Raw genomic sequence first — 72089 nt, forward strand, 5'->3', positions numbered from 1 at the left:
GCGATTTGAGTCACTGTTGCCTTTCTATCAGCTCGAACCAGTCTGCCCATTCTCCTCTGACCTCTGGCATCAACAAGGCATTTCCGCCCACAGAACTGCCGCTCACTGGATTTTTTTTCTTTTTCGGACCATTCTCTGTAAACCCTAGAGATGGTTGTGCGTGAAAATCCCAGTAGATCAGCAGTTTCTGAAATACTCAGACCAGCCCTTCTGGCACCAACAACCATGCCACGTTCAAAGGCACTCAAATCACCTTTCTTCCCCATACTGATGCTCGGTTTGAACTGCAGGAGATTGTCTTGACCATGTCTACATGCCTAAATGCACTGAGTTGCCGCCATGTGATTGGCTGATTAGAAATTAAGTGTTAACAAGAAGTTGGACAGGTGTACCTAATAAAGTGGCCAGTGAGTGTATGTGCCAGCATGTTCGTGGTCCTACTGCATGGCAAACCACCAGCGCCTGGCATACACTGGGGTGCCGTCTCATGTATGCAGCTGAAAACTCTTACCTGCAAAGCTGTGCAGCCATGACAGCATCACTGCCGCTACATGGGACCGTACCCTTAAGCCTCATCCAGATGATTTTTTTTTTTTTGGTTATTCTGTCTAGTTTTGCTATCAGTGGTATGGTGGGTTCATATCCACGTATTTCACTTAGCGTGGGTCTCTGAACTCTAAGGCTGTGTGCACACGTTGCGGATTTTTCGCTTTTTTTTTTTTCCCGCTAAAAAAACGCATACATTATGCATTCCATCATTTAGAATGGATTCCGCAATTTTTGTGCACAGGATGTGTTTCCACGAAAAAAATGCAGCATGTTCATTAATTTTGCGGATTTCCCACTATATCATTGCATTGGGAAATCCTCAAGAAAAAAACGCAAAAAATCCGCAAAAAAAAAAAGAAAAAAAACGCATGCGGATTTCTTGCAGAAAATGTCCGGTTTTGCTCAGTAAATTTCTGCAAGAAATCCTGAACGTGTGCACATAGCCTAACTCATAGCTTCATATGTGTCTATTAGGCTGTAGGTTTGGATTGGAAGAGGTCAGCCTGGACAGCGAGTGTGATACGCCCAGCTTTAGGCTAAGTTCACACGAGTAGATTAAAAAAGACCAATTTTCATTTACAGAAAAATGAATTTTTTGTTTCTGTATTGTCATCTCATTTTATACATCAGCAGTTCTAAAACTTGCAAGTCCAAATACAGTTTCCCATGTGAATAATTGCACTGGATCTGTAAATATTGGACGTGTCGGCTGATTCGCGCACCCATAGACTTTAATAGGCGAGTCTCATCTGACATATAGTAGTGTGTTAAACACGAGTTAAGAAAATCTTTATACTAGTTTTTATTTCCATGCATTCAAAACACGAAGAGAAATGTAATTTTTAACTATTTTACAGAAAACAAAAAATGAACATTGGGCTGTTTATAAAAATAGCGGTGTCTGCATTTGTCTTTACAAACTCACAATATGTATATTTTTGTGGATTTAGCATTCCTGTGAATCACTAACCTAATATTTAGTTGTATACCCACAGTTGTTTAGAACTACTTCACATCTATATTGCATAGAGTCAACCAACTTCTGGCACCTGCTATTCCAGCCCAGAATGCTTGGATTACATCCCACAATTTTTTGGCATTTGTTGGCTTTGCCTCAGAAACGGCATTTGATGTCACTCCGCAAGTGTTCTATCGGATTAAGGGACGGGGATTGGGCTGACCACTCCATAACCACAATTTTGTTGGTCTGGAACCAAGATTTTGCTTGTTTACTGGTGTATTTAGGGACGTTGTCTTGTTGAAACACCCATTTCAAAGGCATATCCTCTTCAGCGCAAGGCAACGTGACCTATTCAGGTATTTTAATAAATGCAAACTGGTCCATGATCCCTGGTATGTGATAAATAGGTCCAACACCATAGTAAGGGAATCATGCCCATATCATGATGCTTGCACCACCATGCTTCACTGTCTTCGGCGTGTACTGTGGCTCGAATGCAGAATTTGGGGGTTGTCTGATGAACTGTTTGCGGCCGCTGGACGCAAAAAGAATATATATATATTTTTTTAATTATTTTTATTAGGGGATTTTTGGTTTTTTACAATATAGGGGATAATGGGTTAGGAAAGTAATGAAGGGAAAGGAAGGAATCCATACAAAGGAAAAGAGGAAAGGGGTTAGGGAGGAAAAGGAGAGAAGGAAAATGAAGGGAAATGAAGATCATATTAACATAGTTGCACCACAACAATATATCAAGTGCAAAACAGCAAAGTATAGATTAAAAATATTCTGGCAAAGTAATAAGACATCAAATAAAGAGGCTTTTCTTGCTTGGAGAAAAAATTAAGTTCCAAGAGGACCATTTGGAATTATATTTAGGTGGAGAGTTATTCCTTAAAGCTAAGGACATTTCAAAGGAGTTATGAGAGAACATAATATCAATTCTATCAGAAATAGAGTGAGTATCCATCGATTTCCACTTTGATGCAATACAAGTTTTTATGACAGAAAAAATATGTAAAGAAACTTGTCTAATTTTTTGAGGGAGGTCATCAGCTTCCAGAAAAAGGAGAGCCAATTGGGGAGAAATTTTGACGGGAGACTCATTTATTTTATTCAATAGTAAAGACAAATCTTTCCTAAGTATCGAAAGTTTGGGACATTCCCAGAATATGTGAAGAAGGTTGCCTCTTTGACCACAATTCCTCCAGCATAAATCAGATTGATCAGGAAATGCGTTTTTAAGTCTAGCAGGAGTGTAGAACCACCTAGATAAAATTTTAAAATAATGTTCATGTAAGTTTGCGCTAATAGAAGATTTGTACGTTAGTTCCACCGATTTTCCCCATTTATCTAGAAGGAAATTATTATTGAGATCTTTTTCCCATCTCCACATATAATTCAGTTTTTTCAAAAGAGACAGAGTTAAAAATCGAATACATATTCCTCATATTCCAAATTGAGTTATTTATAGGATTCTCTAAAAGAGTAATTCTCTTGAAAGGGTCAAAGGTAAAGTGAATTTATCTCTAATATACTTCCTTAACGCTAGAAAATTATAGAATTCTTCGTCAGGAAGATTGTATAGAGTTTTCAATGACTGGAAGTTTATAATCGAACTTTTCCCATTTTTTTACATGGAAAATTTGGTAGAGCTGTATGAAAAATTGAGATAGGAAGTTTGTTGGTATTAATGTTACATTTATTAGTTTTTGAAATATATAGCTTTTTCCTAAGTGTGAGATTTTATCAAAGAGTGATTAGGTAAAGGAAGAGATGGATCCAATAAATGGGATATTATCAATTATGATAAAGAGGAATTATTATTAGAAGCTTTTTCAAGTTCTGTCCAGCTAGGTTTGCCGGATTCAAGGAACCAGTATCTACTTTGAATAATGATATTAGAAGCAAGGTAGGCATAGATATTAGGTAGGCCGATTCCACCATTTTTCTTATGTTTAAACAGCGAAAGTTTTGAGATCCTTGCAGGTTTAAATTGCCATATAAAATTGGATAATTGTTTCTGCAGTTTATTAATCCAATGGTCAGGAATTTGGATGGAGATAGTACGAAATATGTATTGGAGCTTAGGAAGGATCATCATCTTAAAAAGAATAATCCTGCCTAACCAAGATGTATTGGATTTATCAAAGTTGTCAAGGTCATCATGTATGGAGTTCTGAATATACGTAGATTTTCATCTAAGATTTTGTAGCTTTAGATTAGTAATTTTTGGGATTTGGATGTTTCGCCCCCGGGTACATTTACTTCACCTGTGGGAAGTTATACCATCCAGCTGCCATACCATCACCCCAGAGGACCCCTTTAAGCAGCGTCGGTCCCTACTGACCGAATACCACAGGTGGCGTCACGAAGAAACTATTCTTAAACTCCCTTTAAAGACCTTTCCCTTTACTTGGGCGCCCAGGGCCATGGACCGGGTTGCAGCCACCGTGACGTCCCCATCAAGTACCGGACCCGGTAACGAGTACCCCACTGCCCTGGCAGGCGACTCAACTTGACGTCACAAACAGGATGTACCCAGGGGCGAACTGCTGGGGGCGAAACATCCTATAACCGTAATTTTTATCCCTAAACAAGGAATACAAAATTTTTCCCATGAGTAAGGAAATTCCTTTTTCAGCAATTTCCTTAGGCTGGAATCTATAAAAAAGCCCAGTATTTTTGATTTCCTTATATTTATTTTATAATGAGAAACCAAGGAAAAGGACTTAAGGCTGCCGTCACACTAGCAGTATTTGGTCAGTATTTTACATCAGTATTTGTCTGCCAAAACCAGGAGTGGAACAATTAGAGGAAAAGTGTAATAGAAACATGTCACCACTTCTGCATTTATCACCCACTCTTGGTTTTGGCTACAAATACTGATGTAAAATACTGACCAAATACTGCTAGTGTGACGGCAGCCTAACTCTGAGGAAACTGCTCGTAATGAATTTATAGGATCTGAAAGGGTAATTAGTGTATCATCCACAAAAAGTCCTATTTAATGCTGTCTAGAATTTGAAATTATACCTCTTATTACATGATTAGACCTAATGGATTCAGCAAATGGCTCCATTATCAAGGTAAAGAGTAATGGGGATAGTGGGCACCCTTGCCGAGTGCTGTTAGATATGGAGAATTAGAAAAATTACTGTTAACAGATACTTTTGCCGATGGGAAGGAGTATAAAGCAGAGATGGCGCTTAGAATTTGCCCTTTAAACCCAAATTTTTTAAGGGTGGCAAATGTGTAGTTCCAGTTTATACGGTCAAATGCCTTTTTGGCATCCGTGATAATAGAATTGAGGGGGCTCGTCTCTCCTCTATGGATGATAGCAAATTCAAAATTCTTGTTCCATCCAAAGCCTGCCTTCCCTTAAGAAAGCCAACCTGGTCTGAATGTGTAAGTCCTGGGAGAACTTTTAGCAGTCTTTGGGCAATCGCTTTAGCATAGATCTTTATATCCGAATTTAGCAATGAGATAGGCCTATAGCTCGATACCGATGAGTGATCGCTGCCTGGTTTTGGAATCACGACTATAGTGGCTTGGAGAGATTCTTTGGGAAGTCTCCTTGACTGTATGGTTGAACATGGAAGTTAATGGAGATGAGAGATGCTGACTAAATATCTTGTAACCCATCTGGGTCCGGTGACTTATTTTCCTTTAATTTATGAATTGTTGAATTTATTTCATCTGAAGTAAAAGGAGAGTTTAGCTGATTAATTTGTTCTAAATTGAGTTGGGGGAAGACTAATATTAGTGAGGAATTGATTAATTTAATTACAGTTGGTTTGTGGAGTAGAAGAGTCATCCTTTAGATTGTATAGAGAGGAGTAGTATAATGCAAATTGTTCTGCTATATCTTGAGGATGAAGATAAGATAGGAATTACCTGCATTTTTGATAGATAAAACTCCAGATTTTAAGCGTTGCTGTTTAACCTTATTGGCCATGAGCCTACTCATTGTATTATACGAGTAGTAGTGGTTTAGTTTGATTGTATTCATTACTTTGTTATAATCCTCCAACAGCAAAGTTTTCAATTCTGCTCTTAAGCTTAAAATTTTAGAATGTGTTTCTTCAGAGGGATTTATTTGTTGTTTTTTCTCTTCTTCTGTTATTTTTGTGATATATTTTGAATATTTTCCCTAGTTTGTTTTTTTAGCTGAGCATTTAACTGAAAAAGAACACCTCTAATAACTGCCTTGTGGGCATTCCAAATAGAAAAAGGGGAAATATTTTGAGTAGAATTCTCCTGAAAATAGAAAACCATTGCTTTTTCTATTTTCTCCTTGAATGCCGGGCATCGAAGAAGAAAAGTGTTACATTTCCACCCCCTAGAATTGTTCCCATTGACAACTGATTTCATCGAAAAATGTATTGGTGCGTGATCAGACCATGAAATGTTCCCTATGTTGATGTCCTTATATCTCTGAAGAGAAGTGATATTGGTTAAAACCAAATCAATTCTCGAAAAAGTTTGATGACTGTCAGAATAGTATGTAAATGCCTTAGATGGAGAATTCAGACATCTAAATACATCAAACAATTGCTGTTTGATGATCCAGTTTTTTAAGGTGAACATTTTACTTCTAGGTGTGGCCGTTGTATCCATTGCTTGGTCAAGAATAATATTAAAATCCCCCAGAATAATGAAATCCCCTTTCTGATGTTTTTGGACTTTTTTCATTAGTTTGTCTAGAAATGTGATTTGCCCACGATTAAGAGCGTACAAATTAACTAGAGTATAAGTGATCATATCGATTACACAGATAAGAATGTGGAATCGGCCATTAGTATCAGTAATTTCCTCTAATAATTAAAGGGAACCTGTCACCCCGTTTTTTCAATATGAGGTAAAAATAGTGTTCAATAGGGCCTGAGCTGTGCTGGACAATAGTGTCTTTATTATCCCCCGATTCCCCACCTTTGCTGCCAAAATACCTTAGTAAAGTCGCCGTTTTCGGCTGTCAATCACGCAGGTCTGGTCAAAAGGGTGTGGTGAAATCGCTGTTTCTCCCCCACCTCTTGCTTATCTTCCCGGCGTTGGCGTAGTGTTTTGCGCATGCGCAACAGCCGAATGCAAGGCGCAACAGCAAAAAAAGTGCACGATTTGTGTTATACAGAGGTTTATCGTGGCGGTGGCCATCTTCCTGAGGCCGCGCGTGCGCAGATGGAGTGCTCTGCTTCCCGGGGCTTCAGGAAAATGCCCATGGGATGCCGCGCGTGCGCAGATGGAGATCGCGGCGGCCATTTTCCTGAAGCCGAGATGCGAACTTTTGACCAGACCTGCGTGATTGACAGCCGAAAAAAAGCAACTTTACTAAGGTATTTTGGCAGCAAAGGTGGGGAATCGGGATAATAAAGGCACTATTGTCCAGCACAGCTCAGGCCCTATTGAACACTATTTTTACCTCATATTGAAAAAAGGGGTGACAGGTTCCCTTTAAAAAGAGACATTATTTCTAATTGCTGTAATCATACCTGCCTTTTTTTTAAGGAGGATCTAAAAATATAAGGGAAATTCTTATTAGAAAATGTTGGTGGATTAATAGAGGACCGTTTTGTTTCTTGGAAAGCAATTACGTCACAATTTGAGTTTTTAGCTTCTTTCCAATCAGAGTGCCTCTTAATGTGGGACTATTAAGTCCTTTTACATTTAGAGATAAGATTTTTACTGCCATTTATAATACAGAATGTGACTACATGGGAAAGCCAGAAATTTATATTTGTGAATATTAACTCTCTTCGAGCAAGAATGTTAATGGTGCAAGTAACATCAAATAAATAAAAGGATAAAAACACTATAAAGCAACATCTGAAAAACCACAACCAAAACACAACCAGACACAAATTCTTCTCAGATGGTCTGGGAACAAACTAGACAAAATTCCCACGGACCTCATATTAGGGCTGTCCCACACGTCCAGATAATTCCGGTACCGGAATAAATCGGTACCGGAGTTATCCGTGTCCGTGTGCCTGGGAACTCACGGAGGCCATACGTGCGGCACACGTGTGCCGCCCGTATGGCGAGTGGGTACCACACGGAGCGTGTGGTACCCACTCTGCATGGTGCTGAAGCTGCGATTCATATCCTCTCTGCAGTAGCGTTTGCTGCAGAGAAAATATGAAGAATAGTGTTAAAAATAAAGATCTATGTGTCCGCCGCCCCCCCACCCCCTGTGCGCCCCCCGCTGGTCAGAAAATACTTACCCGCTCCCTTGCTGCTTCCTGGTCTGGCCGCGGCTTCTCCTGCATGCGGTCACGTGGGCCTGATCATTTACAGTCATGAATATGTGGCTCCACCTCCCATAGGGGCGGAGCCGACTATTCATGATTGTAAATGATCGGCCCCACGTGACCGCATACAGTAGGAGGCGCGGCCAGACCAGGAAGGAGCGAGGGAGCGGGTGAGTATTTTCTGACCAGCGGGGGGGCGCACAGGGGGCGGGGGGGCGCACAGGGGGTGGGGGGGCGGCGGACACATGGATCTTTATTTTTAACACTATTCTTCATATTTTCTCTATAGCAAACGCTGCTACAGGGAAGATATGAATACCGGCTTCAGCACCATATGGGGGGGACAGCGCTTACTGTAGCGCTGTCTCCTGCACGCACACGGACCCCAGACGGAGAATGTCCGTGTGAGGTCCGTGTTTTACGCGGACCCATTGACTCTATTGGGTCCGTGTAAAACGTGCGCTCCCACGAACACTGACATGTCTCCGTGTTTGGCACACGGAGACACGGTCCGCAAAAAATCAATGACATCTGCACAGATGCATTGATTTTTATGGGTCTACGTGTGTCAGTGTCTCCGGTACGTGAGGAAACTGTCACCTCACGTACCGGAGCCACTGACGTGTGAAACCGGCCTTAGAAAAGGGGGAAAAAGTTCAGCCAACTCTGCATTTGAGTCCTGTAAAATAACCTATAAGTTAATCAGAAGACCTCAATAGTGAACAAAGATACTATAATAATCTTCTTAGAAGCCCATTAAATTCTGTAATCCAGGGTTACATCTCTTCTTCATGCTCATCCAATGTTGGTTTCTTTTCTTTCCCTGAAATGTTATGTTCCTTTAGAAATTTCTGGCCTTCTGTTGGATCTTGAACTACATACGTTTCTTTATTGATGAAAACGATTAATTTTGTAGGAAAACCCCATTTATATGGGATGTTCTTATGTCTTAGGATTGTAGTGGGTCCCACAAAGAATTTCCTAGCCCTTAATGTCTCCCTTGAAAAGTCTGCATACACTTTTAACGGCTTCATATGGAGAAGGCAGATTTTTATATTTCCTGAGATAATCAAGTAAACAATCTTTAGTATGGAAAAAATGGAGTCGTATGATGACTTCTCTCGGGGTTTCTCTTGGTAGGAATTGGGTTGCTGGAGCCTGTCAATTGTCAAGTCCAAATTAGTAGATGATGGGAGGGTTTTGTGGAGTAGATCCTTAATATACGGGATAAGATCTGAAGGGGAGACACTTTCTTGTATTCCTCTAAATTTTAAGTTATTGCGCCTATTGCGATCTTCTTGATCAGTAAGTTTAGCTCTTAGAAATTTTACTTAATCTTTAAGAGTTGTATAATCGTTTTCCAGAGAGTTTTGTTTTAAGGAAACAGCATCCACTTTATTATCAGTAGCAATTATTTTTTGGCTCATTTCTTCAAATGAAATTTGCAGGTTATCAAACCTTTTTATTAATATTAATGTCCAATTGTTGGATTGAAGAGGTGAATAATTCAGATAAATATTTTTCAGATGATGTCAGATTTCCTTTTTGCCAAACTAAATTAGTATGAGATATGTCCTTATCCATTAGATTTGGTGTCTGTAAGGGAGGACTCATATTGCCCAATCTGGGGCGTTGTTTGTGAGGAGTTAAGTTAGGTAAACAGTCCTCATCTGACTCCAGCTGAAAAGATGCTGCTGCCCCTTTAACATCGCTGTTATCACTAGCCAGACTCTTCCTTTTGTTTCTCATTATGGGATCTTCATGTATAACGAAGGATTTATTGGAATTCATATCTCTAGGAACCTTCTTTATATATGAAGGATCCTTTAGTCTGGCCCGGGTAACAGTCTCTGTGTCACTATGTGCTTAGGGATCTGCCTCAGTCAGTGTGACGGATGTTGTTTGCGACTCACTGAGTCCTTTGGAGGAGTCCATATTTCGGGGAAATCCTCTCAAGCACACAGGTAACGATTCCTTGTGAGAGACAGCAGAGCCGCCCATGCAAAGTCCAGCACATCGCTCTGTGTCACAGTGCGAGTGGAGCTGCGCTGAGGTAAACAAATTTGACTCACTTTTGCGGCGCCTGCAGCTCCTCCTTCCATGACAGGATGTTTTTTCTGAGGTAATGGCTCCTTCTAGACAGCTGACGGAGAACCCCTTGGGTCTTGGGTAGGTGGCACTGCATTTTCCTGGCTGTCAGTGCAACTCTTTGAGGGAGTCTCAGACTTGAGAGGAGATGTGGCTTTTGTGTAAGTGCGTTCCTTCAGTGGCGATATCTGCTGGGAACCAGACTCTTTTTTTTTTTCCTATTAGGCATAATTGTAAGCCATTTGGCTTAAAAATGATCCAAAGTGGTCCAGGGAAGTTTCCAAGATGAAAGTTTGCTTCCAGGTCTTCTTTTTTCTGCTTTAAATCTTCATTACAGACTCAGGCAGAGCTTCAGAAGGATGTGACCATCACACCGCTCCTTCAGGCAATGCCCCCAAAAAGAATAATTTTACTACAATCAGTCCACAAAATGTTTCTCCATTTCTCTTTTGGCCAGTTGATGTGTGATTTGGCAGATTGTATCCACTTCAGTACATGTCTTTATTAACAGTGGGACTTTAGGGGACTTCTTGCTAAGAGATTAGCGTCACACAGGCATCGTCTGTCACAGTACTCACTTGAGACTGTCTTTGATCATCCTGGAGCTGATCATTGGCTGAGCCTTTGCCATTCTGGCTGTTCTTCCATCCATTTGAATGGTAGTCTTCCATTTTATTCCACGTCTCTCTAGTTTGGCTTTCCATTTTAGCTGAACCGCCTATCATTGTCTGCACTTCTTTATAAGTTTTACCCTTTCCAATCAACTTTTTAATCAAAGTACGCTGTTCTCTGAACAGTTTCTCAAATGACCCATATTCTCAGGTTTTGGCCGGGATCACACATACAAGAGATACGGCCGAATCTCGCAGGTGAAAACCCAGCTCTGGCGCCGGCACTCCGGAGCGGAGCGTGCAGCCGCACAGCAATACATGGAGCTGCACACTCTGCTCTGTAGTGCCGACGCCAGAGCTGGGTTTTCACCTGCGAGACTCGGCCGTATCTCGCGTATGTGTGATCCCGGCCTTTTAAGGAGAAATGCATGTACAACATGTCCCGGCTTCATCCCAAAATAAGGGCCACCTGCTTCTTCACAGAATGATCGACCTCACTAATTGATCTCCACACTGCTATTTTGAACACCCTCTTTCAATTATTCTAATACACAGACTCAAAACCATGCAGATCATGAGCGGCGTTTGTTGGTGTTCTTAGAATCTACTGCACCAACTGGTAAATTGTTTGACATCTGATAATATAATTTTTACCAAAAATTTTACTAACATTTTTTAGTTCTATCAGACGGCTATCATTTTGAACACTACTGTATATGCGATTGCTGCTATTTTTCCCGTTCTGACACTGTCTGTGGACACAAGAACGGTATGTTCACACTAGGTGGTTTATGAAAATTTTCCGGTGCGTTTTACAGAACCAGTAAAGCCCATGAGGTAGTCAGAAATCTCATGCACACAAATTGGTTTTTGTCATCAGGTTTTTTTTGCTTTGCATGGGTTTTTGCACAATGAAGCATGTCCTTTCCTTCAGAGTTTTCACCCATCTGAAAGTAATGGGAGATGAAAAAATGCTCAAAAAACGTAGGTATCAGGTTTTGCAGCATTTTTTATGCCAAAATCTGATTTAAATAGAATGAGAAGTTTTTGTTTTGCACTAAAGTTTATCAGCATGCACAAGCGACAAATGTAGCATGAAAAATAATGCAAGAAAAAAACAAGTAAGGCTACTTTCACACTAGCGTCGTGCACTGCACGTCTCAATGCGACGCTCCGACGCTAGCGTTGAAAGCGCCGCACAACGGGGGCAGCGGGTGCAGTTTTTCAACGCATCCGCTGCCCCATTGTAAGGTCCGGGGAGGAGGGGACGGAGTTCCGGCCGCGCATGAGCGGTCAGAAATGGCGGACACGACACACAAAAAGTTACATGTAGCGTTTTTTTGTGCCGACTGTCCGCCAAAACACAACACATCCGTCGCACGACCGATGCGACGTGTGGCAATCCGCGCAATGCGTCGCTAATGCAAGTCAATGGAGAAAAAAACGCATCCTGCAAGCACTTTTGCAGGATGCGTTTTTTCTCCAAAACCACGCATTGTGACGGAGGCCAAACGACGCTAGTGTGAAAGTAGCCTAAAACTTGCTTTTCTGCAGCTTCTTTCCTGCCCAGAGAGCAGGTTCTGCTACTGAAAAAATTCCTAGTGTGAACGTAGCCTAAAAGTCATTTCCCCAGTCCTACTAAATAACACTGGACCCAGCGCTGTCTGTGAGGTTTATTACATGGGCAGCAATCAGACCGAATATACAGTCCTGTGAACGTGGCCAAACATCAGAAATAAAAATAAACCTGCAGTTTCCCCTTCCATGTTCGGCCTCTCGCTCTCATCAAAACTGACCATGCAAGTGTATGGGTCTGTGACAGATCGGCCTGCACTCGGATGCCATCTGAATGTGGTCTGATTTTCAGGGACTGTCCGCATAAAGGCTACGTTCACATTTGCGCCTTTGGGCGCAGCGTCGTCGACGCATAGCGACGCATGCGTCATGTGCCCCTATCTTTAGCATTGAGGGCGCATGGACATGCATTGTCATGCGTTTTGCGACGCATGCGTCGTTTGAGCGCACCTGGAGGGGCGCGGCAAACGCAACATGTTGCAGTTTTCCGGCGTCAAAATTTTTTTAAAAAACGCATGCGTCGTGTTTGCGTCACCGATGCGCCCAAAAAACCCATTGAAGTCTATTGACAACGCAAGCGACGCAGGTACTTGCGTCGCTGTGCGTTGTATGACGCATGCGTCTTTTTACTAAAAAACAAGAAAAGTGTCTAGACACTACAAAACACCCTATAAATAAAAAAAAAAAAGGGGTTGGCATTGTCATTTGCCAGCTGCAATACAGCCAGACAACACCTGAAGAGAGATCTGCTTTCACAAGCTGTAAGTATCTATTCTCATTGCATTTTTTCTATGTTTTTTTTCTTCATTTTCAATTCAATTTGTGCAATGTTTGCTTAAGGCTATGGCACTGTGGGTTTTTATTGAAAATGTTTTTTTTACATCTGGTTCTGATGTATTTCTGGCGTGATATGATGGCGTTTTCTTGTTTCCGGCCTTGCTTGTTTTTGGATTGGTTGTAATGTATTTTGGGTTCTTCAGTTGACATACGGTTGTTCCACTGTATTTTTAAGGATTTTCTTGTTTAATTTCTGGTTTTAAGTATATAAATTCTCATTGCATTTGTTTTCTGTGTTTTATTTCTTCATTTTGAATTCAATTTGTGCAATGTTTGGTCTGTACTTTATAACGGCTATGACACTGTGGGTTTTTATTGAAAATCTGTGGTTTTATATATGGTTCTGATGTATTTCTGGCGTTACATGATGGCGTTTTCTTGTCTCCGGCCTTGCTTGTTTTTGGATTGGTTTTAATTTTATTTTGGGTTCTTCTGTTGTCATGTGGTTGTTCCACTGTGTTTTTAAGGATTTTCTTGTTTAATTTCTGGTTTATGTGGTTTTAATTCTTGTTTCTATTTCTGGGGGTAACCGTATGGTGTTTTCTTGGGTCATGTCTTGATGTTTTTTATTGTAAAGTATGGCGGTTTATGCTAGTTTGCCTTTTCTTTGACCTTTGTAATTTTTTTTTTTTTTGCTATGCCAAAAAGGTATATGTGTCTAATTTTTTTGATTGCTACATAGGGGGCTGTTGTTGCTGAATTGTTTTTTTTAATCTTTTCTGGAACTGACTTCAGCTTTTGCTATACTCTGCATTGTGTCGTATCTGCCATTGATTTTTATTGCAATGTATGGCGTTGTGGTTTGATCAGCGCTTGCGGAGTTGGCATTGTCCTATGAGTGATCAGTCCGTTGTGGTAGTAATGATGTATTTTAATTTTTTGCTATTTTCTTTTATGTGGCAGTGTTTTTGTGCTTTTCCTGTAATTTTTTTTTACATTTTTCCTTGCAGAATTGTCAAAGTACAGTGGGGCAAAAAAGTATTTAGTCAGTCAGCAATAGTGCAAGTTCCACCACTTAAAAAGATGAGAGGCGTCTGTAATTTACATCATAGGTAGACCTCAACTATGGGAGACAAACTGAGAAAAAAAAATCCAGAAAATCACATTGTCTGTTTTTTTTATCATTTTATTTGCATTTTATGGTGGAAAATAAGTATTTGGTCAGAAACAAAATTTCATCTCAATACTTTGTAATATATCCTTTGTTGGCAATGACAGAGGTCAAACGTTTTCTGTAAGTCTTCACAAGGTTGCCACACACTGTTGTTGGTATGTTGGCCCATTCCTCCATGCAGATCTCCTCTAGAGCAGTGATGTTTTTGGCTTTTCCCTTGGCAACACGGACTTTCAACTCCCTCCAAAAGTTTTCTATAGGGTTGAGATCTGGAGACTGGCTAGGCCACTCCAGGACCTTGAAATGCTTCTTACGAAGCGCCACTCCTTCGTTGCCCTGGCGGTGTGCTTTGGATCATTGTCATGCTGAAAGACCCAGCCATGTTTCATCTTCAATGCCCTTGCTGATGGAAGGAGGTTTGCACTCAAAATCTCACGATACATGGCCCCATTCATTCTTTCATGTACCCGGATCAGTCGTCCTGGCCCCTTTGCAGAGAAACAGCCCCAAAGCATGATGTTTCCACCATGCTTTACAGTAGGTATGGTGTTGGATGGATGCAACTCAGTATTCTTTTTCCTCCAAACACGACAAGTTGTGTTTCTACCAAACAGTTCCAGTTTGGTTTCATCAGACCATAGGACATTCTCCCAAAACTCCTCTGGATCATCCAAATGCTCTCTAGCAAACTTCAGACGGGCCCGGACATGTACTGGCTTAAGCAGTGGGACACGTCTGGCACTGCAGGATCTGAGTCCATGGTGGCGTAGTGTGTTACTTATGGTAGGCCTTGTTACATTGGTCCCAGCTCTCTGCAGTTCATTCACTAGGTCCCCCCGCGTGGTTCTGGGATTTTTGCTCACCGATCTTGTGATCATTCTGACCCCACGGGGTGGGATTTTGCGTGGAGCCCCAGATCGAGGGAGATTATCAGTGGTCTTGTATGTCTTCCATTTTCTAATTATTGCTCCCACTGTTGATTTCTTCACTCCAAGCTGGTTGGCTATTGCAGATTCAGTCTTCCCAGCCTGGTGCAGGGCTACAATTTTGTTTCTGGTGTCCTTTGACAGCTCTTTGGTCTTCACCATAGTGGAGTTTGGAGTCAGACTGTTTGAGGGTGTGCACAGGTGTCTTTTTATACTGATAACAAGTTTAAACAGGTGCCATTACTACAGGTAATGAGTGGAGGAAAGAGGAGACTCTTAAAGAAGAAGTTACAGGTCTGTGAGAGTCAGAAATCTTGATTGTTTGTTTCTGACCAAATACTTATTTTCCACCATAAAATGCAAATAAAATGATAAAAAAACAGACAATGTGATTTTCTGGATTTTTTTTTCTCAGTTTGTCTCCCATAGTTGAGGTCTACCTATGATGTAAATTACAGACGCCTCTCATCTTTTTAAGTGGTGGAACTTGCACTATTGCTGAATGACTAAATACTTTTTTGCCCCACTGTATATAATGGCGAGCAACTCATCAAGCCACAAGGCGCAATTGAGTTCGGTGAGTTATGTACAGTTGCTTACTATTTGCTGTCATTTGTACACTTGGCACTAATTTATTTTGTAAACAATTACAGGCTTCTGGAAGTGAGGAGGAAGGGACCCAGCAGGAGCAGCGACCTCGGGGCCAAGCTGTGGCGGAAAGATGGCGAGTAAGTATTTTTCAAAACCAAAGGAATTTTTTTTTATTTCCTTTTTTTTTTCGGGTGGAGGGGGGGGGGGGGGGGGGCTGGTGGGTGGTTGTTGTTGGCAATTTGTTCAAAACGTTATCATTAATGTTCTTATTATTCTAGGTTTCACAACGGGACCACGATGAGAGTATAGATGTAGATCTCCTTATTTCCAGCATACAGGAGCGTGGCCCGTTGTGTGACAGCCGTGACCCCAAGCACGCGGACCAGGTTGTGTTGAGACGGATGTGGGCGGAGGTGGCAAAATCGCTGTGGGATGGCTTTGACAGCGCATCCACTGCGGACAAATCAAACTTTGGTAAGTATTTTTGAAACTCCGCTCAGACCCATCAGTCCAGGATAACACAACCGTGTGTGATGTGATCAACGCCTTCAACTTTGTTGCATCGCACACGGCTGTGTTATCATTTGGAAATGTACATTTTCTTACCTTTTTGTTTGCATTCACAGTAAAAAAGTTGAAGACCAGATGGCGATCCATGAAGGACCGTTTCAATCGGGGCCTGCGGAAGGAGGAGAAGCAGGCTCGAAGTGGTGCTGCTGCGGCAAGGACGTCCACGTACAAATATACAAGGGCATTGCAGTTTCTGAGACCGGTCCTTGGCCGCCGAGAGTAAGTATTGGTGCAAAGCATCTGGTACTGCACAATATGCATGTCCACATAGCTAACTGCCCAGCCACATAGTACATGGCCAAGCCATTGACCATCCACATAGTATGTTGCCAATCCACTTAGTTTATTGCACAGCCACATAGCATATTGCCCAGCCACACAGTACATGTCCTAGCCACGTATTATATTTCTCATCCACATCGTATATTGCCCAGTCACATAAAACATTGTCCAGCCACATAGCATATTGTCCATCCACGTTTTATATTGGCCATTCCACGTAGTCTATTGGCCAGCCACGTTACATTTTCACTAGTGCCATGGTATATTGCCCATCCATTTTTTTTTTTTTTTTTAATTTTACCGCGACAGCCCTTGTAGTCCACGACAGTTTCCGTTCCGAGCCAGGGTAGTTCTGATCGCAGGAACTGTGATGACGTCCCTGTCACATGTCACAGACGTCATGGCACGTCCTGCGATCATCGTAAAATCTGGCGGTCGGTCGTTTCAATAGCCAACAGAGGGCAACAATGTTTTTTTTTTTCAAATCAAATTGTAACTTTTAATTTTTAAATATTCATGCGGCATAGGCAGCGTCAATACTAAAGAGTTGCTGACACTTATGGTTTTAGTCCAAAATCTTTTTTTATGAACGCCGGCCGTTAGCAATGACAGTGGTGAGTATGCGGGCGACAGGCATTGACTGCGGGAAGGTTTCGCTAATTTTCTTCTGCAATGTGCCCGTCGCTGATTGGTCGCGTCAGCCATGACAGGCAGCTGGCGAGAACAATCAGCGAATTATGAGTTAAGGACAGACAGAGTGACAGACACACGGAGTTATATTTTAAAAATTTTTACTGTAGAGTTATGTAATGTTAACTTTATTATATTACAGGAATTGGCGTATGTGATCTGTTTTTTTGTAATACTAATGTTTTCCTTATCTTTCCACAGAACACACAGCCGCACCCTCGAGCCTGTTGGCCCATCTGGACCGGTCCTTCATGAATCGCCATCTGACCCGTCACAGCCATCCCACAGCGAGAGCAGGCATGCACCACCATCTGGAGAACCGGCAGCCGGTCCATCAGGTGTTCCCCTGGCCGAGGCCACTGGCGCTCCTTCCTTCGGGTATTCCCGACAGCGCCAGCGGGCCTCGGACAGGCCGCTAATGCTCGAATTTTTGCATTTGAGCACGGTCTTCCAGAATTGTTTCAAGGCGCTGGGCGATAGAATGGACACAGCTCTGTCTAATATCGACCGGCGCCTTGAAACGATGGAATCCGAGCTCTCGAGGCCGGCAAAGCATTTTTTTAGTGCCATTGCGAAGGGCATGGTGGAACATCTTACGCCGAAACTCCAGATTTCGGTGATGCAGGCCTGCAACAATGCCTACGTGAGTGCTCTGCAGCAGGCTCGGATCATGCAGTCAGCGACTACAATGCCCGTAGTGCCGTCGCTGGCTAGCATGACTCAGACTCCTGCTGCAGAGCCACTCTCCCGAGGTCCGGGTGCCGAGGGACGCCGCCACCGACACCATCACACAGAGCCGCCGAGGCCTGCTCCTGCTAGGCCCTCAGCCTCCAGAACCCGTCCTGCTGGGGAAGGCGCAGAGGGAAAAAAAAGAGGAGGAAGACTACAAGATCAGCAGCTGAGGCTCTGGCTGCTCCAACACAGACACCAAGATCTCGGCTGGGGTCGAGCCGGAGCAGGAGCAGCCAGCGCCAGTCAAGAACAAGTGGCAGGCTTGTGTTGCCTCCTCCCTCCTCTGCAGAGGTGGCTTTATCTTCGCCGGCATACAGAGGGCTTTGATTTGCCCTCAAGTCTCTTGGACTACGGCTCCACATCATCCTCCTCTTCCTCTCCCCACTCCCACGCAGAGACTTACCACTCACCCATGGTAGCTGAGGTTGATACCCCATAGTTTTATTTCCCCCTTTTTTTCCTGTTTCCCCTATTAAAACTGTTATTTTGCAAACAATGTGTTTTTAATTGTGCAGTGTACTTCTCGGCAACTCACACCGTGTGCCGTCTACACATATTTTTTGTTTTAAACACCTCATATATATGCAATGTCAGACAGTATTTCAACAATTTATATTTTGCCTTTTTTTGGCTGTCTCTCATTGCTCTATGAGGTGTTTACAAACACTAACTGACATAGATTGTATACATAGAATAAGGTCAGTGCTCCGGTAAGTGGTTGCAATGGTCACGTTGCAAAGTGTTGACACTATTTGAATCAGGATGTATTTCTGCATCCTGACTTCAATACTTTAGACTCGCAAGAGTGGAGCGAACAAGATCGGCTCCCTCGTTGGCAAGCTGAACACTTTCCAAATACTTCCATATGGACCCGGCTGTCTGGTGTGCGGTTGATGATCTTCTTTTTTCCGGCACCGCACACGCATGTTCCAAGGCTGTGTGAGTGGCACAACCCATGCACAACCGAAGCCTATTTGTTGGCCTCGCCATGGTGTGGTGCCAGTCACACTGCCGCGGCACATGCAGCTGCGGCGGGTGAAAATTGATGATCAGCCAGCGCGCTCAATGAAGCCGTGTTCCACATGCAACTAGTCTGGAAACTTGACAGTTTGACAAGGAGGGAGCCGATCTTGTTCGCTCAACTATAGAACACACGGCCATGTGAACAAAAGTGGGTTTTTTTTGGGAGCTGGTGATCACCAGAGTACGTTTTGGGCGGTACACCGTTTTAGCACAGTTGGTAGAAAAATGGACTTTGGAGAAGTCTAAAAAACTGTAAACTATTTTTTATTAAACATTTTAAAAAAAGGGTAGCCAGTTTGTAGATAGGGCACATTAAAGTACGTTTAGTCAAAACACAAACATTTATAAAGTATAGGTAGATGCCAAATTTGAAAGAACATTACATTACCCACCAAAACTTATGACATTTATTACACATAATACTGCAGAAATATTTTATTATCATTATATTATATTTTTAGCACAGTCACAGTAGAGGTATTTATTGTTGTAGTTAAAACCATAATAAAGTACAACAGTAAAACATAAACACTACACCATGGTATCTTGCCATGACACACGGCCAACATCTGAAACAAAATAGGAAGCAAATCGATCCCTCATCTGTGCAATTTCAACACTTGTCCTCAGAGGATCATTTTGGTAATCGGGCAATGGGTTTGGTATGGGTTCATCGAGTTCCACATTCAGTCTCTCTTTGGCTATAATATAATTGTGGAGAACCACACAAGCCTTCACCACCTCATCCACTGTCTCAATTTTCAGATTAATGGCGGATCCTAATATACGCCATTTGGAGACAAGGATGCCAAAGGCGCACTCCACAGTTCTTCTGGCCCTGGACAGTCTGTAATTGAAAATACTTTTTGTGTGGTCCAAGCCCTGACTGGAGTAGGGTTTCAGTAGGTTGGCACACATTTGAAACGCCTCATCCCCCACCACAACAAATGGCATTGCCGGGCCTTCGGTGTTGGGAAGAGGTCGTGGCTGGGGGAAATTAAAATTGTTCTCATATAATCTTCGGCCCATATCAGACTCCTTAAATGTCCGTGAGCCATTTGCACGGCCAAACGCACCAATGTCCACGGCGAGAAACCTGCAGTCCGCACCTGCAATTGCCATGAGCACGGTGGAAAAGTATTTTTTGTAATTAAAAAACAGAGATCCACTTCTTGCAGGCTTTGTAATCCTAATGTGCTTCCCATCCACCGCTCCAATACAGTTAGGGAAAGAACACACTTGGTCAAATTTATTGGCGTTGGCCTCCCATATTTCACTTGTAGGAACGGGTAAAAATTCCTCTCGGAGATTGTCCCACAATGCGCGGCATGTGTCGGCAATAATACCCGAAAGTGTGGAGACTCCAATCCTGAATTGGAAATGCAGGGATCTCAAGGTCTCTCTGGTAGCCAGGAAACTGCCAAGAAGAAAAATAAAGAAATTAAATTAAAGTACATTGTAATAAAAATAAATACATGTACCATACCCAACCCTTACCAAAAAAAAAAAAAAGGGCACAAGGGCAGAAAATATCACTGTCATGCTACGTTACGTACCGTAGAGTCACCAGCAGCCGTTCCTCTGCAGAAATTGATCGCCGAAGCTGCGTGTCCTGCCTGGTAATGGCTCCTTCCACCAGACGCAGCAGATAGCGGAAGCTGTCTTGAGACATCCTGGTATATTCAAAATATTTGTCCAGGTTGTCATTTAGCTCGCCAAACAAGCAATGGTAGGCTCCACGGCTCTCCCGGACTTCCACGATAGGGTGTAGCCAAAAGCGCCGATGAATCCTTCTCCGTTTATCCCTTTTCCTTTGATGGTAATAGGCGATAGCATAGGCATTAGCCAAGGCAAAATCCATCTCCATATCCATGTAGATACTCGCCATAGGACGCGCCATCATGATGCTGGAAACACAAGCAAAATGGGAGGAATTCATCTCTGCCAGGGTATATATAGACAATTACATTTTCCACCCACCCTCTTCTAGCCATTGGTGGTCTTTATCTAGTGTCTAGACACTATTTGGGTTTTTTTTTTTGGAAGAATGACATCACTTTAGGAAAACGCATGCGTCGGAAAACGCTGCGTTTTTTGGTTAAAATGCAAAGATTTTACCAAAATACGCTGCGTTTTACGACGCATACGTTGAGTGCATGTGTCAAAAAAAACATGAGGTTTTTCCAAGCATTTTCATGCATCGTGCGTTGCGACGCCGACGCTGCGCCCAAAGGCGCAAATGTGAACGTAGCCAAACACTGACGACCCCAGCACCGCGCTCGGAACATGATCGTCCGTAAGAGGCAGACGTGTGATGAGGCCGCAGTCATGGCTCGCCCAGCGCTGCCATCCGTCTGTGACTGGCGCAGGCCCATACACTTCTATGGGGGATTACTGTGTCTCACCCCCAGGCCATGTGAACAGCCCCTACACTATAATGGGTGATGCTCCACGGCTGGAAGCCCCTAGGTGACCCCCAGACGTCCGCACCCGGCCTTGTGGAGTATGTAGCAGGTGGTCGTCCAAGCTGCCCGCTGGAATGCCAGGTGGGAGACCCCTGCCCACCGGCCATGCTGGCACATAACAGCCTTGGCCCCGGTGTCTGAGCTGTGGGCACCCACGGTACAGGCCGTCCCCACACCGTGTGACTGCGGGCACCATGACTGGCACTGCCCTGTCCCCTCTCTCCGCCCCCTGTGTCGCACTGTCTCCCCGCGGCCTCTCCGGCTCTGTCCCCGGCGCCCTGTCCTCCTGTGCCGGCCTCATCCCTCCGGACGTGCCGCAGGCCGCAGCATCATTGCGCATGAGCGAGATCGTAGAGAGCCCGTGAGAGCGGAGAGCACCACTCACACTCACCGGGAGGCCGAGCACCAACATGGTGAGTGAGAGCCCGGCCTGCGCTGTCCGGCGGCGGCACAGGCACAGCTGCCGGCCGGGGACTGACACTGGCGGCCAGGAGCGGGAACGGAGAGCGGGGCGGCCGGGCCTAGCCAGGTTCTGTGCTGACCTGGGGCAGCTGGGAGCCGGCGTATTGTCCAGCATGGCCTGGTGCCGGCCCCTCTCCTGTCATACTGGGAAGTACCCCACTAGTGCCTGCTCCTGGGAAAGCTGGGTGCCCAGCAGTGCCCCCTCAGCTGCAGCCCTGGGCATGGGAGCTGGTGTATGGGCACTGTTACCAGGGAGGTGCCAGCTGCAGCCCTGTCTGCCAGCCTGCCCTGGGCACAGTGTGGCTGGACATGTAGCCTGTGCCCGTCCTGGCATCTGGGTATGGGAACGTATGGCGGTCGGGGCCGTGTTCACACCGTGCAGATATCCGCACGGATTGTAATATGCGCAGTATCTAAGGCGCCAATCTGCGGCCGGCTCATTCCTGACACATCTGTGCGGTGTGAACAGGGGCTTGGGGGGGTGTTCACACTGAGTTATTTTTGCCTAGTTTTTTTTAATAGAAACTCTCCAAAAACTGAAAGCTCCAAAAAAAAAAACCCAAACCCATTGGCGTTAAGTCAATCTAAACCCTGAAGATGCCGGCAGGTTTTTTTGAGCATTTTTCATACTCATTGCTTATAAAATAACTACTGTTTTTTTTTATTATGCAATGTAGTGAAAAAACCCTCACTGAATACACCGGTAATAAAGACGTCACAAAAACTTCCAAAAACAACACAAAAGACGCTTCAGGAGAAACTCCCCAGTGGCTGCTGCTTGAGAATGTCGTGGGGTCATCGGGATTTCTAAGACGTCACGTGTCACAGTGTGAACGCAGCCTTAGAGCTCAGAAATCCACATGTATTAGTGTTCAGGTGTGACCCAAAGCACAACAGTGAGAGCAGCCATGATGAGAAATGTCATGTACGGCACCAGGGAGATCGTGTCTGCTGAAAGCCCTAAAATGTGCACATGTGATGGGGAAAGAAACCCCCTACTCCAAAATCAGCACCAATTCTGCAGCAACAGACCCCTGAATGTGCATAGTATAAGATGCCATGGCCACAGGTGGTCGCCGGCCTCTTGGGGTATGTGCACACATTGCGGATTCCCTGCAGATTTTGTGCGGATTCCTATTGAGGGGCAGGTGTAAAAACGCTGCAGATTCCACACAAAGAATCAGGATTGACGCAGGTGAAGTCTGCACCAAATCTGCATCTGAGGTCACTGGCAGGTCACCTGCGTTTTTGAAGTGTTTTTTACATGCGGTTTTGATTCGTTTTTCATTGCATGCGTTTTTTTGTCACTTGAAATAAAGCTAATTGAAAGTTGGCTTCTGGGAAGGAAAAAAGTGATTTCCTGTTTATTGGGGTATGTGCACACGGACTGTAAACGCTATGGGTTGGATGCTGTGTACATCTTCAGCGTCCAGCTGTTACAGCATAGTAGATGGGATTTCAAGAAATCACATGCCCACTATGCGTTCACCGACCCCACAGATCACCCGCGGAGACGGACATGCTGCGTGTCTCTCCAGACTGCAGCATGTCAATTTATGTAGCAGAGACTATCAGTTTCCGCTGTGTAAAGTCACGTGCACTGCAGTTCTCGCTGTCAGCAGTGTATGTGAACTTCTGGCTGAAACAAGGTACGCTGCTATGTAAATTAGTACACATGCGTAGTATGCTGCGTTCCCGTACTTAATACGCATGTGATTAAGAAGATAACGTGGTTTTACTGCATCTAATGATAGTGAATGGGTAATTTACGCAGCGGAAACTGAGCGTCTCCGCAACGTAAATAGACATGCTGCGGTCTGGAAAGACGCGTTGCATGTCTGTCTCCGCAGGGAAGCCGTAGGCGTCTCTGAACGCATAGTGGACATGGGATTTCTTGAAATCCCCTCCACTATGCTGTAACATCTGGACGATCCGGATGTACACAGCATCCAACCTGCAGCGTTTACTGACTGTGGGAACATGCCCTTAGGCTAGTCTCACATTTGCCGACAAGGGCTTTGCGGAGGGCTGTGTAGTTCCTCCGTTAAGCCCCGTCCACTACCGCGCCTCTCCCTTCTGCTCCTGCGTACCCTATCTTTAACATTGGGTACGCAGGCCATGCGGATGTATGCAGATGCCTCCGCATGCGCTGACCGCAACAAAATTCAACATGTTGCGTTCGACGCAGGTCGGCGCAGTGTCAAAACGACACATGCAGAGGCATCTGCATCCATCCGCATGGCCTGCGTACCCAATGTTAAAGATAGGTACGCAGGACACATGCCGACGTAGGCAGAGCTGAAGGAAAAGGTGCATCAGTGGGCGGGGCTTAACGGAGGAACTACGCAGCCCTCCGCAAATGTGAAACTAGCTTTAGGCTATGTGGACACGCTGCGGATTTGCCGCTGCGGATTCGCAGCAGTTTTCCATGCGTTGTACAGTACCATGTAAACCTATGGAAAACAAAATCCGCAGTGCACATGCTGTGGACAAAACCGCGCGGAAACGTAGCGTTTATTCCGCAGCATGTCAATTCTTTGTGTGGATTCCGCAGCTGTTTACACCTATCTGCGATTTTTCATGGGCCGATAGACTTGTGCAGGGTATTTTGACCCGAGACTCAGGCTTGTGTCTGTGATTTCTTTTTTTTGCAGCGACATAGTCCACAAAGAAGCAGAGATGTGAACAGTCCTATACATTATAATGGGGACATCGGAATGAGGTCTTGGGCTGCTCTCACACGATCGTGTCCGATTTTGCGAAGGCTAAAAGATAAAAACCCAGATCAGGGAAATCCAAATAATACACGGCCGGTAATGTGTGCCTTCTGGTTTGTCTATCTTCCATAGACACGAATAGACTAGAATAAGACATGCACAGAGTTTTTCTCGGATACGGCGCATAGAAAATAGATGTGTGAATGGACTTGTGTGGATCTGTGTTTCCCTGTTTAGAGCCAGATGTGCAGATGTTTCCCTGATGAGATGATTTCTCAACATGATGGACCATCATTCCCGATGATGATTGCTGCTGGTGATCGGACACTATGATTTGTCTGTTGTGGACAAGGGACCTCTCGGGGGATGTTCACACAGAGTTTTTTGGAGCTGATCCTCAAAAAATGGTTGGAAAATAGCTCAAAAGTTGCTTAATAGACTCTTTGTATTAATTTCTATTGTAACATCATTTAATCATATTCTCGGTCTTTAAATGTTTTTTTTCCACTTCAGGTTTTGAAAAACGCCAGGCATGTCACTTCTTTGCAAATTGTTTGTTCAGAGAGGGACAGGACTAGAACTCTAGCGCTACCTATAGGAAAAAGCAATTCTACAAGTCGTTATCGACTCTCTAACGAGCCTTGTCACATGACTTGGGATAAAAGCCAAAATCTCAATTTGTAGAAACTGTGTTTCGGGGTACTGCCCCGCATCAGTGCAAAGTGTGAGATCTGGTTTGGCTGGGAGAGAGGCGTCTGACTAGGATCCAAGGTGTAACGTTTCTCTTTGCAGGACAGCGACATGTCAAACCCATCACTTCTCTAAAGGAATTTGCCCCAAACTTGGCACTGCCCAAAAGACGCTTCATGAAATAAACGTTCTTAGGTTATGTGCACACGGCATTGTTTGGCGGGGTGTTCCCAGGTTAGCCACTGCAGGAGGATGCTAGCGGTGGTTTTCCTGAGGTTGCTTTACCACCGTTCCTGTAGCAGCTCCGCCGATGGCGGCTTTACTCTGAATATAGAGGGCGGGCGGCTGGCAATCAGAAGCCGTCCACAGAATGGAGAGGTCACATCTCTTAATCGCTTCCCGGTATCCAAACTCTGAAGCGTTTAAACCCCTTCTCGCCGCAGCCCTTTTTTGTTTTCGCTCCCCTTCTTCCCAGAGCCATAACTTATTTTTCCATCAATATGGCTATGTGAGGGCTTGTTTTTTGCAGTATGAGTTGTACTTTTCAATGACACCATTGGTTTTACCATGTCCTGTAACAGAAAAAGAGAAAAACATTCCAAGTGCAGTGAAATTGCAAAAAAAAGTGCAATTCTACAACTGTTTTTTTTTTCTTTTTTTTTTTTTTTTTAACCATGTTCACCAAATGCTAACACTGACTTGCCATTATAATTCTCCAGGTCATTACCAGTTCATATACACCAAACATGTCTAGGTTCTTTTTTATTTGAGTGGTGGAAAAAAAATCCAAGGTTAAAAAAAAAAAAAAAAAAAATTCTTCATATTCCGAGACCCGTAGTGTCGCCATTTTTTGTGATCTCGGGTTGGGTGAGCGCTTATTTTCTTGGCATCGAGCTGATATTTCTATTGATACCATTTTGGTGCAGATACAATCTTTTGATCGCCTGTTATTGCATTTTAATGCAAAGTTGCGGTGACTAAAAAAACTTAATTCTGGCGTTTTGACTTTTTTTTTTTCCCGCTACGCCATTTACCAATTGGTTTAATTCTTTTTATTAATCCCGAAGCCCACATCAAAGGAGAGACATGACATGTGCTGTACATGTGCCGCGCATGTTGGGAAGGGGATATTGAAGTGACAAATGGCTGTAGTGTATCTTCTTATTGTTTACAGACCTCCATTGAGGCACCAGTTGCAGTTCTGCCATTTTCTTTTGTGTAAAAGCACAGTGGATGTGATGTATAGAAAACCCATTCCTAAATGTGCTTCTTTATGTGTTTTAAAATTTACAATGTGTTTTAGTGGTCTTTTGGTGGACAACCTTTTTTTTTTTTTTTGTAATATTGAAAAAGACATTTACCATACTTTTTTTTTCCCCAATACCTCTCAATATGAGCAAAAAAAACAACAACATAAAAATGAAACCCCACGTATCACTAAAGAAAATGCAAAAATTACTTGAATATTTAAACAAGAACACATTTTAGAGCTCTGAAAAATATTGAATATGTCCCATGTCAGAAATGATGGAGAATGGCCTGGTCTAGAACTGGTTAATTTTGTAATGAACTGTGCAGCTAGCAATGGTGCATTTAGACGTCCGTAGCATTCCTCGTTCCCAACTATCCATCTATGTAAACATGTCAGCGATCGCCCAATAAGCTTGTTCGTTGGATGATGGATTGTTTATGCCGGCAAAGAGAAAATCGCTGTCCTCGGCAGCGCGTTGGCAACGTGATATTGTAGCGAATATTAGTCGTGATTAGCGATCCTTCTGTTCCTATTGTTGCTCGTTAGTCTGTGTGAACAAGCTGCTAAGTGATCACTGAACGACTTGTATATAGTACATTGGTGGTAAGGTGTGTTGGAGTGCGTACTCTCCCCGATAGCAGATGCTGGGGAGAGAAGTGTTGGGCATGTTGGATTTCAGCATGTCTGATCATTTTGTTCTTGCGGAGGCATCTAGGAGAGGTTTATTCCCCTCTTCTGACTGACAACAAATTTCCACTCAACAAACATTAATTTCTAATCCTTTTTCATCTCTTGGTCTGCTGAATGTAGTAGAGTAGTAGCAGCTTTCTCATTTCTTTGCTATCACTGCCCCCTGCTCTAGGATGCGGGTAACGTCTATGGGGGACGTGGAGAATTGTAGTAAAGTGAGATGTCATCAGGCGCATTGTCCTCCTGCATGTGCAATTATTGTATTCATGTATCCTGGAATGTACAATTATTAAATAGTTTCCTGTCCTAGTTCATGAATATGTCAGGACCAGTCTGGCAGGTTTGGATTGTGCGGGGATTGGTGATCACCTTTGTATATACTGTGATGTCGGGTATCACCTGTTTATACGCTGCCATGCCGGGCATCGGTGATTACCTGTGTATATGCTGCCATGCCGGGCATTGGTGATAATAATAATAATAATCTTTATTTTTATATAGCTCCAACGTATTCCGCAGCGCTTTACAGACATTATCATCGCTGTCCCCGATGGGGCTCACAATCTAAATTCCCCATCAGTATGTCTTTTGGATCACCTGTGTATATGCTGCCATGCCGGGCATTGGTGATCACCTGTGTATATGCTGCCATGCCGGACATTGGTGATCACCTGTGTATATGCTGCCATGCCGGGCATTGGTGATCACCTGTGTATACGCTGCCATGCCGGGGATCTGCGACCACCTGTGTATACGCTGCCATGCTGGGCATTGGTGATCACCTGTGTATACACTGCCATGCCGGGCATCTGTGAGCACCTGTATATACACTGCCATGCTGGGCATCTGTGATCACCTGTCTGTGCTGTTCAGAGTATAACTGTCATTCCAGTTAACTTTTCAGAATAATCTGTAATGCCTGTAGATAAGGAATACCCTATTTCTGGCCGTTATATCCTTCACTTATTAATCACCACATTTTCCCTCTGCAGCCTCTTTCTCTAATTTTTACTAACCTGTGAGCTAGTGGGTGAAGATTAGTTGCTATTTTTTTACCCATACACTGCACATAGAAATAGACGGAGTCCTGATCTCCTGACTCTATGTAGCACATGTTCAGAAATAACAGCACAGAAGACATCATAAAGCAATACTGAACAGTGCGGATGTGAATCCAGCTCTGTTGCGAGATTAACGCTTACTAAAAAGTGTCTGCAGGGGTCTGTGTGTCTGTGCTGCTGTCTGTCCCACTCCACTCTCCACAGACTCCAGTAGGCAGCTGTAGTGTGATCCCTCAGTGAGTCCACAGTCTGTCTTGCTTTGACCAAGATGGATTTCAGCTATTTCTCAGCTGATGAGCCCAGGAGGCAGAGGGAGAAGTGGCTTATAAGTGAAGAATCAATATATATAATTGTCTAAGGGGTACTTCTGTCTTTCTGTCTGTCGGCAACTTCTGTCACGGAAATCCCGTGTCGCTGATTCGTTGCTCCAGCTGCCTGTCATGGCTGCCGCGACCAATCAGCAACGGGCACAGTCCGATTAGTCCCTCCCTACTCCCCTGCAGTCAGTGCCCGGCACCTGCTCCATACTCCCCGCAGTCAGTGCCCGCTCCATACTCCCCTCCAGTCACCGCTCACACAGGGTTAATGCCAGCGGTAACAGACTGCGTTATGCCGCGGGTAACTCACTCCGTTACCGCCGCTATTAACCCTGTGTGACCAAGTTTTTACTATTGATGCTGCCTGTGCTGCGTCAATAGTAAAAAGATCTAATGTTAAAAATAATGAAAAAAAAAAAAAATCATTATATACTCACCTTCCGCCACCTTTCCCGCTCCTCGCGACGCTCCGGTGACCACTCCATGCAAGCGGCAGGTTCCGGTGCCAAGGATGGTATGCGAGAAGGACCTGCCATGACGTCACGGTCATGTGACCGCGACGTCATCACAGGCCCTGCGCTGATACCAACCCTGGGACCGGAAGCTGCCGCGTGCACCGCACACAGGGCCAGGACTTCAACGGGCCTTCGGAAGGTGAGTATATGTTTATTTTTTATTTATATACTACGTGGCTGGGCAATATACTACGTGGCTGGGCAATATACTACGTGGCTGGGCAATATACTACGTGGCTGGGCAATATACTACATGGCTGGGCAATATACTACGTGACTGGGCAATATACTACGTGGGCTGGGCAATATACTACGTGGGCTGGGCAATATACTACGTGGGCTGGGCAATATACTACGTGGGCTGTGCAATATACTACGTGGGCTGTGCAATATACTACGTGACTGGGCAATATACTACGTGACTGGGCAATATACTACGTGGCTTGTGCTATATACTACGTGGCTGGGCAATATACTACGTGACTGGGCAATATACTACGTGGCTGGGCAATATACTACGTGGCTGGGCAATATACTACGTGGCCTGTGCTATATACTACGTAGCTGGGCAATATACTACGTGACTGGGCAATATAGTACGTGGCTGGGCAATATAGTACGTGGCTGGGCAATATAGTACGTGGCTGGGCAATATAGTACGTGGCTGGGCAATATAGTACGTGGCTGGGCAATATAGTACGTGGCTGGGCAATATAGTACGTGGCTGGGCAATATACTACGTGGCTGGGCAACATACTACGTGACTGGGCAACATACTACGTGACTGGGCAACATACTACGTAACTGGGCAATATACTACGTGGCTGGGCAATATTCTACGTGACTGGGCAATATACTACGTGACTGGGCAATATACTACGTGACTGGGCAATATACTACGTGACTGGGCAATATACTACGTGGCTGGGCAATATACTACGTGACTGGGCAATATACTACGTGGACATGCATATTCTAGAATACCCGATGCGTTAGAATCGGGCCACCATCTAGTAAGAATCATATTTTACAAAGTGATTTTTCCAAGTTTGTTACATTTGCTTGTTCTGTTGATTTTATGCAACATTTGTCGAACTGATAATGACCTGATTAATGCTGGCTATTGCGGCCATAGTAAACCTGGGTGGGCAGCGCATATCTGGGTCAGACAGTATTTTCCAGATCATTATACATCTCTGCACTTTTCTGGGTGGCTGCAGCGACATGCAGGAAGGTACTGACCAGTGTGAAGTGTAGGCCTGGGGTCAGATTTGCTTTTTTCACAAACTATAGAGGGCTTCTCTCAGGAATCGGCACTTGGAGCACAGTTATCCTTTCTTTCTGCAGATTTTTACAGTTCTCACCCACTGCGGTGCAGAGAGGTTAAGTGCGTGGCCCATGTTATACCTACTGATGGGTGATTAATGCATTAATTTGCCATTTCAGTTGCCCACAATATTGATTTTGGTCAAACTTGAAATTTCAGTGTAACCCTGTCCCAGTGGGAGAGGCTGATGCCAGAGAAGAGATTGCTGTGGCCCCGCAGTGTCGGGGATGGGCGTGAGGCCATGCAGCTGAGCTGTACTTGTCCTGCAGTCATGTCCGCTCTGCTTATTTGTTGTCATATTTGCTGGTTTGGTCCTATTTGGCATTTTACAGCATGATACCCCTGATGAACCCGGCGGCTCAGCCACACGGGCCCTGGTCTAATCTGATGGAACATACGGTAATAGGCATGCTTCATTATGAGTGATAGGTGAAGTAGAAAGCTTCCTGTGTGTCTGCAGAGAAGGACACGTACCCAGCCCAGCTTATAACCATCACTCATGTGTAACAACTCATAAATGCAGAACTTATAGAAGTGCTGCAGGGCCGAATGGTATGCAAGGTCCATCATTATTTATTATACTGCTGTTAGATCACCCCAAAATAGTCAGGTATAACACTACGTGCATCATTAAATAGGGCACCGCCCCACAGTCGCGTACAGTATGACGCGGTATCGCACCGCCCCACAGACGCGTACAGTATGACACTGTATCGCACCGCCCCACAGACGCGTACAGTATGACACTGTATCGCACCGCCCCACAGACGCGTACAGTATGACGCGGTATCGCACTGCCCCACAGTCGCGTACAGTATGACGCGGTATCGCACCGCCCCACAGACGCGTACAGTATGACACTGTATCGCACCGCCCCACAGACGCGTACAGTATGACGCGGTATCGCACTGCCCCACAGTCGCGTACAGTATGACGCGGTATCGCACTGCCCCACAGTCGCGTACAGTATGACGTGGTATCGCACCGCCCCACAGACGCGTACAGTATGACACTGTATCGCACCGCCCCACAGACGCGTACAGTATGACACTGTATCGCACCGCCCCACAGTCGCGTACAGTATGACGCGGTATCGCACCGCCCCACAGTGGCGTACAGTATGACATGGTATCGCACCGCCCCACAGTGGCGTACAGTATGACGTGGTATCGCACCGCCCCACAGACGCTTACAGTATGATGCGGTATCTCACCGCCCCACAGACGCGTACAGTACGACGCGGTATCGCACCGCCTCGCAGTCACCTAGGACACACCTTACATTATGCAGCACATTGTGGTGGGGCTGTGCGATATCTTGGCCGTGTTATACTACACATGATTGTGTGGCTCTGCCCTCTAATGATGTAAGTTGTGTTATACCTGACTATATTAGTAAAACACAACTAAGTGAGACAATCTCACTAAATGTCCCAAATACCAAATTATAACCTAAAAAAGGACATGATACCAAAGATATAACCAACTACTGTAAATAAGTTTATTAAATACGACAAAAATTTTTTTTAAAAATTGGAGAAACTGACAAGAATAGTGCAAATTGCTAAATACATCCAAAGGGGTACAGATCAATCATCCTGGGAAGTAAACCTCAAAAAGACAAGGTAAGTACTAATAAATGTCCAACAAGGTCCTAAGACCAAATAAAGTGCAAGAATAGTGTCTCTCAGCATAAGTACCAGTAGACAGATGATCCGTGGTTCCCCCAGACTCCAGCTCCAACGCACGTTTCGCCTCCCGTGGCTTTTTCAAGGAGTCAAAAAAAAAGCCCTTGAAAAAGCCACGGGAGGCGAAACGTGCGTTGGAGCTGGAGTCTGGGGGAACCACGGATCATCTGTCTACTGGTACTTATGCTGAGAGACACTATTCTTGCACTTTATTTGGTCTTAGGACCTTGTTGGACATTTATTAGTACTTACCTTGTCTTTTTGAGGTTTACTTCCCAGGATGATTGATCTGTACCCCTTTGGATGTATTTAGCAATTTGCACTATGCACTATTCTTGTCAGTTTCTCCAATTTTTAAAAAATTTTTTGTCGTATTTAATAAACTTATTTACAGTAGTTGGTTATATCTTTGGTATCATGTCCTTTTTTAGGTTATAAACTGACTATATTAGTGTTGTAAGTAATGTTATCATTTATGCACCATTCAGCCCCACAAGCATTGTGTATTTTGTCTGTGTGTATAGTTGTAATATATGTGTGTCTGTCTATGGTGGGCCTCATACATCTTCTTTACATCTTAACATATACTTACCTTATAATGTCTTCACATCCTGTTCAGTCCAGATGTGTCCAGATCCCAGAATTCCAAACAGCGGAAGTTCACCAACCTCCATAATGGAAACAGCGTCTTGCGCAGTACCACCAGCGGAACACCGCCGCAACACACACACACAATGTATACGCCGTACGCACCACACACACACTGTATACGCCGTACGCACCACACACACACTATACGCCATACGCACCACACACACACTGTATACGCCGTATGCAGCCTCTTGCGCGGTACCACCAGCGGAACACTGTCGCGAACACGCCGCCGCCGGGATCAGCCAAATGATTCGCTGACCGCCGCCATCTTTGTACAGGAGGAGCGCATGCGCAGTTTTTATGTGACCGCCGCGATCTGTCTGCACAAAGATGGCAGCGGTCTGATTGCCTGTGAGAATTCCGCCCAGGCGCAGTGAATCATTCGGCTGATCCCGGTGGCAGATGCGCAACGTGTCTACAGGCAGAGGAAGCCGGTCACATTAAAGGGATTTTCCCACAAACGAAAGTTCTTTTTAAAATTTGTCTGCGTCTAACCGTGTACGGAGCATACCACATCTCCTGGGCAGGGGAGGCAGCAAAAGACCATACTGATATTACAGCAGGGGATCACAGAGGTTTTCATTTGTCAGGTAAAATATTTCACTGACTGTTTTCAAACAATATTTTACCTCACAAAATGTATCATGCACAGGAAGGAGAGACAGCAGACACTGGGTATAGCACATGGGGTGGACAGGTCAAAGAAGAGAGCACAGATGGGAGAAGTCAGCACACGTGGAAAGAGAGAGTGGATAGGTGGGTGAGCTCATGGGGGGAGAGAGTCTCAACTCTGCAAAGCCGGCCCCCATCGTGACATTATCGCCCTCCCGGTGCGATAGCATCGGGCCTCCATCTAGTAATGAATAAGAGTTGTCCAAGAATAAAAAACCTATCAGAGAGCAGGGAATGTTGTAAAATCATGTGTTAGCTGTGCTGCTGTGCCGGTGGTCTCCGCTGGTCTGTCCCTTGTCTTGCACATCTAATCAGTGTGGGACAATAAGAGCTGGAACTGCAGAGGATTTTACAGGTGAGTACTAGTGTTTCTTTATTTGATATCATTCCTTGCTTTTTGTATTCCTTTAATATGTACCAGTAATTATCAGGATTGTCACAAGTCTAAGAATATGTATGGTATATATTAAGGAATTGCATCCAAACGTTATGAGAATGTAACGTGTGCAAATTGACTTGCGGTGCGGATTTTGCAAAGACCACATATAACACGTGTGGATTTAGCTGTGAAACGTTTCAGATGAGCAGAGAACGCCAGCGGCAATCACGTGTACACTTACCTAATGGGTATGGTCTCACATAGCAATAATTGTCTCCAGGATGGAAGTTGAGGCAAAAACCTGTGGCAATTCCACAAGATAATCGGCATGAGCTGATTTAACCACTTCTTGGAAGGTTTAAGACTGCGATTTGGAAACTTAAAAAAATAAAAGAAACTAAAAAAGAAATAAAATGCTGTAGTGGTTTAATAGTGGGTGTCCATCAAAATATCAGCTTGTCCTGCTGAAAACAAGACCTCCTACAGCTATGGCTCTCGGGAGGTAAAAAGCAAAAATTAGCTGTGTCTGGCAGGGGGGTAAAATGTTGGCATGCCGATAATCTAGGGCTTGTAGGAGATACCAATGCATGTGGATGGAGTTTTGGGAACCACACTCCTGTGCACTGCTGTTCTTTGTAGCGTTCTCGTCTTTCCATGGCTTATAGGCACGTGACCTCCCATTTTGGGCTGAGACATCGCTACATTTATTCTTCATTCTCTGATCACAGTTGGATATTTATTTCCCAATTTTCTTGTCGTCCACAGAACAAGTTGAAATCCTCGCAGAAAGATAAAGTTCGTCAGTTTATGATCTTCACACAATCTAGTGAAAAGACTGCAGTGAGTTGCCTGTCACAGAATGACTGGAAGTTAGATGTTGCCACAGACAACTTTTTTCAGAACCCCGAACTTTATATCCGAGAAAGTGTAAAAGGAGCATTGGACAGAAAGAAGTTAGAGCAGCTGTATAACAGATACAAGGGTAAGTGCTCAGCTCCTGCCTCACATTATCTCCTCTAGTGCTTTTAGTAGCCTCGTGAAGTGCTTCTCCATAAATTGCATAAAATAATTTTGTTATTTATTATTTGTTTGTGGTGACTAGTGTTGAGCATTCCGATACTGCAAATATCAGGTATCGGCCGATATTCGCTGTATCGGAATTCCGATACCGAGTTCCGATATTTTTGTGATATCGGAAATTGGAATCGGAAGTTCCTATAAGCTCCCAGGCGTGTGCGGTGCGTATGGTTCCCAGGGTCTGGAGGAGAGGAGACTCTCCTTCAGGCCCTGGGATCCATATTCATGTAAAAAATAAAGAATAAAAAATATGGATATACTCACCCTTGGACGGCCCCTGGACCTCAGCGGTGCAACCGGCAGCCTCCGTTCCTAAGAATGCAGTGAGTGTAGGACCTGCAATGACGTCGCGGCTTGTGATTAGTCACATGAGCGGTCACGCGACCAATCACAAGCCGCGACGTCATCAAAGGTCCTTCACTCTGCATTCTTAGGAACGGAGGCAGACGCTTGCAGCGGTGACAGCCAGGGCCCGTCCGAGGGTGAGTATATCCAGATTTTTTATTTTTATTCTTTATTTTTTACATGAATATGGATCCCAGGGCCTGAAGGAGAGTCTCCTCTCCTTCAGACCCTGGGAACCATCCAGGATCACTTCCGATATTTATGTCCCATTGACTTGTATTGGTATCGGGTAACGGTATCGGCGATATCCAATATTTTTTGGATATCGGCCGATCCAATCCGATACCGATACTTTAAAATATCGGAAGGTATCGCTCAACACTAGTGGTGACACAATGGGAGACCATTTTTTTTTTTCTAATTTCTGTAAGTCTTTTCTGGTATACATTGTGAGTAAATGGTGCCAATCAGATCCTGCCATGAACTGGATCAAGTGGGTACAGGCATGCACGCATCAGATCTGGTAGCTCTCTTTACCCCATAATTTCATTGGTCAGCCTTTAAGGGGATATTCTCAACTTATGAAATTGCTTTCATCAGTTATTAGTAGCAGTAGTACTATTTATTTTTAGAGCACCATTGATTCCATGGTTCTGTACATGTGATATTATACAAATATAAAATTCATTGACCAAACTCAGAATGACAGACTGGTATAGAGAGGAGAGGACCATGCCCTTGTGTTTTTACAGTCTACAGGGTAATTGGGAAGGGGACAGTAGGTTGGGGGTTGCCGGACCTTTCATGGTGAGGTGGCAGCGGGGTCATTATAGGCTGTAATCTTTCTTGAAGAGATGTGTTTTCAAGTTCCACTGGAAAACTTCAAATGTGGTGGACAATCGATTGTGTTGGGGCACAGAATTCCAGAGGATGTGGGATACTCTGGATAAGTCTTGGACATGATTGATTGAGGAACATAAAAGTGTGCAGGAGAGGAAGAGGTCTTGAGAGGACCAGAGATTACGTGTACGAAGATATCGGGAGATTAGTTTGGAGACATACAGAGGAGATAGATTATGGTGGCCTTGTAGTTACCATGAAAATAAGCAATTGACTTACTTTTTCAATGTGCAGTCATTCTCCTGCATTGAGAGCTTTTATCTTTCATAGAGTACAGGTGGTTTCCATGAAGATTGGCCACTAGTGCCTGCTCAGACACTGACCAAGAATGCACAGTAGTTACATTCCAGGAGAGTGGTTATCTCCTAACATACCAGCCACCTCTCTCTAGCCCATTGATTTCTATGCAGCAGTTAGCTGCTCACCTCCCTCCTTTTCCCGCTCTTACTGAAAAGATACTGTTATAAATCTTGCTAAAGATCAGTTCTCCTAATCACAGCTCTTGCTGTCCTGAGCTGTGTGCATATTCAAATGCCCTGTTATCTCTATATTTACCGTAAATATAGTGATAGCAGTGCTGTGCTTAAGGGTATGTGCACACGTTGCGGATTCTGCTGCGGATTTTTCCGCAGCGGATTTGGAAAATCCGCAGTGCAAAACCACTGCGGTTTTCACTGCGGATTTTCCTGCGGTTTCTTCTGCAGATTCCTCTGCGGGTTTTCAACTGCACTTTCCTATTGGTGCAGGTTGAAAACCGCTGCGAAATCCGCAGAAAGAAGTGACATACTCCTTCTTTTTTTCCGCAGAGAATCCGCGCGGAAATTTCCGCAGCATGTGCACTGCGGTTTTTGTTTTCCATAGGGTTACATTGTACTGTACACCGCATGGAAAACTGCTGCGGATCCGCATCGTCAAATCCGCTGCGGATCCGCAGCAAAAACTGCAACGTGTGCACATAGCCTTATAGTTCTATTACCAGTCAGTAGGATTGTGCACAGTGACCTACAGACAGTGTCAGGTCGGCGCCATTATACTGATTAAAATGATACCTTGGTTGATGAAATCCGTCTTGTGGTTGTTGTTTAACCCCTTCATGACCTTGGGATTTTCCTTTTTTCCGTGTTCTTTTTTTCACTCCCCTCCTTCCCAGAGCCATAACTTTTTCATTTTTCTGTCAATTTGGCCATGTGAGGGCTTATTTTTTGCGGGACGAATTGTACTTTTGAACGACATCATTGGTTTTACCATGTCGTCTACTAGAAAACGGGAAAAAAATTCCAAGTGCAGTGAAATTGCAAAAAAAGTGCAATCCCACACTTGTTTTTTGTTTGGCTTTTTTGCTAGGTTCACTAAGTGCTAAAACTGACCTGCCATTGTGATTCTCTAGGTCATTACGAGTTCATAGACACCTAATATGTCTAGGTTATTTTTTATCTAAGTGATGAAAAAAATTCTAAACTTTGCTAAAAAAAAAAAAAAAAAAAAAAAAAAAATGCGCCATTTTCCGATACTCATAGCGTCTCCATTTTTCATGATCTGGGGTCGGTTGAGGGCTTATTTTTTGCGTGACGAGCTGGCGTTTTTAATTATTCCAATTCGGTGCAGATACGTTCTTTTGATCGCCCGTTATTGCATTTTAATGCAATGTTGCGGCGACCAAAAAAACGTAATTCTGGCGTTTCAAATTTTTTTCTTGCTACGCCATTTAGCGATCAGGTTAATGCTTTTTTTTAATTGATAGATCGGGCGATTCTGAACGTGGCGATACCAAATATGTGTAGGTTTAATTTTTTTTTTTATTGATTTATTTTGATTGGGGCAAAAGGGGGGTGATTTAAACTTTTATGTTTTTTTTATTTTTTTCACATTTTTTTTAATTTTTTTTTTTTTACTTTTGCCATGCTTCAATAGCCTCCATGGGAGGCTAGAAGCAGGCACAGCACGATCGGCTCTGCTACATAGCAGCGATCTTATGTTCGCTGCTATGTAGTAGAAAATCAGGTGTGCTGTGAGCGCCGACCACAGGGTGGTGCTCACAGCTGCCGGGGATCAGTAACCATAGAGGTCTCAAGGACCTCTATGGTTACTATTCTGAAGCATCGCTGACCCCCGATCATGTGACGGGGTCGGCGATGCGCTCATATCCGGCTGCCCGGCCGGATGCGGTAGTTAAATGCCGCTGTCTGCGTTTGACAGCGGCATTTAACTAGTTAATAGGCGCGGGCAGATCGCGATTCTGCCCGTGCCTATTGCGGGCACATGTCAGCTGTTCAAAACAGCTGACATGTCCCGGCTTTGATGCAGGCTCACTGCGGAGCCCTGCATCAAAGCAGGGGAGCTGACCTCGGACGTACTATCCCGACCGACGTCAGGAAGGGGTTAATCTTTGTTTTCAGTTTGTAGTTAATGTTATGTCCATACCCCGGGGCGGCCTGGGGGGGTCTTCATGTGGTGCTCTGATCAGGTCCTCATCAATCACTGATTCGGGACAGCACTTTTATGTCTCATAACAAATTGGCTAGATTGTAAGACATTCAATTTTTAGTAGACCATACTTTGCTTTTTACACCCATTTTTTGGCATAAATTAACCACTTCACAAAGCTGCCAATTTCCGATTTCGCGTTTGTTATTGTTCTCTCCTTCTTTTCAGAGACATGGTAACTTTTAAAAAAAAAAATTTTTTGTTGATGTGGACATACGAGGGCTTGTTTTTTGAGGGATGAGTTGCAGTTTTGAATGACACCATTTATTTTACAACATACTGTACTGAAAAACAAACAAAATTCCAAGTGGGGACAAATAGTTAAGAAAAAAATTGACATTCGTTTTTGTAAATAGTTTTTATGGTGTACATTTTGTGGTAAAAATGAGTTTGCAATAGGATTCTGCTCATCAGTACAATTACAGTGATACCAAATGTCCATTTTTTTATTAGTTGTGTGAAAAAAAAAATTTGAAGTTGGAAAAAAAAATTGGGTTGTCGCCGTGTTCTGAGACCCGTAACTTTTTCATTTTTCTGTCAACGTATCTGTCAGAGGGCTTTTTTTTTACGGGGTGAGATGTTTTTTATTGATACCATATTGGGATAGATATGACGTTTTTGATTGTTTCTTAAACAATTGTTTGTGGTATTGCAGCGATCAAGAAAACATAATTTTGAGATTCTTGAATTTTTTTTTCTGTTTACGGTAATTTTATATTTTGATCAGACTTTTCTGAACACGGCAATACCATATATGTGTATTTTTTTATTTTTGTAAGGGGGGGGGGGAATGGAGGTGATTTTTTTTCTTTTCACTGTTTCTAGTCCCCTTAAGGGACTTGTACATGCAATTGTCTGATTGTTTGTGCCAATTACAGCCAGGGTGGATTGATTTAAATCACGCCGATTTAAATCATGATTTAAATCACGATTTAAATCAAAAGATTTTTTTCTATTTAAATCGGATCGATTTAAATCATGATTTTAATCATGATTTAAATCACTGATTTAAATCAAAAGGTTTTTTTTAATATAAATCACGATTAAAATGAGAAGTGAGAGCAGTGCGCATGTGCGCCCATAGTTACACGGACAAAACTAGGGGCAACGATCTAACGCCAGGGTGAGGGGGGGACCCCAAAGTAAGTAAAAATCTTTTTTGTTTTACTATATGGCAATAGGTAGGTGTTTATAAGCAGCATGTCTTAATTGTATAAACTATTAATAGCCTCCACATTTTGTTCATACTGCCCCTTTAATTCCACACTTCTAGCTTGGTTTCACTTTTGGTTTAGTTTCTTTTTCCATTCAGTTGACATGCCCAAACTTGTTGGATAGTCAGCATCCTACAGAAACCTCTGGAAGAGCATGGCATTGTGAATGTTACACATATACAGCCTTTATTCTACTGAGTTAAACAACTCAGCTTTATCTCATGATGGAAGAACCTTTGGATGGTAAAATATTTTCCTCAAAAAGCAGTTTATTGAAAAAAATCCGATTTAAATAAAAAAAATCCGATTTAAATAAAAAAAAATCCGATTTTTTTGATTTTTTTTTAAAAACATTGATTTTTATCCACCCTGATTACAGCAATGCCATAGTATTGCTGCACATACGGTAGTAAAAATCATGGTCTTTGATGCCCGGCCTGCTGTCATATAGCAACCCATCAGCAACTCATGATCACGTCACAGTCATAGAATGATGTGCCCCTATGCCGAGGGGTTGTTATTGTCCAGTTTTGGGCGCTACATTTTAAGAAGGATATTCAGAAGTTAGTTAAAAAGGCAGGAAACTAGATTATTACAAGGGATGGAAGGCCTCTCATATGAGGAGAGCTTGGAAAAATTGGGCTTGTTTAGCTCACACAATTTTGTCTACAGAAAAATGTTAAGTCAAAAATAACTTAAGCTTTTTTTTTTTAAAGTGTTTTTTTTTAATTGTTGTTTTAGTAAGACATAATAAAACTATTCCTTTTGTATTGTCAGCCATCTTAAAAGATCAGCAGACTGGCACTGGCGCACGTATAGACCACTGGAGTATGCAATGCTGGATAGATACGCATGCCAGGAGTGGTGGGGCTTAACGTGCAGCAATATAATATTCAAAAATTCCGAGTATAGAAGGAAAATAAGTGCCCCCACCACTGGTGCATTATTTTGTGCTTTATTATTCCATGGACATACGGGAATACAGAGTGAAGACACACAGACCGGCTACAGCTGTTTTGCATCTAATTACGCTAATTCCGGCCCTCATATGGCACCAGTGAAACTTATAGCATGTACCTCCAAAAATAAGCCCTCACCCTACTTTGTCTACAAAAAAAAAAAAATAAATAACGTTGGGTTTCAAAATATGATGACTTGTTTTTTTTTTAAGTATTTTTTTTTATTTAGCAAGACATAAGAAAACTATAAATTTTGTATTGTCTCTATTAACCCCTTAGTGACCGGGCCGAATTTTTAAAATCTGACCAGTGTCAGTTTATGTGGTAATAACTCTGGAACGCTTCAACATCCCAGTGATTTTGAGATTGATTTTTTTCGTGATATATTGTACTTTATGATAATGGCAAATTTATGTCAATATTTTCTGTGTTTATTTATAAAAATATCAGAGACTTTACAAAAATGTTTAAAAATTAGCAATTTTCCAACTTTGAATGACTATCCCTGTAATCCAGATACCACAGAAAAACATTAATTTCCCTCATGTCTGCTTTACATCAATTTGTAAAATGTTGTTTTATTTTGTTAGCATTTTAGAAGGTTTAAAAATGTAGCAGTCATTTTTTTCGAGGAAATTTACAAAACTTATTTTTTAGGGATTTGAAGTGACTCTGGGGGTCCTGTATATTGAAAACCCCCCAAAGCGAGACCATTTTAAAAACAGCGCCCCTCAACGTATTCAAAATTGCTTTCATGTAGTTTATTAACCCTTCAGGTGCTTTTCAGAACTTAATGCAAAGAGGCATAACCAGAATGAAGTTTATTTTTACCACCTAAATGTTGATATCTTCAGAACAGGCCGCTATAGCTGTAAGACCTTAAGGCCATTATTTGGCCTGCAAATTAAAGTATATATTATTTTGAATGACATTTATTTTTTTTTACATAAAAATTGCTGTTTTTTGATTTATTACACCTCCAAAAGGGCTCGAGCTAACTCACAATTTGGTTGGACATTCCAATTGTTCCAGTTTGAGGAACAGATAAACAGAATAATACAAAAGCTGATCTGATGCACTGATTATTAGGTGAGGATCCGTTATGGGTCAGTTGTTGTAACAGATAAAAAAGTTTTATACAATGCACCCAGACAGACCCCATAGTATTCATTGGGTTCCCCCCGACTAGGTTGGCATCAGTTATCCCTCAGATCTGTTTGACTTTATTCTATTTTTCTGTCCTTCATAATGGAACAAAAAAATAGAATTGTCAAACCTTGAAATGTGAACACATCTTAATAAAAAGTTGTATTTATCTTAAAATGTTACCATGGAAAAGAACATTTTATCACGCAGAAAAGGAGTCTCAACACTGCTGTTTTGATAGAAAATGAAAAAGACATGGCTCTTGGAATGCGGAGGTACAAAAATAGTTTTTTTCAAAACTGTTTATCTTATGCAACAGTAATAAAACTTACATAAAACAATAAACATTTGGTGTTGCCTTAATTGTGCTGACACAGAGGAACTTTAACTTATTTGATGGCAGAATAGTTTTCTCTTTCTCCATATAGAAGTTGGGTAATAAGTTGCATGCACCCCAGAATGACGCCATGGACAAAACAATCTCTGATACTGCTACATCAGCACACATATGACGGTTGGTCATAAAGGCCAAATTAGGCCTTATAAAAGTTAGAGGCTGATATCTCACAGCGTGTAGTCATAGTCAGCGGTGAACGAAAATAGCAGGAAGTGTCCGTAATAATAACAGATCTTTGCATGTTTTAAGCCTGTCTTGTTCTTTTGATCGATGCCTTAAAAAAGCTCGTAGGAAAAGCACAGGTAGTCCCACACCTCATTGCAGAAGTTATCTATGATGGCTTACAATCTTAGAATGTGCAGCTCAGCTTTCTGACCACTAGATGTCCCACTCTTCAGTCACACATGACCATTAGGGAGAAACTTTACTATTTCTAATACCTGCATGCCGTATAGTATAGGAGATATGTCTCTCACCAAAGATTATTGTGTCTTGGTGCTTCTAAATCCCCATGTGCAGCATCTTTCCATTACAAGCCTTTCTATTTGCTGACTTTTGCCAGAATCAAGGAAATAAGTAATCTAGAAGATGGCGATGGAGGGGCTCTTGTCTCTTCTCTCCGCCAGGCACAATGTGAATGGCTTCTGCTACCTTGGGGCCAATAAACTGCTTCTGGTGACTTTACAATGAAAGGTCTTGGAAGAGCTGTAGTGAAGCTTCTCCTATGCCGCAGTGCATGGATTACAGGTTCTGCCCAAATGCAGTAAAAAAGAAAACCCATGTGGATTAGTTTCATCGATGTCGCTTGCTTTGTGACACTTCATTAACTCTTTGGCAGTGATTGTTGACGATGATTGGTTCACACGCTGGTTATGTGCGCACTTTACTACCTTCTTCCCTTTTGCAGACCCTCAGGATGAAAATAAAATTGGAATAGATGGTATCCAGCAGTTCTGTGATGATTTGGCTCTCGATCCTGCCAGCGTCAGTGTGTTAATTATTGCATGGAAATTCAGAGCAGCCACACAATGCGAGTTCTCAAAGCAGGAGTTTATGGATGGAATGATCGAATTAGGGTGAGTGGTGGATGGGCTATTAACCCTTCATGAAAGATGTGTTGCACACCTTGCTTGTGGAGTAATATAAAGGAATTGAGAAAAGTCTTTACTGTTAACTATTTAAAATGACTGATTACAGGTGCTTCTCACAAAATTAGAATGTGATCAAAAAGTTAATTTATTTCTGTTCTTCAATGCAAAAAGTGAAAATCGTATATTATATGGAGACATTACAGTGATCTATTTCTCGTGTTTATTTCTGTTAATGTTGATGATTATGGCTTAAAGCCAATGAAAACCCAGAAGTCATTATCTCAGTAAATTAGAATACTTTATAACACCAGCTTGAAAAATGATTTTAAAATACAAAATGTTGGCCTACTGAAATGTATGTTCAGTAAATGTACTCAATATTTGGTCGGGGCTCCTTTTGCATCAATTACTGCCTCATTGTGGAGTGGCACGGAGGTGTTCAGCCTGTGGCACTGCTGAGGTGTTATGGAAGCTCAGGTTCTTTTGATAGCAGCCTTCAGCTATTCTGCATTGTTGGGTGTCTGGTGTCACTCATCTTCCTCTTGACAATACGTTAAAGGGAATCTGTCACCCCATTTTAGGCCTATAAGCTAAGGCCACAGCCATCAGGGGCTTATCTACAGCATTCTATAATGTTGTAGATAAGCCCCTGATCTAACCTGTAAGATAAGAAAAACAAGTTAGATTATACTTACCCAGGAGCCTCTCTGACCTTTCCTGGCACCTGCGCACTGCAGTACTTTGCTCTGCCCTCAACAGGGCAGACAAAGAACGCCTGCTCAGGAGCCGCGACAGGAAACAAAGAAGAGGACGTCATCGTATGAAGATGGGAGGCCCTGGACCGTGACGCCCATTGGACCGGACTGCAGCAGGACCGCCCCTGGGTGAGTATAATCTAACTTGTTTTTCCTATCTTACAGGTTACACCAGGGGGCTTATCTACAGCATTATAGATTGCTGTAGATAAGCCCCTGATGGCATTGGTCTTGGCTTATAGACATAAAATGGGGTGACAGATTCCCTTTAAGGTCAGGTGAGTTTGCTGGCCAATCAAGCCAGTGATACTGTTCTTTTTACACCAGGTATTGGTGCTTTCGGCAATGTGGACAGGTGCCAGTCCTGCTGGAGAATGAAATTTCCATCTCCATAAAGCTTGTCGACAGATGAAAGCAAGAAGTTCTCTAAAATGTCCTGGTAGACGGCTGCGCTGACTCTGGTCTTGATAAAACACAGTGGACCTACACCAGCAGATGACATGACTCCCCAAACCATCACTGAGTGTGGAAACTTCACACTAGACCTCAAGCAGCTTGGATTGTGGCCTCTCCACTCTTCCCCCGGACTCTGGGACCTTGATTTCCAAATGAAATGCAAAATTTACTTTAATCTGAAAACAACACCTTGGACCACTGAGCAACAGTCCAGTTCTTTTTCTCCTTGGCCCAGGTAAGACGTTTCTGGTATTGTCTATTGGTCAACAGTGGCCTGACACAAGGAATGCGACACTTGTAGCCCATGTCCTGGATATGTCTGTGTGTGGCGGCTCTTGAAGCAATGATTCCAGCACCAGTCCACTCCTTATGAATCTCCTCCAAATTTTTGAATGGCCTTTTCTTAACAATCCTTTCAAGGCTGCGGTTATCCCGGTTGCTTGTGCACCTTTTTCTACCACACTTTTTCCTTCCACTCAACTCTCCATTAATATGCTTGGATACAGCACTCTGTGAACAGCCAGCTTCTTTAGCAATGACCTTTTGTAGCTTACCCTCCTTGTGGAGTGTGTCAATGACTGCCTTCTGGACATCTGGCAAGTTAACAGTCTTCCTCATGACTGGAGCCTACTGAAACAGTCTAAGGGACCTTTTTAAACGCTTAGGAAGCCTTTTCATGTGATTTTTGTTAATCTGATTTACTGAGATAATGACTTTTGGGTTCTCATTGGCTGCTACCCATAATCCTCAACATTAACAGAAATAAACACTTGAAATAGATCACTCTGTTTGTTATGACACTATATAATGAGTTTCACTTTTCGTATTGAAGAACTGAAATACATTAACTTTTTGATATTCTAATTTTGTGAGAAGCACCTGTATATAAGGCTAATCTTTTCCATCCCACATTGTATATAACTATAGAACATAATTAAAGGACTATTCCCAAACACAAAGTTACCCCTATTGGTTGAAGATAATGTACTGATTACTATGGGTCTAACATTTGGGACTGTGAGAAAGGGGACCTGCAGAGCTACATCTTGAATGGAGCGGAGACTTCCACACCATTCATTGTCTATTGGACTGCTTGGCTTTCTCCAGCAGTCCCATGAAAACGAATACAAAAGAAAGAGGGTGGTTCTCCAGCGAAGAACAAATCCAATTAGTTTTGTTTTCGCTTGAGAACCGGACTCTTTCTTTTGTATGCTGCCATCACGTCCCAGACTAAGAAGGCCCCGTGTAATGATCCCTGTCTAACCACAGTGCATCTGAATGTGGTGCGCTGACTTTCCTTGTCCCATTTACCTCTGTAATCTATAGACATTGAATGGATCAGAGGTCAAGCTTGTGTTCCTCCACTCTACTCAATATGGAGGTCTGCTGAGTGTGGACCTCAGGTTTCAGAGCCCTGTTCTTGGGATCGCTATGGAAGGTTCAAGTATATGCTGCTGAATGTACAGTTTTAATTATTAAAGGGGGTTGTCCGAGCATAGGTTTAGATGACCAATCTGAAGGACAGATTATAGCAGATCGGTGAGGGTCCGACACCTGGCTCCCTCATCCAGTGAGTTGTTTTCTCTAGCGGTGACTAGATGGAAACGCTTTCAAACGCTATTCTTGTTAATAGCAGCTGTACTGTATTTCTGGAAGCGGCCATTAATCTGTGGTAGAAGTTACTCTGTGGCTCTGTTCAAAGTGTTTACTTCTGACCTCCGCCAGAGCAAACGCCAATATACGGGTTGGGGTGCTTTGTTTGGTACTGGCTGTAAATACTTTAAAGTCCTAAATATTCAGAACCAGTGCCTCACACACATTATGTGCATCATGCAGAGGTTTTCCGGAGTTTCCCGATTTATAGAAAGCTTCTTAACACTTTGTGTATATTCTGTTTTGTGCATTATATTTCAATTATATAGAGTTTGTTATTCTAAGGACAAACCCCAAATCCATTTTTATTGCAGGTGTGACAGCATAGAAAAGTTAAAAGCACAGCTACCGAAAATGGAACAAGAATTAAAAGAGCCGGGGCGATTTAAGGATTTTTATCAGTTTACATTCAATTTTGCAAAAAATCCAGGGCAGAAAGGTCTAGGTACGTCTAGATTGTGCGGAACTGAAATAACTTTTGTTACGTTCTCCCTACATCAGGCACTCAAAATCATGTTATCACTTTGCAGACTTAGAAATGGCCATTGCCTATTGGAATTTAGTACTAAATGGAAGATTTAAATTCCTAGACTTATGGAACAAGTTTTTATTGGTAAGTTTATTTTGCTGCATTGCTATTTTTTATGCTATTGCCACCTAGTTACCCCATAAGTCAATGTCTGTTCCTTTCACAAGCCTCTAAAGATGAAAAAGGAATTTAAAATGAGACCTCTATCTGCAGACAGCTGTTTTGGGGCATTTCCCCTCTGTTTGACTAAATGATTAAAAATATTATTGTTATTATATATTAAGGAGTTAGAATTTTTTTTTAGGTTTATGGCTATTGTGTCTTTTGTCTTGGGGAAACAGTATGTTGTAAATTCCTTGTGTTTAATGCTTGAAGGGAATCTGTGCAATATGAGATTAGCATGATGTAGTGGCAGAGATCCTGATTCCAGTGATATATTACCTACTGGACTGCCCTGGTGTAGTTTGGATAGCATTCCTGTTTTCTCTGCTTTAGATGTAGTAGTGGTCAGAATCCTGATCTGTGTATAACCCCGCCCACATCCCTGATTGGCAGCTTCCTGTGTAAACTGTGAATTATCAGCAAGCTGCCAATCAGTGGTGGGGGCGGGGTTACAGAGTAGCCTGACCGGCCTGCACGTGAGACTTAGTCCGGCAGCTAATAAAACGCTAATTTTATTGAAACTACAACACACAGCCTAATAAATGGCACTTCCCTAGTATCAGGCTCTCTGTCCCTACATTATGCGGTTCCAAAATTAAATAGCAAAAACCTGCAGATAGATTCCCTTTGCACAGCTGTAGAGTCACAAGTAAAATAACATTTTTGCCAAGTAGGGTGTCCAGTGAGGATGTACCCCTTTTTAGTTGACATAATGCCGGGTGCCTACAATCACTGGAAGTCCAGGTAAGTTTCATCTACTGCACTTTTAAATAAAAACTGCCCTTTCAGGAACCTTATGATAGATGCTGAAACTCAGAAGTGCTCAGCCGAGCTCTGCTTATCTCTGTGACTGAAGATAAACACTATCATTAGGGTACTGTCACACAGTGGCACTTTGATCGCTACGACGGTACGATCCGTGACGTTCCAGCGATATCCATATGATATCGCAGTGTCTGACACGCAGCAGCGATCAGGGACCCTGCTGAGAATCGTACGTCGTAGCAGATCGTTTGGAACTTTATTTCGTCGCTGGATCTCCCGCTGTCATCGCTGGATCGGTGTGTGTGACAGCGATCCAGCGATGCGTTCGCTTGTAACCAGGGTAAACATCGGGTTACTAAGCGCAGGGCCGCGCTTAGTAACCCGATGTTTACCGTGGTTACCAGCGTAAAAGTAAAAAAAAAAAAACCGTACATACTCACATTCCGGTGTCCTTCAGGTCCCTTGCCGTCTGCTTCCCGCTCTGACTGACTGCCGACCGGAAAGTAAGAGCAGATCACAGCGGTGACGTCACCGCTGTGATCTGCTTTCACTTTACGGCGGCACTCAGAGCGGGAAGCGGATGGCAAGGGACCTGACAGACACCGGAATGTGAGTATGTACGTTTTTTTTTTTTTTACTTTTACGCTGGTAACCACGGTAAACATCGGGTTACTAAGCGCGGCCCTGCGCTTAGTAACCCGATGTTTACCCTGGTTACCCAGGGCCTTCGGCATCGTTGGTCGCTGGAGAGCGGTCTGTGTGACAGCTCTCCAGCGACCACACAACGACTTTCCAACGATCACGGCCAGGTCGTATCGCTGGTCGTGATCGCTGGAAAGTTGCAGCGTGTGACAGTACCCTAAGGCTATGAGTCCGTCTTCAGTATTGGAGGAGAGCAGCATTTGTATAAATGCTTCACCTCCCAGAGCCCACCAATCAAATTTTAGGACATGTCTTTCTAACTCCAAGTGTACTTGATCTAAAAGAGTAACTATCATTTTAGTTTTTATTTAAAAAATGAATAGTACACATGATAATAAGAAACTTTGTATCTTATCAGAGAAATCTGCTTCTTTCTCCTCCTGGACTGATCTTTCCATCTCAATTCATAGGAGATTACAATTGGTGCTTAGAAGACTCTATGGAGATGGGGGAGCTAGCGGCAGACACAGACCTTCTGCTGCCAGTGCTCCTGAAATCAGTTACACTTAGATGTCTATAGTATCATGGGGGCTTGTGTGTTTAAAACAGGATTCACTAACAATAAAAAAATGGAACGCTGTGTTATTTTGTTTTTTTCACTTAATAGTATTTTTTTAGGGAAGACTTTGATAAATGGAAATGCCAAACGGTGCTTAGTATTGCGTTGGTAGGCTCTTCACAAGGCATTAAAGGGTACTTTTGTAACTCTCTAAAGGGATTTTTTTCAGGTGTGCATTTCTTTTGTTGTATTTGGATTTCTTACATTTACGACATTATGATTTGCCAGTGACGAGCCATCACATGTCAGTACAGTCATTGTCGGTGAGGGGATTGCCCAGGGTGCCATATGTCTGATTTCTGCATTCATGTGTAGGCTTACTGAATATTAGTGCCAACCAACCACCTAATGGGACTTTTATTGCACATATAGTTTTTGTTTGTGAAGTTTGTACCTGAAAACCTCTTTCTTCTTGTACCAAGGAACATCATAAACGATCAATACCTAAGGACACGTGGAACCTTTTACTAGACTTCAGCACAATGATAGCAGATGATATGTCTAACTATGATGAGGAAGGTAGGCACAGAAACCATGTTGTATTCCATTGCTGTGCCGCTTTAAAGTTTGTGCTATGTGAAAATCCAGGAAAGTAATGTAGACGTCTAGATTTTATGTTCCACAGTTGAGTGATCGTTCTAGTGTTGTTCTGCGGGAACCCAACAGTCGGGAATGTAAGAACAATTAATGTTTCATTTGTAAGATTGGATGATAAAGGAACATGGTAACTGTGGCCCCTTCACTATGCTGATCAACAGGGGTCCCAAAGAACAGACCCCACCAATCAAATGTTGTATTTAAGACCCCAGATCTCCACATAAAGGGAATCTGTCACCAGGTTTTTGGTGCCCCATCTGAGAGCAGCAAGATGTAGGATCAGAGACCAGAATTCCAGCAATGTATCACTTTGATGGCTGCTGCAGTTTTGATTAAAAACGGTTTCTTTGTTGCAGATCTAGGAGTTCTCTGAATGCTGAGCTCTGTATAGCCCTGCCCACACCACTGATTGGCAACTTTCTGCCTATGCATAGCGTAGAAAAAGTCACCAACCAATGGTGGGGGTTATACATGGCTGATGAATATAAACGACTCAATGGCAGCTGGTGTAATAGCCCTATAGTGAGAATCTCCTGGTAATAAAACTGTGATTTTATCAAAACTACAGCAAGCAGCCCAGTAAGTGACATATCGCTGGAATCAGGGTCTCTACTCCTCCATTATGCTGCTCTGAGATTAGGTAGGAAAAACATAATGACAGATTCCCTGTAAAGGAAATCTGTCTGTAAGATCAGCTTATGCCCCCAGAGTTTGCTTGAAAGCTCACTGTCTGTGTAAAGCCAGGAACCAGGCAAGGAAATCAGACAGTGAGCTATCAAGCTAAGGAGGCTGGTGCTAGCTGAGGAAACCAGCTCTGCAGCCACGCCTAGAGCACCCAATGGCTCACTTGTAAATGATTGAAAACAGTAAGTACACCAGAATGCAGCAACAAATAGAAGATATAAAGGTGTCAATTGATTTACCTTGTAAAGACCTGTATGCCCATAGAAGCTTGATCTTACTAACAGATAACAGTATTTTTGTTTTCATCTCTTTGAATTCCCTAATTTGGTGTTTTTCCCTTTCGCAGGAGCATGGCCAGTTCTCATTGATGACTTTGTGGAGTTTGCACGTCCTCAAATCGCAGGGACAAAAAGTACAACAGTGTAGCACTAAAGAACCTTGTAGAATGTACATAGTCTGTACAAAGTTACACAACAGAAAATTGCACAGTCAAATTCTTCTGACTGGACTAAAGTGAAGATCGGCCCTTTCAGAAGTTTCAAAGGGTTGAAACAGACTTTTGGAGACATCAGAGACCATTTCCTATTTCTTTTTGTTTTTTTCTGGTGGTGGTTTGGGCCTCTCTACTTGTCCCGGAGCGCGATTTTCACTTCGTTTCCATTTTGTGGATGTCATCACATATCTGTGGAATATCCTAGTCTGCTAACTCATAACATTTTAGATGAATTCTGTGGTTTTCACATTCACATAAAGCACAATGGCGCCTTCATCTGCTAACTTCATCATGGCCTTGGTGAAACCGTTCTTTGCTAGTTTCACAGCCTGTGTAGGTAGCACCCCATCAAATCCAGGGCTGTTCCTCATGGTCAGTTGTGGATTTCAGCAACACAAAGGTAAACTGCTTGTAAATACCAAAGCGTTGGCTGAAGTGGAGAGAACCTTGGAATCCGTGATCATACATTACCTCTGCCCTTCATCCATTTATGTTGGTAAATTGGTAACATCCTGATAGATGTCGGATCATTTACTGAAGATATTCTGTTTTTTAAGAAACGAAAAACTGCACTTATTTCTTTAGGTAAGGAGGAAGTCAAGGTTTGTATTAGAGGTTGTGGTTGGAGTCACTTCAATCATGTTGGTATTTGAGGAGAACGTCCACATTACTTCATTGTTATTTGGGGATGGATGATTTTGGTTGTCAGAGCACCTGTCGGTATAATCTGTCCTTTGTATTATCAGACACGTCTTTGCCGCTCTTTGTACATCTGCCTGCATTGGATTTTTACAGAAGAAGGTGAATAAATAAACTCCGTATCTCACTAAAACTTGCAATACATATCTGCGGAAGAGGCGGACATCTCCGATAACAACGAAAACTAGTTCAGTTGGGGCGACGCGTTCGGCAATGGCTCATTTGACATGAATTATTTTAAGCAATGAGACTGCCCTGCTCCATAATGCCAAGCACAGTATCTGTTTTCTTTACTCCTAAAACCTGGAGGTATCCATAAAATGATTTAACTGTGTTTTTGTGTCACATTAATTACCACTTTTCTCAGCTCTTTAAGCTTTTCTGTCCTGACAGCTAGCGTGCATCAGGTTATTGTTGGCATTTAATTTCTAAAATGTAAAGGTATAAAGCATGGAGTAAGAACTTAATGTCCGGAAGTTCAAGGCATAAGAAAATCTCAAGCTTATGTCATCATAAAATAGAAAAAGCAGCTGCGACATGTTGGCTGCCATCGTCTTTTTATTAAGCAAAATGAGGAGAATACAGTTAGTGTTTCTCATCATTTTGAATGTTGGAATGTTTTCAGCCTAAATTTCGCAATTGCTTTTTCTCTATCCCCATGATGGCACCACGGAGAGAGGGGTCCGCCCCCAGGGACAGGAAACCTACAGGTGAAAAAGGGCGTACCTCTCTCCCACATCAGTTGGTTTCCTGTCCCTGACGGGGAACCTACAGCACGTACCTGAAGGATTCTTCGTGGAGTTCCAGGGGCTGATGCAGTCGACTTTCTAACAGGGGGCGCCCTGTTACGGCTGGATCAAGCGGTTTTTTCCTCTCTTTTTTTCTCCCTTTCCTGAAGCACCACCACAGGGGTCGGCGGGCCTCATGGGTGAGTGGAGGAAGGCAGTGAAAGGATCCAGTCTGCCTTCCATGAAAAAAAAAAAAAAAAAAAGAGAGGGGGGGTAAGGAGCAGGTGACGGCGGTCACCGGAGGACTCTTAATGATAATATGGAGGTAGCGGCGGCTATCTTTCCATAAAAGGCCAAGTAAGACGGGCCAGAGGACACCGGCGTAATTACCGGTAAATCGGTGTGGGCGTCGGTAATAGAGCGCTGGTGCGCTCACCGGCGCCATCATCGCGAAAACGCAGCGCTACTGCGCGCGCGCCGGCGTCCCAGTACATTCATTCCCTCATGTGAAGCTGGCAGAGAACCGGAAGTTGGGCGGGCGCATGCGCAAACAGTCACTTCCGGTTTCACCGGCACTAATGCATAAAAGCAACGCCAGCACAGGGAAAATGGTGGCAAATTCAAACTCCAAGTGCACCTTACAGTGCGGAGGCCACCATGAGCGAAAGCGAGCAGCAGGTTATGCAGGAAGCCGTCCAGCGATCTCCTGAGCAGGCACAAGTGCAGCGGCGTCTGCACCCACAGCAGCAGCGCAAAGGAAACTCGTCCTCTGTACAGCGCAGCAGCAGCGGACGATCAGAGTCTCAACGCAGTCGGGGGTCTGCAAAAACCACACGGCCGGCGACGATTCCAGCGGATACAGTCACCAGGCCTGAGACGGGGAGGAAAAGTACAGCCAAAACTAAGCACAGAGAATGTGCCATATGTTCAGACGAGCTGCCTTCCTCCTGGGAGAAGAGACTATGCAGCGTCTGTATAAAAAAGACGATTCAGGAGGAAACCCCATCATTTGCATCCGAATTAAAGTCACTAATAAAAAGCCAGGTGGAAAGTGCCATTAAAGGCATTAAAGCCACAAAGAAAAAACATAAGAAAACACCTGAGTCCCCCGTATCCAGTGCGGACGAGTCAGAGAGTGAACTATCTGACTCGAATAATTCGTCAGATTCTGACACCTCTTCAGTATCCTCTGAGGGGGGGCGCAGTTGCTTCCCTATCGAGGAAACAGACGCTTTAGTGAAAGCGGTCAGAGCAACAATGGGTCTAGTGGAGGAGCGACCTAAAAAAAAACAGCGCAGGACATAATGTTCAGCGGTCTGGAACAAAAAAGAAAAAGAGCATTTCCAGTAAATGAGAAAATTCACTCTCTAATTAAAAGAGAGTGGAAAAAACCAGACAAAAAAGCTCTCCTCACCCCCAAAAGAAAATACCCGTTTGATGACCCAGCCTGCTCATCCTGGAGTAAGGCACCAAAATTAGATGTGGCCATAGCAAAGGCCTCAAAAAAGTTTGCCCTACCTTTTGAGGACATGGGTACCTTAAAAGATCCGATGGACAAAAAAGCCGAGGTTTTTCTAAAAAACTCTTGGGAAGCGGCAGGAGGCGGACTTAAACCAGCGGTCGCGGCCACCTGCACAGCTCGCGCGCTAATGGTGTGGCTTGAGCACTTGGATTCCCAATTAAAAGGAAAAGTCTCTAGAGACACGATTCAAAAATCAGTGTCCGTAATGAAAGGTGCAGCAGCCTTTTTGGCGGATGCATCTGTAGACTCAGCCAGACTAGCAGCCAGGGCTGCCGCCTTTTCGAACGCCGCAAGACGTGCCCTGTGGCTAAAATGTTGGCCAGGGGACCTTCAGACAAAGACAAAACTATGTTCAATACCCTGTGAGGGGGAATTCTTGTTCGGCACAACGCTAGATGACATCCTCGAGAAAGCCGAGGACAAGAAAAAGTCTTTCCCTGGTTTCCCCAACCAATCATACAGACGTTCCTTTCGGAATAAAAAATTTATGCGGAGAAAACCTCCGAAAGGGAACAAAGAAACATGGGAGGAAAAAAGAAATAAAACCAGAGGGTTCCTATTCAACAAACCCACTCCCGACAACAAGAAAACTCAATGAAGGTGTCCCCCAGGTTGGCGGGAGACTAACAGAGTTCCTCCCAGCCTGGGAAAAAATTTCAAGCAGCCCCTGGATACTAGGCATAGTACGAGAAGGGCTCAAGCTAAAGTTCCGCATTCCCCCCAACAACCTCTTCATGGTGACACCACAGAGACAGTCTCAAGAACAGTCGGCTCTTCAGGAAGAGATTCTAGGCCTAGTTCAGAAGGAAGTCCTACAGGAAGTCCCTCACCAGGAAAGAGGCATGGGCTTCTACTCTCCCCTCTTCCTCCGAAAGAAGCCAGATGGATCATACAGGACAATAATAAATCTCAAAAAGTTAAACAGTTTTCTCGAGATCCCACACTTCAAAATGGAGACAATAAAATCTTGCGTAAAAATACTCTTTCCCAGGTGTTTCATGACTGTTCTAGACCTACGAGATGCATACTATCATGTACCGATCCACAAGGATCATCAAAAGTACCTCCGGCTGGCAGTGAATATCCAGGGGGAGGTGAAACATTATCAGTTTCGGGCCCTCCCTTTTGGGTTAGCTATCGCACCCCGGGTATTCACGAAACTAATGTCGGAAGTGATGGCTCATATACGAGAGCAGAATATCCTGATAGTCCCCTACCTGGACGACCTCCTTGTGGCAGGGACATCATTCCATCACTGCAAACAGCAGTTGGATTTGGTTATGACTTCTCTGTCAAGCCTAGGTTGGCTGTTGAACCTTACCAAATCCAAAGTAGTCCCATCACAGGTACAGGAGTACTTGGGGATAGTCCTCGACTCGACCACACAAACGTGTTATCTTCCTCAGGGGAAGATTCAAAAGATGACACAGGCAGCGGTACAGTTGTCATCATCCCCAGTCACCACACTCAGGAAAGCCATGTCCCTGCTGGGCTCCATGACATCCTGTATCCCGGCAGTGCAGTGGGCACAATGCCATTCCCGAGACTTACAATGGGAGACTTTAAGTTCAAGCCTGTGTCTGGGAGGAAATTTAGACGGGCGGTTAAGCATATCACCAACTACGATACACTCCCTACAGTGGTGGGCAGATCCGATAAATCTTACCAAGGGGGTCCCCTGGTCACTACCAACAGAGAAAATCCTAACGACCGATGCAAGCCCCTGGGGGTGGGGTGCTCATATAGACGGTCAGGTGACACAAGGGAACTGGAACAAAAATCAGGAGCTAACCTCATCAAATATGAAAGAACTGCTAGCGGTAAAACTCGCCCTAATACACTTCCAAAACATCATCCGCTCCCACCACGTAAAAGTCTTTTCGGACAATCAGGTAGTGGTAGCATACCTAAACCACCAAGGGGGCACCAGGTCACAAACACTGATGGAAGAAACCCGGTCTATCTTCTACATTGCAGAACACAATCTGAAGTCCCTAACAGCCCTTTACATAAAGGGTTCAGAAAACCAGACCGCAGACTTCCTCAGCAGAACACGCTTGAGACAGGGGGAGTGGGAGCTGAAACAGTCGGTATTCAACCAAATAGTGAAACGTTGGGGAGAGCCAGAAATAGACCTATTTGCGGACTTTCAGAATCGGAAAGTGAGGAAGTTCTGCTCAATCGACCCCCGGGGAGGGCCAGTAGCTCTGGACGCTCTCACAGTCCCCTGGAACTATCGCCTCTCCTACGCGTTCCCTCCAATATCCCTCATTCCCCTAGTCTTGAGGAAAATTCGGGAGGAGGGAGCAACAGTGATAATCATAGCTCCATTCTGGCCTCGCAGGATATGGTTTTCTTGGCTGAGAAAGATGTCCTTAGACAGTCCGTGGGTTCTACCAGACACGCAAAATCTGTTATCCCAGGGCCCAGTGTGTCACCCCAATGTGAAAAGCCTACATATGACAGCCTGGCTTTTGAAAGGAAGCTATTAAGCAGCAAAGGGTTTTCATCCAACCTGGTGTCCACATTACTACAGAGTAGGAAACCCGTAACCACCAAAATATACGGCAAAGTGTGGAAAAAATTCATGTCTGTATCAGGGGTTGACCCAGGGGGGGAAATCCCAATAGATAAGATTCTCGAATTCCTGCAAAAGGGTTTGGAAAAAGGGCTAGCTACGAGTACTCTAAAAGTTCAGGTAGCAGCCTTGGGAGCACTATATAATTATGATCTAGCCAGAAACCGATGGATCGTGAGATTCATCAAAGCCTCGGGTAGATTAAAACCGGTTCCTTTGCATAATGCCCCTCCATGGGATCTAAACCTTGTTCTAAATGCACTAACCAAATCTCCTTTTGAGCCCTTGGCAGACGCACCCCTAAAGATTCTATCTTTAAAAACAACACTCTTAGTGGCCCTAACCTCAGCCCGTCGCGTTAGTGACATACAAGCATTGTCCGCGGGCCCTCCCTTCACTCAAATTCTTGAGGACAGAGTCATTCTAAAAACGGACCCGGCTTACCTCCCAAAAGTCGCGTCTCAATTTCACAGGACACAAGAGGTCTCCCTGCCCTCATTCTGTCCCAACCCCAAGAATGAGGGAGAAAAAACACTACATACCCTTGATGTTAGGAGGTGCCTACTCCAATACTTGTCAGCCACTAGAGAGTGCAGGAAGGATAGGGCTCTGTTTGTCTGCTTCCAGGGTCCACGGAAGGGACAGAAAGCGTCAAAAGCTACGCTAGCGAGGTGGATAAGAGATGCCATCGCCCTATCCTACTCTTCCAGCGGGACGGCCATCCCGGAGAATATAAAAGCGCACTCGACCAGAGCAGTGGCATCATCCTGGGCGGAAAGAGCGGGCGCTTCAATACAACAGATATGTAGAGCGGCCACTTGGTCTTCCCAGTCTACATTTTTCAGACACTACCGCTTAGACTTGACCTCCTCTGATCTCACCTTTGGTCGAAGGGTTCTAGAGGCAGTGGTCCCTCCCTAAAAAATTACAATCTATGTAAATCTCTCCGTGGTGCCATCATGGGGATAGAGAAAATCGTAGTTACTTACCGATAACGGTATTTCTCTGATCCCATGATGGCACCCGTATATTCCCTCCCTTTTCACACACAGGTGTGCACACTATAATGTATAGTTAGTTACCTTTAGTCACGGTGCCTCTGTTAAGTAAAAAATTGTTAAGTTTAATTTGTGTAAATATCAAATTGCAGCTGAAGTTCTGTATAAGGCTCTGTTAACCAACTGATGTGGGAGAGAGGTACGCCCTTTTTCACCTGTAGGTTTCCTGTCCCTGGGGGCGGACCCCTCTCTCCGTGGTGCCATCATGGGATCAGAGAAATACCGTTATCGGTAAGTAACTACGATTTTCAGCTTCATGATAATTTAATCGTGATATTTCGCATTTTGACTATGGTGTGGAATGTCACACTAAGAACTAAAACTGCTAGGTCATGTAATCCTCTACTATTTGCAGGCGGTAGGGCTCTGTGATACTAAAGAACAATACATTTTGGCCTGATTTATCAAAGCTTTTATACCAGAATTCTGTTTAAAAGCTTTGAAAAGTCACAAAAGTTTGGCCCAATTTGTGGCTGTGCTAAGATTTTGTGATTTTTGGCATTCTCATACCTTCTTCCCCAGCTTCAACAAGGTGGGCAGGACTAGGGCGTTGCGACCGCCGTCCATCAAATACATGAGGAGTGGCGGTGTTTGCTACGCTACAAGTCTTACTCCAGGAGGAACTAGAGTAAGATTTGTGATGTGGAGCCTCACCGACACAAGAGGCGCATGCACCCCCTCCTCATGGCCATTGTGAGGATCGCCGGTCTTGATGATTTGGGGCCATAATTTCTAGTGTAGTCTTTTTCTAGTGATCAGTAATGTAGCTTCAGAAAATCTATCCTGATCTAATTATATTATGACCTAGCTTGTCTTCATAGCCACTTTAGGCCTCTCTTGCATGTAGGCACCCAGATTCCATGTTGGTCCACGTTCTCTAGTCCTAGCCACTTCTTGTGACCCCGTACGACACTTTATTACAAAGGTGTGCACAGCATCCAGTGGAATATGAACAATATTTATTTTTTATCCTGTTGGATTCTGTATGAAAAGGGAGTTAACCCTCTGTATGGCTAAATATACTAAACCCATAGGTACAGAATGACTTTGTACAACTCGGAGTTTGTATAGTTTTGATACAGCCATGTGCTTGTGGTCTTTGTATAAATGAATTGTTATTGATTAGTAATGAACTTCAGCAAACTTCAACAACCAATCATGGCTACAAGTCTAAATATAATTCATTTAAGCATTAATTGGGCATTGTAGTGTTCCACTGTTGCAGTAAGGTCAGTGTTTGGTTCTGTTCTAGGGGGTACCAGGAATGCATTGACAAATTTCTATGCCTTAAAATTCTTGTCATGTGGTCTTAGGCTGTGTTCACATTTATGTTCATTTCTGTCAGGTTTCCGTTGTCCTAGATGCAAAAATCAGCATTGAAATTAAAAACGAAAGCCATGATGTCTGAATTAATAGGTCCACAGTTTTGTTTTCTTTATGATAAGTAATATGAAGCAATGAGAAAAATGAAACTTAATTTTGTAAAAGCTGCTGGGATTCAGATAAAGTTTTTGATCCCTGCTCTTCCACCTTTTACATGGAGAAAGCCTGTGGTTCCTACTCTTCCTGCCTCCTTAAAGGGAACCTGTCACCTGAATTTGGCGGGACAGGTTTTGGGTCATAGGGGCGGGGTTTTCGGGTGTTTGATTCACCCTTTCCTTACCCGCTGGCTGCATGCTGGCTGCAATATTGGATTGAAGTTCATTCTCTGTCCTCCGGAGTACACGCCTGCGCAAGGCAATATTGCACCCGAAAACCCCGCCCATATGACCCAAAACCGGTCCCGCCAAATTCAGGTGACAGGTTCCCTTTAAAGAGAAAGCCTGTGAGTCCTGTTCTCCTCTCTGTGATTGACAAGCTCACACACATATTCATACTAGAAAAGCTGTCTTGTTTATGGACAATCAAAGCAGGACTCTCCGACTTTTTCTATAAATCCTGTCGCTATTTACATAATTTTACATGAACAATCTAAATGAAATAGTAGAAAACTTTACAACCCCAAGCTCATTACCTTCCCTCTACTAAATGCTGCCCTTAAGTATGTGATCGGACCTCAAAATGGGGCTGTAAACTGGGTGAAAACCATAATCATTGTGTGCAGCCCACACTCCTCATCTCTGAAACCATGCATGTTAAAAGTTTAATAATTTTCAATAATGATGAAGCCTGGTTTAAAAAAAAAAAATAGGCATGTGTATTTTAGACAACAATCATTTCAATTTGCAGCAATATTGTGCACTAGGCAAATATTATTGAAGTAAACAAAAAAAATATCAATGAAAAAACGTATTATGTTCATAGTGTTAATGGACATTGTCTACACCATGTTATTCATTCTGTGTTTCAGCATACATGTTTCAGGTGATTATTTTTTTTTATACAGAATAGGCTGCATGTGAGGGATTACACTATTTCTGACATTACATATATAAGCTCTAACTTGTAAATGTATTTTTCACCAGTTTTCTTGCTGTAAGCGCTCTCGAATTGTCAGTTGTCCCGCAGCTAGTAGGTGGTGACTACTAGGTTTTCTCCCATGCATCTATAAATTGTTGCCAAAATTAGACTAGATCTCATGGTACGCTTTACAGTCTCATCCTCTTTTAATATTATGAGGATGAAGATGCTTTTTTTTTAAAGTGCAGAGAACATGGTTTTGTGACATTAATATAGAAGTATTACACTTGCTAGTACAGCCTTTCTCACCAACTGCACAGTTCTCCTATTCTAAAAATTGCAGATAAGAGGTTTTCCACTTTCAGAAACAGAATAGTTACTTGCCCTCCCCAGGTCCAGCGCCGGCTCCCCGTTTTTTTTACGGCATCAGCGTGCATAACCGCTGTAACTAATCACTAAGCTCCGCAGCTGTGCCGAGGTGGACGGCAAGAACCGCTTAGCCCAGTGATTGGCTACAGTGCTGACGCACACTGTGAACATCACTGCTGCAGCAGAAACAGATCCGAGCAATGGCTGGGAACCGGGGAGTAGCTGCTCTGTTGGTTACTTTCCTGAAGGTGGAAAACCACTTTATAAAGGGACCATGTGACCAGATTGGTTCACCAACCTCCTCCGGGTGAAAACTATACACACGGGCGAGCCATTTTTTGTAATTGGAGAAAGCCATGGATTGGTCTGGTCATCTGTTCCTCCAACAACTGTAATTGCAAGAATAGTGTTGTCTGTGAGAAAAGCTGCACTAAAAAAAAGCCCGCACTTGACAAGAGATCAGAGCTGAATCTGTGATACTTTTATAGTAATTGCCAAAGAATCGTCTCTCCTATACATTTGTTAAAGATGGTGGAAAACCACTTGTCCATCACATTGCTATGGTTAAAACTAATAATATTGTCAATATGCATCATCTCCTTTCCGGCTCTGCCGCGGCTCCTGTCATGGCTGCAGCCTGTCAACACCGGCGGAGCAGCAGAGCAGAGGCGTCCGTGCAGCAAGGGACCATGAGGAAAGCTCTTTTATATTAGAATAAGCTCATGGGGAGACAACTTTTTTGCATTTTTTTTTTTTTTATAGAAGCCCCTTTAATATTCAGTACTTTGGGAGAAGGGTCTGATGCTCAACACAGGATGATATTAAATTTTCATTAGTCTCTGGGAGTTTATACTCATTCTCTCTTTTTAAAGACTATAATCACACATGCATTCCAGGCAAACCCATAAGTAAATGTAAAAGAAGAGTAAAATGTATTGTTCCTTTATACTCTTGGATTTACTCCTGGCTGTGGTTAAGAAAAAAAATCAACAAAAACTGCATCAAAAATATCAATCCAGCTGTAAAGGGGTATTCCAAGATCCTATCTGAATATGTAGTAGGAGTAATAATAGCACATACCACCAATTAGAAATGTAGTATAGTTCCTCAAATTTGCTATGTTGCTTTCCTCAGGTAGGGCTTTGCAGTAGCTAAAGGTAACCATGGTTATGACCACTCATATTGTTATACAGTTCTTATTGGCCGTAACCATGGATACCTAAGCTACTGCAGTGCCCTACATGAGGTATGTGACAAAGTTCTTCAGATTCACTATGTCACATTCCTCATTTAGGGCATTGCAGTAGCTTAGGTATTCATGAGGTATGCGACATAGTGAATCTGAAGAACTATGCTAAATTTCTAGTTGGAGGTATTTGCTAATATTATTAAAGAGGGTTGTCCACTACTAGGACAATCCATTCTTGGTCTGAATGTTTGGCGCCAATAAAATAAAAACATTCATACTCTCCTCCCGTTTTGGTGCAATTTCCACTGTGTCGGCACTCGCTTTCCTGGGACTCCTGTGACCCCGGCCCCCAATCAGCGCTGGCGTCACTGTCTCTGCCTTTGTACGAATTGAACATGAAGAGGAAGGCTGGAGTACAGTGGATCTCTGACCGCCTCTTCATGTTCAATTCAACAAAAAGTGGGGACAGTGACACCAGCGCTGATTGGGCTTCGGGGTCATGTGTCACAACAACAGCACTAGAGACCTGCAGGAACTACTGGCACGAGAGGTGAGTATAAGCTTTATATTTTACCGGTGCCAAGCGTGGGGTTGTCCAATTAGTGGACAACTTAGTACTACTCCTGCTACATATTGGGATAGGATCTTGGAGATGGGGATAAAGCCATGTGGCCGCTGTTGCCTGCAATGACGTTGGCTTAGAATTGTATTGATCAGCCACGTTTGGGCAGTAGCACTGTGCTGTATCTGGGTGCTGCTGTTGTATTGCATCTCTGTGAAATCAGCTTTGATTGATCCAAGTAAGGGATTTCTATGTGGTAAGAACAAAGTAAGCATAGAAGATCGTGAAAAAATATCAGATTAACTAATGTGGATTAAAAGTATCTGAAAGTAGAATGTATTTTGAGTAGAGGGCGGTCCTGTAGTGAGATACCGTATGTGCACATTGTATTCTCAGCCCAAATCCCACTGTCTGCTGACACCTGTGTACAGGCCAGACTGACCCCTACCGAATGAGGGCAATATTTATTTGCCACACACTTAATGAATAAGCTGGACGTTCACTTGATCTTGTGTATGACCAGGGTGACACGCTACAGCTTAATCTTTAGACTTGGAAGACCGTTTCTGTCTTGTACCAGTTGTGCACGGACAGGGGGAAGGTCACTTTCAGACATGAATAATGCAGTTGCATTGTGGCCAGCTCACTATAGCTGCAGTTTCAGCCATTTCAGTAATGGGAATAATATAAATCTTTAAGTCATACCAGTACAGAATATCGCTGAGAACTGTTCTAAAGACCTAAAAACTTTGGAAATTGAGTGGTAAATATACAGCCTACATGCAGCTGTAATCTGCCCGTAACCTTGACTCCACTAATGAAAGCTTAGTTGTGCCAGAACTATTTTTTCAATCTGTTGTAAAACTCTGCAGTATTAAGAAGAATGTGTAAAGTTTACTTTCTTGCTTAAAGTGAAGCTACACTTCAGTATATGCTGCCCGAACCACGGACAACAGGAGTGAAAGCCTGGCGTGAAGTCGGGTATGGCGCTGAAACGCTGGCGAAAGGACTTAAACTAAGGGATTACAAATCTGAAGCTGGATCTTGCTCCACAAAACTATACCAACCTGCTCAGCACATGCTCTATATGACAAGGCAGGACCCTACGGTATAAGGATCTATAATTACATTTATTTTTATTTGACTACAGCCATAAGGAGACTTTATGCCCTTTGAGAGGGAAGTGAGGGGTGTAAATGCAAATAATGGGTACCATAAACATTCTAAAAACATCTATTTCTGATGATTAATCCTGACATCCAGTGTAATTCCTATAGAAATTGAACGCAGTCTCATGATTTGTGAACATGATTGTGTCCTATGTGAGGGCCTCATCGGGAACAGTCATTACAGATTCTGTCATATTGGAAAGCTAGCATAGCACTCTGCCCATCAATTGGTTACTGGGATCTAGCATGTGCTAAGTGGTTCTGATAAAGGCCACAATGTAGTCATGAACAGTGCAGACTTTGGGGGGGAAATAATGCTGCAGATATGGTGTATTTTTTTCCTGTCAACGCAATGGACCACATAATAAGTCAATGGGGTCAGCAGATCCAGAACAGCATTGTAGCTTTCATTATAGACAAATGCCACAATCCTAGAGCCCCGGTAATATTTAACCCTAAATAAACCAAAAATACCTTGTGTTCCACTTCATCGAATAAAAAGCTATTTAGAGAAGACGATATTGAACCACCTCCCATTTCCACTTGAAATACCAGATAACGCAACAGACGCTCAATCCACATTACAATTACTGTGTAATTACAACAATCCTTTATGTGAAGTGTGTAGCTGAGAAGCCCTGACTGAAATTTGAGGCTGGCAACATCCTGAAACGTAACATGTGAAATGTAATTTTAACTATGTTCTCTTTTCAGCAACTGTTTTGTGTTGATATGGCTTGGTTGTGTAACCTGTTACTTTCTCATAAGTTTTATAACTTACTTTAACCTCAACCTTGCTGTTTTCTCATTGTTCCACTCATCACATCTTACTTTCCAAGCTGACCAGAAACGTACAATGTTTTTTTTTTTTTTTTTTTGCCAAATTTGAATAAACATAAAAATACAGTGAAATCCACTGTGTGTTAATGATGCAGGTTTCCAGACTTATGTATAGATGTTTGGTAATAATGCAAAGACATGGAACAACCACATATTCAGGCTCATTTTCAACACAGGTGGAATTAGTGTTGATCCGAATACAGAAATAATAAATTCCTACTAAGATAATGTTTTATTGATAACAGGCAGGGACCAGACAAGGTGTTTTGGTGTCCTTATTCAGATGAAGCCGATGGTGCCCCCCATCCAATAAACCCTAAGCTCCAAGTACAGGAATGGGTCAGAGAATAAAGTAAAAGGAGCCCTAATGCACCCTTCCACTCCCTCCTATGGGTCAGGTATCTAGCTCTGACGACCATTTCCACTAGAATTGTTACCTTTTTTCAGTAAAGTGGTGTACTTTAGGGGTGAAGCCAACATTGTGTGTTTTCAAAGATAAATATAAAAACCTTAAGAGATTAACTGGAATATAAGTTGGTATGCATACAACGTGTAGATACATGTTCACACTGGACAGGAAACAAAACCTAAGATAAGTAAATAAATAGATAGGAATAGTACATAAAGATAAAAATTATGATAACTAAGTCACCTATGTTATCAAAAGAACGTAAGAGTCAGAGTCTTTGTCCTGATTGGCCCTTATTCACATTTACGTCATTTGACATATGGTAAGGTTTCAATACTAGCGGTAAGGACCGTCCCAAATAGGGTCTTCTTGATTTAGTGGGATGGCGTTTACATTTATAAATAAAAATTGTTACACCAACGATCAAAATGGTAACAATGTTTTGAACTTTTGACTTGCAGGCTCCATATTTCCCCATTCATTACTGCTTCGAACGTCACACTACCATCCTTTCATAGGCAATCATCTTGACTATCTCATACATAAATTTGACTTGACAACAATCTGTACAACTGATCATATGCTAAATAGTTGCATGTCACTGTTTTGCTCCTGGTGGTGAACAAAATCTTATTCTTCCTGTTGTATACTGCAAATTACAACCTGTTCTCACAATATAATCATCCAAAAAAGCAACAAAGAAGCAATGTAGCCATAAAATAACAAGATTTTATTAGAACATATATAAATACAAAAAATACTAAAAAATGTATGATAACAGTATGGGGGTAGAAACTATGCAAAAGAATAACCACCAAGAGGTAGAATGTAATATCAATGTAGAATAATATATTACTTAAATAACATATTTATGCGCAGAATACATATAAGAAGTCACAAAAAATATAACTGTGGTGTGATTATATCAAATATGAATACAAGGCATAAAGCGCATAAAAGAAGGAAATACCAGGTGTGCTAATTATAGTGCCAAAAAATAGCTACAGCAAGCATGTGAAAAAGGACTATGCATATATAGATATATACTGATGGAAAACCCTATAAAGAAGGTACAAGCATATAATAGTAATATATGTGGTACTAGACCTATATCTATATAGAAACTAAGTGGTTTTTCAAAGGGTATGTAGCTAACTGAGAGAGGTGGTAGTTATAACCTACTGATAGCCAGATTCACATGCACCGAGAATTGTAACATGACTAATATGAAGCAGCAAACCTGGATTGTTACCTCACGGTGGTGGCAGCGACCCGACGCGCGTTTCGCGTTAAGCTTCGTCCGGGGAAGAGTGCATGTTTAAATGCTTAAATAGAAGGGGTTTAACTAGGATTGGTGGCAGTTTAATGGCGGCGCCTGTGTGAGCACTCCTGTATGCTGCCACTGCTGATCGGCGTCACGTGACGCCCGACCACGCCCCCCCCGCCCGATGCGTCAGAGCGGGGGGCGGGCCGGACGCCAACCAAGACGCGTCTCCACAGCGACCACAAAAACAGGAAGCCCACGCATGCGCACACTACGCTGGAGTTGGTAATAGGAGGTACGGATGCCATTCTGGATCTATCTCCACAGCATACGAAAAAATAATCCTGCGCACTGATTATATATACCGCATGTGACACCCTCAAAGGAATGTATTAGGGAAAGGGCCAAACTAAATTATAATAAAACATACAATTAAGACAAAATAAATGTGCCAATGTATAACTATGAAGTGCAAAAACTCAATCGGAGACTTAAACAGTTGTTCCACATTATATACGTGCGAATACAAACTATGCTAAAGATATAATTACAAAAAAGTATAAAGTGCAGAGATAAAAAATGATGCCAATAAGGCCATTAGGCTATATTATATTATTAATGACAAAAACATGCTATATATTGAATATCAGTGCATAAAGTGACCTGTGCATTATATATGTATACACACACTGCACATTGTATACGTGCATTAATAAGTTATGCTAAAAAATATAAATACAAAAAATAAATATGTAAAGTGCAAAAAAAAAAAAATAAAAAATAATGCCAGTATATTGTATTATTGATGGAAAAAAGGACCATATATTAATTATTAGTGCATAAAGTGACCAGTGCAAATATTTGCACATTATATACATGCAAAAATAAGCCATGCTAAAAATATAGTTACAAAGAAGTAAAAAAAGTGATACCAAAAACGATATAAGGCTATATGATATTATTAGTGACAAAACTATGCTATATATTGAGTATTAGTGCATAAGGTGACCTGTGCAATGTATGTATGTATATATATATATATATATACACACATATATATATATATATATATATATATATATATATATATATATATATATATATATATATATATACACACACACAACCTGAAAAAAAATCAGAAATATACAAAAATAAATAAAAAATTAACAAAAAAATTTTTTGTCCATAAAAAGATGTAGTTGGAGATTCATCCTTCCTGATGTAATAATGTTGGTTTCGTTTCCCATGAAGGCAACCATACTGAAGAAGTGGACAGATAAATTCATAGCAGCCTCAGACCTCGTAGAAGTGAAAAAAATGCCATTAAACCATTATTTCATAGTATTCGCAAAATAACTTGGAAAATAAGAAGATAAGAGTTAAAATTGAATACCAAATGAACAATAAAAACGTACCTAAAAACATTAAAAATACAAAAAATATATATATTTTATAAAAAAGGAGCATAACTGAGAACTTCATTTAAACCTGACGGTTGGATGGAACCCACCCTATAGATCCACTGAGCCTCTAACTGTGCTAGTTTTTTCTTCCAATTACCTCCTCGAGTATCAACATAAACCTTATCAATGCCAATGACAGATAGAAGCGTGGCATCACAATCATGGTATTTCCTAAAATGCCTAGGAATGGGCTTTAGGAGTGTAAGGTCCTCCACCTTTGATGCACCCAAGATATCTCGATAGTGTTCCCTTGCCCTGATTTTAAGTGGCCTAGAAGTAAGTCCCACATATGATTTGGGGCAGGGACAAGTTGCTAAATATACTACCCCAGTGGTGTTGCAAGTAATGTGTTGTGTGATGGTGAAAGTGTTCTTACCATCGCATGACTTAAATTCTGTTGCACGCAACATATTGGGGCAAGCAATACATTGTCCACACGGGTAGAATCCCCATTTAGGACCTCTGGAAGTGAAGCTTTTTTCTATTTGCGGTCCACGGTAATAGCTATGAACAAGTTGATCTTTCAGATTTGGTGATCGCCGGAAGGTAATGGCTGGGTTCTGTGGTAGATATTTATTGAGGGTGCGATCAGTCATTAGAATAGGCCAGTATTTTCTTAAGGCTTCTCTCATTTCGAACCATTTACCATTGTACGTGGAAATAAAACGTACCGTTGATTCTGCAGTAGTTTTCGTACGCGGTTGTAGTAAATCAGAGCGTCTTGCATTTCGGGCTTTTTTAACACCCTTCTTTATACTTCTCTTTGAGTAGCCTCGCTCTTCAAATCTAGTCGCGAGTGCGCTTGCTTGCTCTTGGAACGTCGAGTCGTTGGAACATATTCGCCTAACCCTCAAAAATTGTCCCGTAGGGATACTATCTATAAGAGGTTTGGGATGGGAGGATGAGGCATGGAGCAAATTGTTTACGGCAGTTGTCTTCCGAAAGACATCAGTTTCCAAAGTTTTTCCCACTCCTCCTGAAATTTGAATATCCAAAAAATCAATGGTAGTTTGACTATATTTAACAGATAATCTAATATTCAAATTATTGTCATTCAGGATTTTAACAAATTCGAGGAGGTCCTGTTCTGAACCCTGCCAGATGAACAAGATGTCATCTATATAGCGGGTCCAGAACAGGACCCCCTCGATATGTGCCACCGGTTGGGTGAAAAAAAGGCCCCTCTCCCACATGCCCAAAAACAAATTTGCGTATGAAGACGCAAAGGCCGCACCCATAGCGGTGCCCTGTTTTTGGAGGTAGATAGTTTCCTTAAAAATAAAAAAACTGTGCTCCAGGGCAAATGTTAACAAATTGAGGAGAAAGTCAACAAAATCAGGTTCATACTCGGTCATTGTCAAGAATGTCTTAACCGCCTGAATTCCATCACAATGATGAATAGAAGTATACAACGACTCGACGTCCATCGAAACAAGCCACATATCCTCGTCCCATGGTATCCCCTCAATTTTTCTCAGGACATCACTGGTGTCTTTAGCATAAGATGGGAGGTCGGATACCAATGGCTTGAGGTGAAAGTCCAAGAATTTTGAAATAGTCTCACACAGATTGCCATTACCTGAGACTATAGGCCGCCCAGGTGGAATGTCACCTTTTTTAAGGAAACTATCTACCTCCAAAAACAGGGCACCGCTATGGGTGCGGCCTTTGCGTCTTCATACGCAAATTTGTTTTTGGGCATGTGGGAGAGGGGCCTTTTTTTCACCCAACCGGTGGCACATATCGAGGGGGTCCTGTTCTGGACCCGCTATATAGATGACATCTTGTTCATCTGGCAGGGTTCAGAACAGGACCTCCTCGAATTTGTTAAAATCCTGAATGACAATAATTTGAATATTAGATTATCTGTTAAATATAGTCAAACTACCATTGATTTTTTGGATATTCAAATTTCAGGAGGAGTGGGAAAAACTTTGGAAACTGATGTCTTTCGGAAGACAACTGCCGTAAACAACTTGCTCCATGCCTCATCCTCCCATCCCAAACCTCTTATAGATAGTATCCCTACGGGACAATTTTTGAGGGTTAGGCGAATATGTTCCAACGACTCGGCGTTCCAAGAGCAAGCAAGCGCACTCGCGACTAGATTTGAAGAGCGAGGCTACTCAAAGAGAAGTATAAAGAAGGGTGTTAAAAAAGCCCGAAATGCAAGACGCTCTGATTTACTACAACCGCGTACGAAAACTACTGCAGAATCAACGGTACGTTTTATTTCCACGTACAATGGTAAATGGTTCGAAATGAGAGAAGCCTTAAGAAAATACTGGCCTATTCTAATGACTGATCGCACCCTCAATAAATATCTACCACAGAACCCAGCCATTACCTTCCGGCGATCACCAAATCTGAAAGATCAACTTGTTCATAGCTATTACCGTGGACCGCAAATAGAAAAAAGCTTCACTTCCAGAGGTCCTAAATGGGGATTCTACCCGTGTGGACAATGTATTGCTTGCCCCAATATGTTGTGTGCAACAGAATTTAAGTCATGCGATGGTAAGAACACTTTCACCATCACGCAACACATTACTTGCAACACCACTGGGGTAGTATATTTAGCAACTTGTCCCTGCCCCAAATCATATGTGGGACTTACTTCTAGGCCACTTAAAATCAGGGCAAGGGAACACTATCGAGATATCTTGGGTGCATCAAAGGTGGAGGACCTTACACTCCTAAAGCCCATTCCTAGGCATTTTAGGAAATACCATGATTGTGATGCCACGCTTCTATCTGTCATTGGCATTGATAAGGTTTATGTTGATACTCGAGGAGGTAATTGGAAGAAAAAACTAGCACAGTTAGAGGCTCAGTGGATCTATAGGGTGGGTTCCATCCAACCGTCAGGTTTAAATGAAGTTCTCAGTTATGCTCCTTTTTTATAAAATATATATATTCTTTTATATATTTTTTGTATTTTTAATGTTTTTAGGTACGTTTTTATTGTTCATTTGGTATTCAATTTTAACTCTTATCTTCTTATTTTCCTAGTTATTTTGCGAATACTATGAAATAATGGTTTAATGGCGTTTTTTTCACTTCTACGAGGTCTGAGGCTGCTATGAATTTATCTGTCCACTTCTTCAGTATGGTTGCCTTCATGGGAAACGAAACCAACATTGTTATATCAGGAAGGATGAATCTCCAACTACATCTTTTTATGGACAAAAAATTTTTTTGTTAATTTTTTATTTATTTTTGTATATTTTTTATTTTTTCCAGGTTGTGTATATATATATATATATATATATGTATATATATATATACATTGCACAGGTCACCTTATGCACTAATACTCAAAATATAGCATAGTTTTGTCACTAATAATATCATATAGCCTTATGTCGTTTTTGGTATCACTTTTTTTACTTCTTTGTAACTATATTTTTAGCATGGCTTATTTTTGCATGTATATAATGTGCAAATATATGCACTGGTCACTTTATGCACTAATAATTAATATATGGGCCTTTTTTTCATCAGAAATACAATATACTGGCATTATTATTATTTTTTTTTGCACTTTACATATTTATTTTTTGTATTTATATTTTTTAGCATAACTTATTAATGCACGTATACAATGTGCAGTGTGTGTATACATATATAATGCACAGGTCACTTTATGCACTGATATTCAATATATAGCATGTTTTTGTCATTAATAATATAATATAGCCTAATGGCCTTATTGGCATCATTTTTTATCTCTGCACTTTATACTTTTTTGTAATTATATCTTTAGCATAGTTTGTATTCGCACGTATATAATGTGGAACAACTGTTTAAGTCTCCGATTGAGTTTTTGCACTTCATAGTTATACATTGGCACATTTATTTTGTTTTAATTGTATGTTTTATTATAATTTAGTTTGGCCCTTTCCCTAATACATTCCTTTGAGGGTGCCACATGCGGTATATATAATCAGTGCGTATGATTATTTTTTCGTATGCTGTGGAGATAGATCCAGAATGGCATCCGTACCTCCTATTACCAACTCCAGCGTAGTGTGCGCATGCGTGGGCTTTCTGTTTTTGTGGTCGCTGTGGAGACGCGTCTTGGTTGGCGTCCGGCCCGCCCCCCGCTCTGACGCATCGGGCGGGGGGGCGTGGTCGGGCGTCACGTGACGCCGATCAGCAGCGGCAGCATACAGGAGTGCTCACACAGGCGCCGCCATTAAACTGCCACCAATCCTAGATAAACCCCTTCTATTTAAGCATTTGGCAATAGACATTAAACATGCACTCTTCCCCGGACGAAGCTTAACGCGAAACGCGCGTCGGGTCGCTGCCACCACCGTGAGGTAACAATCCAGGTTTGCTGCTTCATATTAGTCATGTTACAATTTTCAGTGCATGTGAATCTGGCTATCAGTAGGTTATAACTACCACCTCTCTCAGTTAGCTACATACCCTTTGAAAAACCACTTAGTTTCTATATAGATATAGGTCTAGTACCACCTTTATAGGGTTTTCCATCCGTATATATCTATATATGCATAGTCCTTTTTCACATGCTTGCTGTAGCTATTTTTTGGCACTATAATTAGCACACCTGGTATTTCCTTCTTTTATGCGCTTTATGCCTTGTATTCATATTTGATATAATCACACCACAGTTATATTTTTTGTGACTTCTTATATGTATTCTGCGCATAAATATGTTATTTAAGTAATATATTATTCTACATTGATATTACATTCTACCTCTTGGTGGTTATTCTTTTGCATAGTTTCTACCCCCATACTGTTATCATACATTTTTTAGTATTTTTTGTATTTATATATGTTCTAATAAAATCTTGTTATTTTATGGCTACATTGCTTCTTTGTTGCTTTTTTGGATGATTATATTGTTTTGGAGCATTGCCACTAAATTAGGCAGGTATTTTTCTCCTTTTGATGTACTGTTCTCACAATAGCTCAGTGAGTTATTAGGTTAATTCTCCAGGGAAAGATCCTGGTTGGAAGCGAGGAGCAGCTATGAAGAAGATTTCCCATGAAAAGAGAAACTGCATCATGGAGAGCGGTTTCTTGTCTTCAGCCCCCTATACAGTACGTCCCCACTGCCAGCCTCACATATGTCCCTAAACTAATATAAGATACATAAAAAAAATTCTTATACTCGCCTAATCCAGGCTCCCGTTCAGCACAGCCTCCGA

At 42.7% G+C, this 72089-nt stretch overlaps 1 protein-coding gene across 1 annotated transcript; it reads left to right on the top strand.

Annotated features, from left to right (window-relative positions):
- Nucleotides 1-21394: 21394 nt before the first annotated feature.
- On the top strand, nt 21395-51686 carry DCUN1D1 (defective in cullin neddylation 1 domain containing 1). The gene is made up of 7 exons (XM_077290432.1): nt 21395-21675; nt 34451-34667; nt 43115-43283; nt 46477-46607; nt 46693-46775; nt 49302-49398; nt 50507-51686. The coding sequence occupies exons 1-7, from the start codon at nt 21673-21675 to the stop codon at nt 50584-50586; spliced, it is 780 nt and encodes a 259-aa protein (XP_077146547.1). The 5' UTR covers nt 21395-21672; the 3' UTR covers nt 50587-51686.
- The last annotated feature ends 20403 nt before the right edge of the window (nt 51687-72089 follow it).

The sequence above is a fragment of the Ranitomeya variabilis genome, chromosome 2 (assembly GCF_051348905.1).
Source record: "Ranitomeya variabilis isolate aRanVar5 chromosome 2, aRanVar5.hap1, whole genome shotgun sequence".
Lineage (NCBI taxonomy): Eukaryota > Metazoa > Chordata > Amphibia > Anura > Dendrobatidae > Ranitomeya > Ranitomeya variabilis.

Coding starts and splice junctions, on each gene's coding strand:
- DCUN1D1 (XM_077290432.1), top strand. Junction 34,668..43,114: donor GCTGTATAACAGATACAAGG/GTAAGTGCTCAG, acceptor TCCCTTTTGCAG/ACCCTCAGGATGAAAATAAA. Junction 49,399..50,506: donor GTCTAACTATGATGAGGAAG/GTAGGCACAGAA, acceptor TCCCTTTCGCAG/GAGCATGGCCAGTTCTCATT.